This window comes from Spermophilus citellus, assembly GCF_964194105.1.
Source record: "Spermophilus citellus genome assembly, chromosome: 2".
Classification (NCBI taxonomy): Eukaryota; Metazoa; Chordata; class Mammalia; order Rodentia; family Sciuridae; genus Spermophilus; species Spermophilus citellus.
Genome location: NC_138183.1, coordinates 144,855,962 through 144,928,050, shown reverse-complemented (window position 1 = coordinate 144,928,050; position 72,089 = coordinate 144,855,962). Strand labels below are relative to the sequence as shown.

General features: G+C 35.6%; 5 protein-coding genes across 5 annotated transcripts; 4 read left to right on the top strand and 1 right to left on the bottom strand.

Annotated features, from left to right (window-relative positions):
- Positions 1–2,467: 2,467 nt before the first annotated feature.
- LOC308642738 (olfactory receptor 10G9) lies at positions 2,468–3,400 on the top strand (the record flags this gene model as incomplete). Its single annotated transcript, XM_081281977.1, has 1 exon — positions 2,468–3,400. One exon carries the CDS (start codon positions 2,468–2,470, stop codon positions 3,398–3,400), a length of 933 nt encoding a protein of 310 aa, XP_081138103.1.
- Positions 3,401–11,299: 7,899 nt separating this feature from the next.
- Positions 11,300–12,235, bottom strand: LOC308641645 (olfactory receptor 10G7-like; the record flags this gene model as incomplete). Its single annotated transcript, XM_081280288.1, has 1 exon — positions 11,300–12,235. One exon carries the CDS (start codon positions 12,233–12,235, stop codon positions 11,300–11,302), a length of 936 nt encoding a protein of 311 aa, XP_081136414.1.
- Positions 12,236–24,028: 11,793 nt separating this feature from the next.
- On the top strand, positions 24,029–24,961 carry LOC308641644 (olfactory receptor 10D3-like; the record flags this gene model as incomplete). The annotated part of the gene is made up of 1 exon (XM_081280287.1): positions 24,029–24,961. The coding sequence occupies one exon, from the start codon at positions 24,029–24,031 to the stop codon at positions 24,959–24,961; it is 933 nt and encodes a 310-aa protein (XP_081136413.1).
- A 7,741-nt stretch (positions 24,962–32,702) lies between these two features.
- LOC308641643 (putative olfactory receptor 10D4) lies at positions 32,703–33,635 on the top strand (the record flags this gene model as incomplete). Its single annotated transcript, XM_081280286.1, has 1 exon — positions 32,703–33,635. The coding sequence occupies one exon, from the start codon at positions 32,703–32,705 to the stop codon at positions 33,633–33,635; it is 933 nt and encodes a 310-aa protein (XP_081136412.1).
- Positions 33,636–55,438: 21,803 nt separating this feature from the next.
- Positions 55,439–56,353, top strand: LOC308641642 (olfactory receptor 10D3-like; the record flags this gene model as incomplete). Its single annotated transcript, XM_081280285.1, has 1 exon — positions 55,439–56,353. The coding sequence occupies one exon, from the start codon at positions 55,439–55,441 to the stop codon at positions 56,351–56,353; it is 915 nt and encodes a 304-aa protein (XP_081136411.1).
- Positions 56,354–72,089: the final 15,736 nt, after the last annotated feature.

Sequence of the window (72,089 nt, the reverse complement as noted above, 5' to 3'; positions counted from 1 at the left end):
AGAAGACAAGAAAGTCAAACTTTGGTCCCTCCTCCCCCATAGCCCAGGCTGAGATTGCTTCCTTGTGTCTTGGCCCTCAGCCTACCTTGGATTTCATCTGATGAACACTTTCATGTTTCATCAAATCTGAAAATGAAGTTATCCTGGTGATTAAGTCATGTTGGTTCAGTAGAAATTTCCTCATCGTTGAGTTTGGTTTTGGTGATTACAATAATTCTGTCTCTGCTACTTATTTTTATATTTGGAAAAAAAAACCAGTTTGCACATTGTTTAAGCTATGTTTCCTGCTGAGTGAAAACATTTTTGCTAAGAGCACATTATATATTCTCTGCAATGGTGAACTGTTTTTATGGTTCTCTACTACAGAATAATTAGTAACTATCTTTATTTTAATGATATTAGTATTATACTATTATAAATACAATTTGTTATGAATTAGTAATAAGAAATAATATTTTAATAATTGATAGGAGGCCATAATTTGTATTAAGTGTAAACCACCTCTGCCTAAATTTCAGTTGTACAGAATCCCAACTTTTCTTGACATCAAACTGATGTGTTAGGTGTCCTCTGCTTGTATTGATTCTTTTTTTCCTGTCTCACATGGTAAATGTTGAAGAGGAAATAGACTGGGTAGAATTGTCTTCTCCTATGACAGCCTTGCCTGTTTCTGTAAATGGATATGGAGCAAAATTTTTTCTCTAACAAAATTGATATAAGAAAATATTTAGATATTGAGGATAAAAGGTTACATGACAGAAATTTCTTCTACACTCATTTATTGTGGCTGGGAGGGCACATATGAGGTTTATGTTATTAGATCCTCATAAGGGATGCTTAAGTGGAGGAGAGGCAAGGGGTCAGTCAACTACAGGGCTTTGTATTTTCTGAATCTTATGGAACATTGTGGCAGATCCCACTACAGTGGTTGACTGACTTTTTTGTTTCCTCTGAGAGACAAAAGAGAATCCCTGGTATAAGCAGGTAGTATTAAGGCTCCAGTAACAGTACCAAGTATAAAAACTTCCTCAAGAGCTATCTTTAAAACTGAGAAGACTCTGGAAACACACAGATAATTAACTTATTCTAAGCTCAGAAACAATTCTGCAATATTTTCAGAGGGCCCACGCTCTATGACACATATTCACTTATTAAGCAATTATGACATGCCAAGCACTATACTGAGTACTTTTTAATGTATCATATTATTTAATAACTTCTTAGTAAGTAATGTCAGATAACATGTGAAGATACTTGTTTTGAATTTATTGTAGACATATGAAACATTCAATGTTACCCATAATTAAATTCTTGGTTCTCCAATTTTACTCATGAATTCTGGATAAAAAAAATAGAATGTAGTAGGTAGAATTCCAAATATTCTCCAAGATATATGCCAGTTAGTACATATTGTTTTTTTTATAGTAGCCTTTCTTTGAGTGTGTGTGACACTTATGAATGTGATTATATTCTATCACATAACACTTTGTCATATTAAAGCAGAGATAGGGTCTCCTGCTGGCTTTAAAGAAGTCCCTGCCATGCCGTGAGTAGGGCAAATGGCTGGGCCATCCTAGAACAAAGTGGCCTCTGAATGTCTAACATGATATACTCTGTCAACAACCATCAAGGGAAGTGTGACATTATTCATAAAGTGTAAGGAAGTAAATTCTGCCAACAACCTCAATAAGCTTGTAATAGAATCCCATGCCTCATATAAGATTACATCTCCAGTTCAAACTTTGATTCAAGCTTGTTGAGAACTTGAGCCCTAGTTGATGTCACCCACGTAAAGAGTGGGAAATAAATTTGTATATTTCAACTCACTAAATTTGTGGTAACTTATAACATATTAATTGCTATAGTTGGGATAAGTATCCCACAAAGGAGACTGTATTAAAGGCTTGATCCCATCCTGGGGCACTATTGGGAAGTGGTGGGAGCTTAAAGGGGTAGGGCCTAATAGGAGGCCACTGTCCTTTCTATTTTGTGTCCTGGCCATGAGGTGAATGATCTTGCCAAAGGCTGGTTCTATGATGGGCTGTCTTGCCACAGGGTCAAAAACAATTGGACCAATGAATCATACACTGAAACCTCCAAATGTGAGAAAAATAACCCTTTTCTCTTTTTAAGATTTAGAGTAATAGAAATTTACAGTAATAGAGCTCAGACTAGCATACCAATACAAAGGCAATATAATGACTTTCTCTTTCTTTTTTATGCATATGTGTGCGCGCGCACACACACACACACACACACACACACACACTTCTGTGTGACAGAGAGATGGTAGACCATCCCAACACATTACCAAAGATTTACAACAAGCAAAATTGAGTACAACTCTGGAATTTCTCATAATGGATGATGCAAGTGCCACATGGAGAATGGATTCTCAGTTCTCAGTGAAATGCTAAAGGCTGGATTCTCTTCATACGTCCACAGGGAGAGTGACTATGAGTAAGAAATGTCAAACGGGAGCCTTGTGACAACGTTCTTCCTCACAGGCCTTCCCCATGCTCCAGCGCTGGACACCATGCTCTTTGGCATCTTCCTGGTCATTTACATTCTCACTGTGCTGGGGAATCTCCTCATCCTGCTGGTGATCAGGGTGGATTCCCACCTCCACACCCCCATGTACTACTTCCTCACCAACCTGTCCTTCATTGACATGTGGTTCTCCACTGTCACAGTGCCCAAAATGCTGATGACCCTGGCCACCCCAGGCGGTGGGGCCATCTCCTTCCATAGCTGTGTGGCCCAGCTCTATTCCTTCCACTTCCTGGGGAGCACCGAGTGTTTCCTCTACACTGTCATGTCCTATGATCGCTACCTGGCCATCAGTTACCCTCTCAGGTACTCCAGCATGATGAGTGGGAGAGTGTGTGCCCTCCTGGCCGCGGGCACCTGGCTCAGTGGCTCCTTGCACTCTGCAGTCCAGACCACCCTGACATTCCGCCTGCCCTACTGTGGGCCCAACCAGGTCCAGCATTACTTCTGTGATGCTCCACCCATCCTCAAGCTGGCCTGTGCAGACACCTCGGCCAATGAGATGGTCATCTTTGTGAACATTGGGGTGGTGGCCTTGGGCTGCTTTCTGCTGATAGTGCTGTCCTATGTGTCCATTGTCTGCTCCATCCTGAGGATCCGCACCTCAGAGGGCAGACACAGAGCCTTTCAGACCTGCGCCTCCCACTGCATCGTGGTCCTTTGTTTCTTTGTGCCCTGTGTTTTCATCTACCTGAGACCTGGCTCCAGGGACGTCATGGATGGGGTTGTGGCTGTTTTCTACACAGTGCTGACACCTCTTCTTAACCCTGTTGTTTATACCCTGAGGAACAAGGAGGTAAAGAAAGCTCTGTTGAAGCTGAAGGACAAATTGGCCTATTCTCAGAGCTAATAAATGCTATGAAGTAGACATTTCATATTTTCAAAATTAGCAATATATAATTTATTTTTCCACATGTGTAGGTCTCAGTTTTAAACAATGTTGACAACCAGCTACTCAGGAATATTTTTTTTCATAGATTTTTAGAGGAATTCTAAACATCAGAATTAGATTTTTTAAAAATTATTAATACTGGATATTCTGAAGTCTAGATTCATTTGTTTGCTATTACTCTTTCAAAAGTAAATTTTCTAATTGCATCTCAGATCCTAACCAGTGAATTATTCATGTATCTTAATTGATAGTATGCACTTTTTGTGGGGTTATTTTTTTGCATACAAACTTTGGATTTTTACAGTTATTGGGCTAATGCTCAAGACTGAAATAAATAGCAGAGGTCATTTATTTTTGGCTGAAATTATGCAAATGTCTTCTGAACTCTTTTAGCCACTGTATGTTTGTGTAAGTGTGTAAAATATGAGGTACTAAAGTGGCTAATCTTCTTTACTAGCACTTTTTGGTCAAGTTGATTGTTTTCACATAGGAAAGTATCTATCTTCTTCTTAGCAGCCTCTATAACCAGTGCCACCTGGATGAACTGAGAATAAGTTTTCACCTTTAAAAAGAGACCTGCAGAAATTTTAGGTTGGTGATGGGATCAGGATGAATAAAACAGCAGATCTTTTAGCCTCCCTCATATAATCTGACCACTAATATCCTATTCTACCTTATAAGATGTTCACATTTTGCATAGGTAAGGATCCTTTTGCTTTAGATTGTGGTGACTGATCATGTAGTCATGTTTCCTTCTGTTGCCACTTAAGGGTCTTGGAAATTTGGTAAAGTTCTGCCTGCTCTGCAATAGGGATGACCCTCATTACACGGAGCAGTCAAGGGTGATTTTTTTATTTAAAAAATAGAAAAGAGAAAATATAATCAGATGATTGTTCTTGTATCATTTCAACATATTTCTATTATGTGAGAAACACATTCATCTGTCCAAATGCAAAGAATGGACTAAGAGACACAAGATATAGCAAGAAGCAAGGTTTTGCTTTAATGATGGTCTTGCAAGATCAGGTGTCTTGCAAGATCAGGTGTATAGGGGAAGCAGGCATACCCTGATCAGGTCCAATCAGCATTTTATGTCCTAGAGTGCAAGGTCCCTCCTCAAGTTCCTCATTGGCTGAGTACTATGGGTTCACAGTCTTTCCAAATGTCGCCTAGATTTTACTGTCTCCTATTCAGTTAGAGAAATATTCCTCTCTTTGTTCATGCTTCCCTTTGTTCTCCTATGTCTAGAAAGTCTTCTTGTGGTGAATACATTCTGGCAAGTACACAGCTCTTGCTTCTTTATCAAGTTACTATTTTTTTTAACAGAGAGATTTCTGTCCCTGTTGGTCAGGCTGACCCCTTCCTCCACTTCCTGTTTGTCAAGAAGCTGTTGGGGTGCATGGACTTTGGGCCACATTCATAGGCTATGGTGCTATTGTGTGAAGTCACTGCTTGTAACTTTCTCTTCTGTTCTATAGCCTCCTCCAGCTCTGCCTGCTTCAGTTGCCTTCTTGGTTTCACATGTAAGGCTAAATACTGTATTTCTCACATATTACAGTTAGAAAAATAAGACCTGGAACCAATACATTACCCCAAAAACATAATGCATAGTTACATAACCAGCATACACAAAGTCCATACTTGTGGACTTCTCTATGTTATGGACTAGACTTTAGACTTTTTATCATAGACACCATTATAGCTATGAGATGATATTTCAGTATAGTTTTGATTTTCACTTCCCTGATGATCAGTGGTATTGGAACAGTTTTTCATATGCCTGCTGGCAATTTTCATGTCTTCTGTGGAAAAATGTCTGTTTAAAGATATTGCCCACTTATTTTATTTTATTGCTACTGATTTATATGAGTTCCTTATATATTTTGGATCTTAACCTTTTATAGGGTATATAATTTGTAAAGATTTTTCTCCCATTTCGTAGATTGCTTTTTCATTTTTGGTGTTTCCTTTGCTCTGCAGAAATTTGTTTAACATACATAATTTATTTATTTTTACTTTTGTTGCCAGTGTTACATAGTATTTTTTTAAATTTATTTTTTAAAATAAATTACTTTAGCAATTATCACCATCGTTGACAAGGTAGTCTTTCCTCTGGCCAATAAGTTACTTTGGTAAATTTGATATTCTCATGTTTATTATTTTTTTCAAGAATTTATCTATAATAAAATACATAAAACAATAAAATCACACTAAGTTAAATTATTCAGAAACAAAACAATAAACATTACTGAGTTTGCAATTAGTCACACACTTTACAAATATCATCTTAATCTACTCTTATGAAGTAGAAATGCTATGAAACTGGTGTTGTTATATAAATTCATGTAACTCTTGAGGAATATAGTCAAGTTCTAATCCCAGACTATCTGGCAACAAAGCACATAATGTTAAACTTCAAGTTATTTTCATATAATTATGGGAACTTTCTGTGTTTGCGGGTCAGGCTTATATTAATGGATCTGAATAACCACTAAATTAACAAAGCACATATTTTTGTTCAGTTACCTGCATTTTACATATCAATGTAGGATTCTTAAAAAAACTGTTTTTTATTTTCTTGGTTTGAGCCCATAATTTTACATTTTTAGAGACTTGCCTTTGGATATAAGTCTATTCCATCAAACTCTGTCTGATCTTACAGATTAACAGTAGTTTTCCTCTTCTTCAGCTCTGCTACTTCCCATAAGCACCACGACTACATGACTAGCCTAATAAAAGTCACATGAAAGTCTAAGGCTCTGCCTGTGTTCCTTCCTCAGCCATGTCTTCTTTATGCGGTTGGCTCCCTCAAGCTGTGATTAATGAGTGGTTGAGAAGAGATAAGCAGAAAAAGATGAGGCAGGTAGGATGACACAAAACATTAACAAAAGCTCTGGAGAATAAAGAAAATAAGCTATGATTTTATTGGTTCAGCAAGGAATCCTTTCATTATCAAATAATAATTAGGACAACCTCATTGTAAATACTTCATTGTGTCATTATTATGCTCTCAGAACTACCAATACTATTTTCAAAAGGGAAAAATAAAAAAGGGATTTAAATTATAAGTAGTGAAGAATCTGGTTCAAATCCTGAAGGAACAGGGTGATGTTTATAGTGATCCCAAGGATGATACTTTGTCAGATCAGTCCTATTGTCGATAATTAATCAATGCAATAGCTCTACCATTTTAATAAATTGATTACCAAACTTTATGCATGGAAGACATAGAACTTTAAGACAATATTTATGTTTCAGAGGTGTAGAGAAATAAATAGATGGATTTTAAAGTGTTATAAAGTATATGTGAGGTACCATGCTAAACCCTACAACATCCAATACAGACTAGGTGAAGTGAATAAACAATTGAAAGTGAATAGAATTACACATAAAAAAACAAAGGCAAGCTCCAATGATAACTTACAATATTTCACATGTAGAATATGAATTCTATATAGTTCATGTGTTTTAGGATATATTGGAAGTTTATAGAGCTAGTTTCCCAGGGCAAATAGTACTATATTTTGAATTTTTTAAACTCGTATGAGAGAAATTCAGGCATAAGAAAACAAAAACCAAGCATTTTACTTTTGTTTTTATTTCTTAATAATCTCAGGGTTCATATTGGTCAGGATCTTTACCCAACCAGCTACAAAAGAAGGTGACTTTCTACTTTGTCCCTGTTGCTGGGGGAAGAGAGCATTAAGTGAACTGCTTAAAACAACATTAAAATGTTGATTCAAACATATACAGTGGGACTCAGCTTTCCTTACAATGGGAAAAATTGTTGAAACAAAGTATATCTTGTCCTTATCCTTTTTAGAATAGGACCTTTCAAAATGAGTGTTACTATTCCCCTTTTTTAAAGTTATCTTTGGAAAACATTTTTATATTATGGTACTTATTTTCTGATTTTCGATAACCATACTACCAAAAGCAACCTGGTTGCATGACTATCAGACCAAAAAGAACATCTGTGAGGCCCTAAAGGTTCACTGTCATCTTATCTGTCCAATTCATTCACAATTGTCAGAAGCAGTGGAAAGCCAAAATGAAATTTTGGAAATATGATTGAGATTTGTGCAACTACCGTCTGGTGTGGCCAGACATCCTGATGATAGCATCTAAAGAGAAGACAGAGAGTCTTCTGAAGTGAAATATTAATGAGCAAAACTTGAGGCTTTGTTATTCATCTAACATGGTCTAGAGTATTCCAAAGTATTAGTGAAGTGTGCCCAGACATTCACAGCGGGCAAAACTTCAAGAGTCAACACAGAAGAATACCACCATAACAGGAAGGCTGATGCATTGTCATCAGACTTTACTGACAGAGCCCATACAGAGTTCACTCAGCATTAAGAGTGTGATGCAGGCTTATTTAGCTTAGCATAATAGTCTCCAGATCCATCCATTTTTCTAGCAATCATTCTTTTTATGGCTGAGTAATATTCCATTGTATATATGTACCACATTTCTTTACCTGTTTATCTGTTGAAGGGTACCTAGGTTAGTTCTACAGCTTAGCTATTGTGAATTGTGGCTGAGTCACTGTATCATGCTGTTTCAAATATGCTCCACTGTCATAGAGCATAAAGAATAAAAAATAAATAAAAACTTCTAAAGAACATATTTTTTTTTCAAGGAAGATAATAAATTTCTGAATATTTGTTCATTTGTTGGCCATGAAGTGTGTTATGAATTATTTGGTTTTCATTCTGCATTTGTATATATTTGTTTAAGAAATATAGGGCTGGGGATGTGGCTCAGGCGGTAGCGTGCTCGCCTGGCATGCGTGCGGCCCAGGTTTGATCCTCAGCACCACATACAAACAAAGATGTTGTGTCCGCCAAAAGCGGAAAAATAAATATTAAAATTCTCTCTCTCTTTTTAAAAAAAAATAAAAAAATTGTTATGGGTAAATGTTCAAATGTTTTGGTAATTTTGTGTTCTTATACATTTTATGAAGCTAAAATTCCATTTATGTTTTAAGAACAAAGGAGTTCTATTTGTGTTGAAAAAATAAAGTTTGCGATGCTGGGATGGCTGGTGTGCTTTCTCTTGTGTTCAAAAATGTTCCTGGTAGACTGCAAGGATTCTGTACTATTATAGGTCTACTCCTACCCAGCTACCATGACTTTAAACTTATCTAAGAATTAGTTGTTGAGGAATCGGACAGATTTCAAGTCTGTGAGGCCACTCTTCTTTTTCATTATAGTGAGTTGTTTGTTTTGCTTTGTTTTCAGTACTAGGGACTGAAAACAGGTGTACTCTATGACTAAGCCACATCCCCAGCATTTTTTTTATTTTTGAATAAAAATATATAACTTGCTAAGTTACCAAGGTTCATCTTGAACTTGTGATCCTCCTGCTCTGTCTCCTGAGAAGCTGGAATTACAGGTGTATGACACTACACTTGGTTTTGTATGTTTTTTTTTTATTGTACCATCTCCTTTTGATTATAATATCAAGTTTCCATCTATGTTAATACTCATCTATTCTTTCATGTTGCCTTATTTTTTTCTATTAGAGTTCTTAACATTAATCATAGTTATTTTAAATTCCCTCTCTGAATAAGATCTGTGGATTATGTTAATATCAATAAATAAATAAAGTTGTGATTTTACAATTTTTTACCATTGGAGGAAACTGGGTAAAATAGGCAAGAACTCTATAGTAATTTTTATAAACTTATGTATTCCTACCATTGTCTTCGTAAGCTTTTCAATGAAAAAAACATGGATATTTATATTAGATATTATCATTAAAAATTTAAATTAACTTCAACATGGCATTGTGCAATACATGTTATTATAATATGTGAAACTGCCAGCATAATTTCAATGTAAAAACTATCATGATTCTCTTTGGGCACTTATTACAATGTACCCTGCACTGGCCTTGGTGAATACAGACTTTGCTGCTCTTTTGTGTATCTAATGCTTATCACGTGCCTTACTACTCAATAAATGTCCCAGAATACTTTGTTAATTATAATTACATAAAACAGTGTGTTGTTTCCAGGGATTAGAAGAAAAACAAGGTGAATCCAATGCCTAAGTGATTTTGACTTAGCTGCATATCAGTTTTCTCCTTTGCAAAACGAATTGGATTATATACTAGGTCCTTGCCAATCTGTTTTACTGGAATAAAAACCACTTATTAGCCTTGTACATATATAAATGTTTCATAGTATGTAAGTCAAGCTACTACAGTCAGTATTATTTTTTTCATCACAACTTCACAGCTTATGTAGATGCAGTTATGGAAAGCTGGCACAGTGGGTGTGTTCTTGCTCAAGCATCTCTGAGATGCACCTGGTATAAATCCAAGGAATGTGAGAGATGCTCTTCAGTACTAGCTTACCAAGTTTCTCTTCTTGGTCTGCTAGGGAAAGTTGGAGTGTATTGCATTAATAGGGTACGTGTGACATTTAAATAAAGCATTTATTTGTAGACAAATTGATTTACATTTTCAATATATGCATATGTTTGAAGAACTGTGAGGTTCATTACACAAATGTTATCTCCCCAAATAGTATCTAAAGTCCATTTTATACTTAAAGTCAAGCAAACATGATTTATAAACATAGTATAATTACACGGGGAGTATTGCCTTGTAATTTCATATAAATTGAGGTATGCTCTCAATATTTTTGACTGTATAGTTTTTAGTATTTATTTACTCACTTTTAGTATATTTGATATTTGTTCCTTATTTTTTTCAAAAATAATTTTAAGATTATTGAAATAGACACATTTCATTTAAGATAAAAGATCAGGAGTTATATAAATATTAAAGAAAAATCTCAATAGTTGTCGTCTATGACTAGTACAATATATGCAATGCAAATGGTGCATAAATGGATGAATGTTCACTCTCAAAAATCTTGGAAGCCAAAGTAAAACATTAAACAGTTTTCATTAGCTCAAAAAAGTGAATAAAGACATTCTTTGTGGGAATCAAACATTATTTGTCCAGTATATTTTTTTCTTTTAGTACCAGGAATTGAACCCAGGGACAATCAACCACTGACCTACATCCTCAGCTTTTTTTTTTAATGTATATTTTATTTAGAGACAGGGTCTTGCTGAGTTGCTTAGTGTCTCACTAAGTTGCTAAGGCTGGCTTTGAACTTGCAATTCTCCTGCCCCAACCTCCTGAGCTGCAAGGATTACACATATGTGCCTCTAGGCTCCACTTGTCTGGTATTTTCTTTTTTGGGAAGTACCAGGGATTGAAGTCAGGGGCACTCAACTACTGAGCAAAATTCCCAGTCCTATTTTGTATTTTATTTAGACACAGGGTCTTACTGAGTTGCTTAGTGCCTTGCTGTTGCTGGGTCTGGCTTTGAACTCCTGATCCTCCAGACTCAGCCTCCTGAGAGCTGCTGGGATTACAGACGTGTGACACTGCACCTCTTGTCTAGTATTTTCTAAAGCAAAAATTACATTATATGTACACTATTGTATATGGTGAATTATAGATATTAAGAATGATTTTTTTCAATATAGGAAGTTTAAAATATGAATAGAAAGACTTTAAAGCATTTGCTTAAATGAGATAAAATGAACTATAAGAATATTATACTACATAGCAATTCTACAAAATAATTACATGGTAAAAATAAACTCCATTTCTGATGATTTACTTTATGGAAAATTAAGTAATGATTTAATGATTTACTTCATGGTAAATTTATCCTTCTTAGATTATCATCATTTGCTGGGTGTTTTAACTGGGACTCAAATACATCACACAAGAAAAAATAGAAAATTTATTAGCATTCCTAAAAATTAAGATTAGATATCAGAAATTCTTCTTCCAAGTGTTATGTTCATGCATTTGGGCCTTACTTGATTATTGATTATGAATAAACACTGATCCATTTTTCAGCTTTGACAGAGCTTTCTTTACCTCCTTGTTCCTCAAGGTGTACACAACAGGGTTGAGAAGAGGTGTCAACACGGTGTAGAAAATAGCCACAATTCTGTCCAAAGCATCTTTGGAGCCAGGTCTCAGGTAGATGAAAAGACCAGGGCCGAAAAAACAAAGGACCACGATGCAGTGGGAGGCGCAGGTCTGAAAGGCTCTGTGTCTGCCCTCTGAGGTGCGGATCCTCAGGATGGAGCAGACAATGGACACATAGGACAGCACTATCAGCAGAAAGCAGCCCAAGGCCACCACCCCAATGTTCACAAAGATGACCATCTCATTGGCCGAGGTGTCTGCACAGGCCAGCTTGAGGATGGGTGGAGCATCACAGAAGTAATGCTGGACCTGGTTGGGCCCACAGTAGGGCAGGCGGAATGTCAGGGTGGTCTGGACCGCAGAGTGCAAGGAGCCACTGAGCCAGGTGCCCGCGGCCAGGAGGGCACACACTCTCCCACTCATCATGCTGGAGTACCTGAGAGGGTAACTGATGGCCAGGTAGCGATCATAGGACATGACAGTGTAGAGGAAACACTCGGTGCTCCCCAGGAAGTGGAAGGAATAGAGCTGGGCCACACAGCTATGGAAGGAGATGGCCCCACCGCCTGGGGTGGCCAGGGTCATCAGCATTTTGGGCACTGTGACAGTGGAGAACCACATGTCAATGAAGGACAGGTTGGTGAGGAAGTAGTACATGGGGGTGTGGAGGTGGGAATCCACCCTGATCACCAGCAGGATGAGGAGATTCCCCAGCACAGTGAGAATGTAAATGGCCAGGAAGATGCCAAAGAGCATGGTGTCCAGCGCTGGAGCATGGGGAAGGCCTGTGAGGAAGAACGTTGTCACAAGGCTCGCGTTTGACATTTCTTCTCATATGTAGGACTGTGACCTTGTACATAGGAAGGCAAACCTAGTATTCATGGAGAACATATTTTGTGTGAAATATGGGAGCTCCTTTCTCTGTGGTTCAATTGTCATATATATTTTATGCAGCCCCTTCACTTTGAAGGCAGCTTCTCAGGAGAAATGGATTCAACCTTATTTCAATACCAAACTCAGCCATATATGGGAAAAAAAAGTGTGAATTCATAAGAAATCAATTAAATTTCAAAAAGTTGAGCAAATATTTTTATTCTCTGTAGAATTTGAAAAGATATATTCAGGGTAATTTCTATCTGATGTATTCAAATATTTCTGTCTATCTTTTTCTAACACATAGGCAGACACACAATTGCATATGCATATACACACACTCATATGCACATATACACCTTCAAACATTCAGTTCTCTGATCATCAGGGAATTTCTATTTTAGTACAATCTATAAAGTAATGAACATCCTGGATAGCGAGGGAAAACCATCTTTCTACATCTGCTCAGCAGCAGTTGGAATGAGGAGGCAGGGTAACAGCAGTGGCCCAGCATTTCTGGTAACCTCCTTCCATTCCTTTGTCCCATCTAGACCATGTCACCCTGGTCATATGAAAAATGTGAAACTAAACTAATGCAATGATAGACAGAGTATCATTTCTTTTCTCAACTCTTCTTACCTTTTAGCCATTCCTATTTTTATTTTTTTTCCATTTGTATTTTTTATTACTTCTCCCTTTAGGATATCAAATAATTGCCCACACTTCTGCTAATGCATGATCAAATCATCATATAAGTTATTTTGACATATGCAAGAAAAATTAGATCTAATTAAGTAGTAAAGTGATACTAAACTGTGTCTCTGGTGTTGGAGTTTTCAGGACTGAATTAAATATAATAATATACTTTTTATGAAACAAAAATTGTGCCTCTAAAGTAGTGATTAAGTATACAGTCTGAAATTACTCACTGTTTCTAAAATTTCTATTACTCCAGATCTCAGACTCCCTTAAGTGAGAAGACTAGAAGTCCTTGGAATTATTTTTTAAGGAGAAAAGTAAGAAAAAACTGTGAAGAAATATAAGAAAATCTGGTTGAAGGAACACTGCTTCACTAAATTCCAAGATGCTTCTGTCATATAGATTCATATCTGTAACAATTTTCATTTTGGGGTCTCTGAAAGAAACTCACCTTTCTATTGCAAAACTCTCTGGAATTGAGTTGGATGCTTCGTCATAATATCAAGGTTTATGGAGAAAGCATTTCATTCATTTATGGTTTTAAAGCATTTTGAGTCCTTTATAAGACCATGCAATGTTAACTAACTCATGACTAAGGCAATCTAACCCAAAGCTACAGAAGAATGAAGCAAATAAAAACTGTGAGCACAAATACAATGCAATCACCCCTAAAATGCTCAGCAATGAAAAATACTGAGATTTTGCATTTTTTGCTACTTACCAATTTTATGACTAAGCTTTGTATCAAAAGGCAGAATCCAAAGCTTAAAGAATTCTTAGTCTTTGATGAGCAGTATTATTTTTTTCCTTGCATAGTTGAAAACAGAAGAAAACATTACAGAAACAAACTCTTTTTTAGAGTTAATAGAGCTTAAAATATGTTTGATATCTCAGGAGGTACTGCCTTGGCCCTAGATTCCTCATTGATGGAGATAGTGTTTCTACATTATGATAAATACTCAGAATTTTATCCAAGTGTGCCTTTTAAAGTTGGTTTCGCTTTGATGGGGCATTGTTACTTAAGTCATTCTATTTAGCCAAAAATTAATTTCCAAAGCATGACACTCTAGGTTGAAGACTTCTTCTGTAGGGAATGATTAACTTTTTTTCCTGATGTCTCCATTGATTTCAAGAGTAGAAAATACCCCTGTGTTTCCCAAAGGGACAATTCTCTGGTGAGGTTCATAGGCTCTTTGATGCATCTTTATCTTTCTGGGGATTATAGGCCATCACAAAAAGACGCTGTGGATCTGCTGTGCTCCAGGGATAATCAGAGCACTATTCCTTCTTAGATAAACATCTTACTAATTAAACTTTCTCCCTGTGGAGCTTGGCAGGCTTGCACTCTGCAAGTTCCAGGCTAAGAAGGGATGTTGTCATCTTGTCTGGTCAGAGCTTTCCTTTTCTCTATGACTCCAGTCTTAATACCTTCAATCCACTCACCTTAGAGCATGCTTACATTTTCTTTGTAAGTTTTTTTTTTAAATCTTGCTTTATACTGACTAATTATTCTGACTAAAAAGAGAGAAGGTATATATCTCTTCATATCTTCTTCTGAAGTAATGTGTGTTTTTGCTATTGTAAAAGGGTTTGTGAAAACAAGAAAAACTGATCTGATGTGTCAGAAGCACAAAGAACTGTCAGTTTTAGAAAAGGAAAATTGCAGTTTTGTGTGCCTTTCATACTAACATATATGCTTTCACATGTATATGGAGAATAAAGCTCATTATAGAACAGATTTTGAAGAAATGAGTTCCTCTTAATTAATATTTCTGCCAGTTTCAAATTAACATATCACAACATCCCATTTTCTAACATTGAGTGTCCATTTAAATTAAAACATTTGATCCATGTAATATCAACATATTTCCTTTAAATGCTATTTTAATAATTATTTGAAATTTAGCTCTGGTTGATGTTTTAAAATCTCTTTATGAATACATGCTATTAATTTTGGTTAATTTAAATTAATTTTGGTTAATCTATCTTCTATTAAATACATTTGTGAATGCTATTAACTTCCATTTTACTGTCTTGGATTATAAGGTATGAAATTATGTGTTACCTTTATGGAATGTTAATTTTGTATTTTTCAAATTAAATACCCATTAATTTTTTCTCTTATTGCTGTGGAAGAAAATACTATTGCTGCCCAAATATTGTTGTTCAAAGATTAACTGGATCTCTTATGAATGTTGAATAACTTGTGGCTTTTTCTAGCAAAAAGTCAGTAGTGACTATTAAGTTTTACCTTCTTCAAGAGTAAGAAAGAAATGATTTTCATTCCCACACAAATGGAAGGGAGAATAATAGAATATAGGAAGGGAATTAGGAGGGAGGGAGGAGGAGAGGGCTTGGGAAAGTACTGAAGAATAAAATCTACCAAACTATGTTGTGTCCATGTATGAATACACCACAATGAATCCCTCTTGTATATAATTATAATGCACTAATAAAATAATAATAATGATAAAATCATAATCATAATAATAGAAAGGATATTAATAGAGTAGAGTAAGCAGGTTAGGAGAATGAGGAGAGGAGGAAAAAGTGCTGGGGAATGAGATTTATCATATTATGTGTGTGTACAAATATGACAATAATGAATCCCACTATTATGTATAATTATACTATACCAATAAATATATATGTAAGAAATGAATCACTTTTGGCTCTGCATTGCTAAAACCCAGTGAGATTCTATGTGATGGACAAACCAAAACTTTCTCTTTTTTTTCTAGATTTATTGAGTTTTAGCTGACAAAGTCACACACAGTTGAAGTGTACAACATGATAATTTTGATACATGTACACATTGTGAAATGATTGATACAATCAAGTTAATTAATACAGCCATCAACTCACATTGTTACCATTAATCTGTGATGAGAATACTAACGAGCTTCTCTCAGCAAATTTCAAGCATATGACACAAGATTTTTATTTATTTTTTCAAAGAATCAATGTTTTGTTCTGTCAATTTTTTGAATTGTTTCTTTTGTTTTAATTTCATTGATTTCAATTATTTCCCATATTCTACTGCTTTTGGTATTGATTTGTTATTTTTCTAGAGCTTTGAGATGTAATGTTAGGTCATTTAATTTGTTGACTTTTTATTCTTGCGATAAATGAGCTCAGTGCAATGAACTTTCCTCTTAGTACTGCCTGCATAGTGTCCCAGAGATTTTGATATGTTTTCTAGGTATTCTCATTTGTCTCTAAGTATAATTTTTTATTTCGTCCTTGATTTCTTCTGCTATCCATTTGTCATTCAATAGTATATTTCTTGGTCTCCAGGTGTTAGAGTAGCTTCTATTTCTTATTTTATCATTGATTTCTAATTTCATTCCATTATGATCTGATAGAATGCAGGATATTATCTCCATTTTTTTTTTGTATTTACTAAGAGTTGGTTTGTGGTCTATTTCAGAGAAGAATCTGTGTGCCACCAAGAAGAATGTGTATTTATTTGTTGATGGATGAAATATTCTATATATGTCTGTTATGTCTAAATTATTGATTGTATTATTTAGTTCTATAATTTCTTTGGAAGATCTGTTCAGTAGTGAGAGCACTATGTTAAAGTCACCAGCAGCTGACTAAAAAGTTCCCAGAAGGTTGCCCAGCATGGTGGACAGTATGAAAACAAGTCTAACAGGAAAATTTATAGCACTGGGTGCTTACATTAAAAAAAGAACAGAGAAATCCCAAATAAATAACCTTATGCTCCACCTCCTTAGAAAAAGAAGAGAAAAAAAATTCCAACATCAGTGGAAGATAGAAAATAATCAAGATTAGAGTTGAAAGCAGTGAAATTGAGAATTCAGAAACAATATTCAAGTGAAGATGTGGTTCTTTGAAGAGATAAATAAGATTGAAAAACCTTTTGCAAATTAACCAATAAATAGAGAGAAAAGACCAAATAAATAAAATTAGAGATAAAAAAGGAGATATCATCACAAACCCTCTGAAATCCAGAGGATCATCAGAAAGTATTTTGAAAGTTTATACTCTGATGAGCTGAAAAATCTAGAAGACACTGAAAAAATTTCTCGATTTTGTGATAGTGGGAGCAAATGTGACTCCATTTTGTTTTATGACTTCATCCTGTAAAACAACCATGCCAAGTAGAAGAGTCATGACTGGGGCAAGATGTTCTTTTCCTTTTGCTATAGAAACCTTTAAGAACACAGAACTACCTAATGGGGCATTGTTTCTGTAAGTAGGGTAATGGGGCTCTGTTTCTGTAACTGGGATGACTGGGCTAACTGTGATTGGTTAGGCTTCCCTCCGCTTGACTGCACTGTCCCGCTTCTGTAACCTGGCTTGCTTGCATTGGCTAGACCCCCGAACATCCCTTTTGAGGTTTTCAGGCTTATAAGGAGTGCCCTTGCAATTGTTCGGGGCTGATCAGGGGAACAGCTTTATGTTCTGGTCAGCCTGCCACTGGTGTGCTTCAATAAAAGCTTGATTTGATTATACATGAGTGGTCTGGAAGTCAGTTTATGAAACCCTGGGACGCAGCTTTAACTATAACAATTTGAACCAGGAAGAAATAGAAAATCTAAACAAACCAATATCATGTAATAAAATTAAAAGAGTAATTAAAATCCTTCCAAAAAAAGAAAAGCCCATAACCAGATGTATTCTCAACAGAGTTCTACTGGATCTTTACCGAAGAACTAACAGCAGTCTTTCTCAAATAATTCCATGAAATTGGAAGGAACACTTTCAAATGCATTCTATGAAGTCAATGTAACCCAGAAACCAAAACTAGACAGAGATCCATATAAGAAGGAAAACTATAGACTAATATCCCTGATGAACATAGGGGCAAAAATTCTTAATAAAATATTGTCAGACCACATTCAAAAGCACATCAAGAAGATAATACACAATGATTCATTGGGTTTCATTCAAGGGAAGCAAGGTTGATTCAACATATGCAAATCAATAAATATAATTCAACATTTAAATGGAATTAAGGGCAAGAATCACATGATTATCTCAACAGATACAGAAAAAGCCTTTGATGAAATCCAACACATATTCATGTTAAAAATACTGGAGAAGCTAGGGATGGAAGACATTTACCTCAACATCATAAATGTTATTTATGACAAAGCAAAAGCCAAAATCATACTGAGAAGAGAAAAAGCATTTCCTTTGCAGTCAGGAATAAGATAGGCAGTTCATTGTACCATATTACATATAGTCCTGAAAACATTAACCAGAATGATTAGGTGGGAGAAAAGAATCAAGGGAATACAAATAGGAAAAGAAGTCATCAAACGATCTCTGTTTGCAGATGACATGAACCTATATGTAGAAGACCCCCAAAACTCCAAGAACACCATCAAAAGACTTCTAGAGCTTAAAATAAGTTCAGCAAAGTAGCATTAACAAGATCAACATCCATAAATTAATGGCTTTCCTATATTCCCACAATGGTTCAGTTGAGGAAGAAATCAGGAAAACTATATCTCATTCAAAATAACCGAAACAAACAAACAAACAAACAAAAAAGAAAAACCACCACTACTACCATCACCAAAAATACCATTTAGGAGTTAATATGACCAAGGATGTAAAAAGAGCTCCATAATGAAAATAATATAATACTGAAGAAAGAAATTGAAGAAGACCTTAGAAGATGGAAAGACCTCCCATGTTCTTTGATAGGTAGAATTAATATTCTCAAAATGACTATACTACCAAAAATTATATACAGATTCAATGCATTTCCCATCAAAAATATCAATTGTCAGTACCATTCTTTTTTTCTTTTCTTTTTTTAAAATTTTTTTTGGTACTGGGGATTGAACCCAGGGGTGTTTAACCACTGGACCACATCACCGGCCCTATTTATTTATTTATTTGTTTATTTAGAGACAGGGTCTTGCTAAGTTGATTACAGCCTCACTAATTTGCTGAAAGTGGCTTGAACTTGTGATCTTTCTCCCTCAGTCTCCTTGCTGGAATTATAGTAGTATGTCATCATGCCCAGCTCCAATATTATTCTTTACAGAGTTAGAAAAAGCAATCCTTCAATTCATTTGGAAGCATAAGAGACCCAGAATAGCCAAAACAATACTGAACATGAAAAGTGATGCAGGGGGCAAAACAGTACCTGATCTGAAATCATACTAGGGCTGTAGTATCAAAAACAGCATAGTATTGACATCAAAATAGACCTGAAGACCAGGGTAACTGAATAGAAGACAGGCACACACCCACATACCAAAAACCATCTGATACTTGACAAAAGGGCCAAAAATATTTTTTTGGAGAAAAGACAGTCTTTAGTGAATGGTACTGGGGAAACTGCACAACTATATGTAGAAGAATGAAACTAGATTCTTGTTTTTCATCCTGCACAAAAATCAAATCAGAATGGATCAAACACTTAGGAATTAGACCAGAAACATTGCAACTGCTCTAAGAAAACAGGGTCAGCATTCCATCATCTTGGTGTGACCACCAATATCCTTAAAAGTCCCTCAAATTATAATAAAGAAAACCAACAATCAATAAGTGGGTGCCATCAAATTTAAAAGCTTCTGTACAGCAAAGGAAACAACTAAGGGCACAGCTAAAGAGACTCTAGAATGGGTGAAAATCTTTGCCAGCTACTCTGCTGACAAGGGATTAATAGTCAAAGTGCTTTAAAAAAATTGAAAAACTTAACACCAAAATAACAACTAATCCAATAAATAAATGGATAAAAGAACTAAACAGAAACTTCCCCAAAGAAAAAACACAAATGGCCAATGACTATATAAAAATGTTTAACATTTATTGAGATCAGGGAAATGCAAATCAAAGCTGCTTTAAAATTTCATCTTACTTTAGTCAGAATGATAATGTTCAAGAATACAAATCTTAATAAATGCAGGCAAGGATATAGGGAAAATGGTACACTTGTATATTGTTGTGGGACTGCAGACTAGTATAACTACTCTGAAAAAAGTATGGAGATTCCTCATAAGACTAGATATGGAGCCATCATATGACACAGCTATCCTGCTCCTTGATATTTTCCTAAATGAATGAAAATCAACCTATTATAGCAATACAGCTACCACAATGTTTATAGCAGCATAATTCAAATAGCTAATTCATAGGGTCAACCCAAATGCCCATCAAGAAATGGATCAAGAAAATCTGGTATATACATACCTGGCGTACTACTCAGTCATAAAGAAGAATGAAATTATGGCATTTAATTGTAAATGAACAGGAATGGAGAACATTGATTGCGCTAAGTGAAATAAGCCAGACTCAGAAACTCAAAAGTTGATTTTTTTTCTTTCATGTGGAAACTAGAGTAAAATAAAGGAAAGGAGGAGGGAAGGACAGGATATCATCAAGATATAGGGAAGATCAGTAGAAGAAGGAGATCAAGAGGCAGAGTAGAGAGATGGGAAAAGTTAGGTAGGCAATGAATTCTAAAAAAAATGTTATGTGCATATATAGATATACCACAGGGAATTTCACCTTTATGTATAAGTAAAATGAACCAATCAAGTATAAATAAATAGATGAGTGAAAGTAAGTCAAGCAAAGTAGAGGAAGGAGAACGGGAAAGGAGAGGGATGAAGAAGAGAAAAAGGGGAGATCATGAACTGAAATTGAATGTTTGTATGATTTTGTCAAGAGGAACCCAGCTATCATCTTTAATTATAAAACTCTAATAAAAATGCTAAATTGTTTTTCTTACAGATTCAAATTTATAATACCCTTCAAATTGATTTTAAACCTATGTATGATATTTGGTAAGATATTAGTTTTATTTTTTTCCTTGTTGATACAGCTGTCCAGTGAAATTTATTGAAAAAAAAATTTCTATGGCTGTTCATTCCAACTTTGACTTAATCAGTTTTTCATATATCCAACAGCTGTGTTTTAGTGCTGTCTATTCTCTTCCATTTGTCTATTTGTCTTACCTTACAATCAGTACCAGTGGTTTTAGTTGTTATAAGGAAAAATAATAAATAGAAATTTGTAATTATATTTAACCTGAGGAGTAACCAAAAATGCATATTAAAAATGATTGGTTGTCAATTTTTTGGGGGAAAAAAACCTGTGTTATTTCAAAATATGGTAATAAATACTACCAGTAAAATCTATCCTTATAAGTATTGCTGATAGCAAAGTTATTATTCAAAAATCTTCAAAACTATAGTAATCATAAATGTTATGGTATTTCTAGAGGTAGAAGAAATATGGTATTTCTGTTCCTTTTTTTTGACTGTTAATCAAAGATGTTATACATTTTCAAGCTACTTCCTTAATTAATACATCAAATTATAAAATAATGAGGTAGAGTGAACCAGAGATAAGGAAATAAGTGAAACCAGAGATGAAAGTCTCTAATTACTCCCTTTGCTCCTTCGTGTTTCCTGCTTTGGAAGACTGAGCCATTGGGGATATTGTTTCAGAAGAGTCTAGGTCCATTATTATTCAAATCATTATAAATTCAGAATTTAAGAACCAAATTAATACTAGGGCTGAGCGCAGAATGTACGTCTTGGATTCAAGAGGATAAAGCACAAAATCTTGGCTCTACACCATGGCATTTTAAGCAAAATGGAGTTCAGCCTTTAGGAACACATTTTTCTGGCCTATAAACTTTAGGAAAAATCCTTTCTACCCACATCACACTGTTTTCCATCAGCTGGTAGGTGTCTGAAGCTCCACCTGCTTCTATTCGTTTTTTTCTGTTTACACTGCTCTTGTTGTTCTCCTCCATCCTCCTGAGGTTCTGTGAGTCCTGGTCATTTCACCTGCTCAACCCAGGCAAAGAGGAGACTCGAGGGCCTCAGGAGACTCTTACCTGTTGTGGAGTTCAGTGAACCAGTAGTGAGCCAGCACAGAGGAAGCCATGGAGCGGGAAGTGTGTGTGTGTGTGTGTGTGTGTGTGTGTGTGTGTGTGAAGAATGGTTGGTAGGGGAAGGTGGGTGACATGGAAGGACGTAGGTTCTCTGTTCAGGAATCCTATTTTGCAGTTAAGATAAACATTAATAATCATTCTCACTCGACATCTATTCATTTTATAATTATGACAACTTTCTTTAACAGACAGTATATATTTTCATTTCATAATGACAAAAGGATAATGCAAAAATCAATGAGTGTAGTGATGGTAAAGAATTCAAAATTTTTTTCAAAATATAAAATATTAGAGACAAAATCTAGTTCGCCCTCTCTGCAGAAGGATGACTCCATCAGTTTCCCTGAGAGGTGATCCTGTACATTTTACTTAAAATCTTTTGTGGCAGAAATTGAGTGTTTTCAAATTATTCTTCATGATGAGGTGAAGACTGTGCTTAGATATTTTTCTCTTGGCTAATGTGAGATTCTTTCTTGAGGACAGGTATGTACGGAGGTGTGGTATGAAATACTCCCTATAGAGGACATGTAAGGAGAATTTTGAGTGTATCAAGGCAATTTGGGATATTTGCAGTTTCCCTGGTGCAGGTTTGAACCAGACACCTGTGCCATTTATCAGAGCAAATCTGGTAGCTGAACTTGGAAATAGAGAGGATCTGATTAAAGGGAGAGTACACACATGTCTAAACTACAATATCTTCATTTAATTCTGTCAATTTATTTATAAAACACATTTTTAGATTCTGAAGAACAACATTTTCTTCTTTTTAAAATCCTATAAATCCTTCAGAGTCCATTTCTAATTATATACAACTGTAATGATTTTGTTATTACTACATTATCACACTTTTCTCAGTCTTATGCACAAGGATTACTTGGTTGCAGTTTTATTAAGTGTTTGCAACTAAGTGCCAAATTCTATGCAAAGTATTCATTGTTTTATTGATGTCTCACAAAGACACTATGAGACAGAAAATATTGTATTTTTCTTTTGAGTGGATAAGGGTCAGAGAGGTTGTTATTTGCTCAAGGCATAGAAGTAAAGTAGTAAATGGTAAAATCAGGTTAGGTTAGAAATCATTTTATATAACTCCAGAGTGAGATTTTCATTATTTTATTCATCTATATACTTCTGCTAGGCAAATAGAAAATGAATGTGTGTGAGATTATATTGAGATATTATTCACAGTGTAAGCCTTTATCCTTGCCAAAATTAAAGTAATGCAGGACAGGGTAACAGAGAAGCAATATGAATAGATTTATAAGATTATTTTGTGTTCACAAACCTTGCTCAGAGTAAAGGAAAATTAAGCATATCTTGTAGTTATACATGGGAGTTAAGATGCAAATGAGATGTAAAAAAGAGAATGAGTAATTTGGGTTTCAGAAAAGGTAATTAAGATTGTATCTTAGGTTTATTTAGTTCTGATATTAGTTAATGAAGTTAAATATTATTAATACTATTGAAATTTGCATTCCTAAGTTCTGTAGTGCAGAAATAAAAGTGAGCTGAGAACAGAATTTCCGGTGGGATGCTGTAGTTATTTATATCACCTATGCAGCACCTTCTAGGATCTACCTAGTTTTGTATGTGTGAGTAGGTTTTGGATATGCATCATATTCTTATCAGTTGAGTATAAATGAAAGAGAAAGTAGAGTATTATTGAAGTAAAAATAAGTAAATCATTATATGCAATTTCTACTCATTTTTTTTCTGTGTATATATTTAGGTAGTTGGTCTATTTACAAACAAGCTATGACTTGGCTGATACTAAAATGATATTGTACCTGTAATAAACTTTTCTTGAAGATGGTAGAGGATAAGGATCCTCTTTAAAATATGCAAGTGTGTTTGATGATGAACCAGACAATTTAAATTCAATTGGCAATAAGTCTTTATTAGATTACTATAAGTCATTTGCCAAGTATAAATCATTTTCTTATCTCACTTAACTTGGAAAAAAAATCACTCCAAGACCAATTTAACATATTACTTAATTTAAGTCCAGATTAATTACTGATCTCTTTCCCTCCTCAGCCCTGCTGGCAGCCAACGCCTGGGGGAGAAATCGCTCTCTGGGAAGGTGTTCTCAGATCCTCCAGGTCTTAGGTAATGATTATTGCTTTGCTTCCAGGCCTGCCTGGTGCCCAAGCATGAACAACTACACCTCTGTGAAGGAGTTCATCCTGTTGGGACTTCCTCACACTGAAGGGCTGGAGAACATGATCTTTGTCCTGTTTCTGGCCTTCTATCTGTTCGCCTTGCTGGGGAACCTGCTCATCTTTGTCACCATTCTGGCTTCATCCAGCCTGCACACCCCCATGTACTTCTTCCTGGGAAACCTGTCAGTGTTTGACATCTTCTTCCCTTCTGTGAACTCCCCCAAGATGATGGTCTCCCTGGCGGGGCAAAGCCGCACCATCTCTTACCAGGGCTGTGCCTCCCAGGTCTTCTTCTACCACACCCTGGGTGGCATTGAGTGTTTCCTGTACACAGTGATGGCCTATGACCGCTTTGTGGCCATTTGTCACCCCATGCGCTACACTGTCATCATGAACCAGAGGGTGTGCACCAGCCTGACAGTGTGCACATGGCTGGGGGGCTGTGTGCATGGGAGCATCCTCACGTTTCTCATCTTTAAGTTGCCCTACTGTGGGCCCAATGAGGTGGACAGCTTTTTCTGTGATATTCCAGTGGTGCTGTCCCTGGCCTGTGCAGACACTTCTCTAGCACAGATGGTGAGTTTCACCAACATAGGTGTGGTTGCCCTGGTGTGTTTTCTTCTTATCCTCCTTTCCTACACCCGCATTGTTCTCTCTATATTGAAAATCCGTTCCTTTGAAGGCAGGCGCAGAGCCTTCTCCACCTGCAGTGCCCACCTGACGTCCATCCTCTTGTTCTATGGACCTGTGTTTCTTGTCTATCTCAGACCTGCTTCCAGCCTCTGGCTGGATTCTGCTGTTCAGGTGTTAAACAGTATTGTCACCCCTTCCCTCAATCCTTTGATTTATTCTTTGAGAAACAAGGATGTGAAAATGGCCCTGAGGAAAGTGTTATTTCATGTGATCCACCCTTCTGTGTTATAAGGTAACAGAATAGTTCTCTGAAACTCTTTGGGGATTTTCTTCTGGTTCACTTCCCTTATATCAGAATCATTGCCAAAAATAGTGAGCTGAGAAAAGGTATTCCTCATTTATTAGGAATCAAAAATACCATGCAGTAGAGAATTGGTGGCAGAGATATAGATTTCCCCTTTCAAAGAAAATTTTCTGATTAACTCAGGATTTTCTCATTTTTTAATTTGCCAAAACAACATATATTTTCTGTTCCACCAGGTCTGTGCTCATTGGAACTCTTTTCAGACCATTTATCCTATGGCTATAATAATTTTATGGATCATAGACTGTCTTATTCTAGCATTGCCCTCTTCTTCCTTTCTTCTTTCCTTTCAAAATCTGTTCCTTATTTTCTTTTAATATAGCATCACTCTGGCCTTTCTTTTTATTTCTTAGTGATTGTTTTTATTAGAGCTTTATAATTATATATAGTCGTTGGATTCATCCCAACATCCTTATACATGCATGGAAATCATTTTCACTCTGGCTATCAATAAAGGTATATTTTAGAGTCTATAGGAATGAATTAAAAGTATGATTGCACAGTTTGGTAAATATGGTAAATATCAGTTTGTAATAAAAACCACCTAGTCAAGAAAAACAAGAGTTATATCTTTGGGGGCTCTTATGATTTAAATAGAAAGATACCAAATCAAGCATCATTGAATATGGGGCATTGGGAGTCTCAAGAAGCAAGGTGAATGATTCACACAGTGTCAGGACATGTATTTCATTTCAGGAGTTACAGTTTACCCTGCTCTCCAGGTCAGCATGAACCCAGTTGGTTCATACAGACAGCTCTGTTCAAAAGTTCAGCCATGGATACATCTGGGAGTTGATTTAACAAGTTCCCTTGACTCTATTTTACATGCTCTAAGCTGTTTAACTTTTCTCCCCTGACAACACTCAATTTGCAACCTTTTTGGCTTTAGTCATATCTTCTGGCTACAATATAATTCAATTTGGAGCATTATTATTGTTACTTTTGGCTATGAGACAAGTCTGATGTTGGATATGGTTCATCATTTCTTAGAAAAAAATCTGATCAATCAGTATGTATGTTCTTCAAAAGACTAGTCATGGAACTACCATATGACCAGATAAACCACTTCTTGGTATTTATCCCTAAGACCTGAAATCAGCATACTGTAGAGATACATGCATACCCATGTTTACAGCAGCACAATTCACAAAAGCCAAACTATGGAATCAGCCTAGGTATCCATCAACAGATGAATAAATAAAGAAAATATGTTATATATACACAATGAAGTTTTATTCAGCCATAAAGAAAAATGAAATTGTGTCATTTGTATAATAATGGATGAAACTTAAAGACTATTATGTTAAGTGAAATAAACCAAATTCAGAGAGTTAAGGATCATATGTTTTCTCTCATATGTGGAAGCTAGAGAAGAAAAAGGAAAGAAAGGATAGAGGATGATCACATTCAAAAAAAAGGGAAATCAGTAGAATAGAGGTAAGGTACCAGGGAGTGGGGAGAAGAAAGGAGGGGGAAATTGCTGGCAAGAGACATTGGCCAATTATATTGTGTGTATATACAAATATGTAACAACAAACCTCATTATTATTTGTACAACTATAATGCACCAATAAAAATGTGAAGAAAAACTAAGAAAAGCAGCTGGTCCATCATTCTATTTTATAAAATGGAAAAATGGATTTTATAAATTTGTAGAGGAAAGACTTTCACAAAGGGATCTCTATATTTGTAGGTACTCTATTTCTCAAAAAATCTTATGTGTGTGCAGTTAATTGAAATTAAACACTAAAAAACTTATTGCTTATTTTTGGATTAATTCAACAGCTATATTTCTTTTTTAATGCAAGGTATTTTTTAATATTTATTTTTTAGTTGTAGTTGTACACAACACCTTTATTTATTTATTTATTTTTATGTGGTGCTGAGGATCAAACCCAGGGCCTCACACGTGCTAGGCAAGCGCTCTACCACTGAGCCACAACCCCAGCCCAACAGCTGTATTTCTAAATTGAATCAAATTCATTTCAAGGCAGAGACCCATTGATTTAGATTTATCTAAACACTTAGAATATTCTAAGACTGAACATTGAAAACTATTAACAAGTATATGACAGTGTTCAAGTACTTTCCTTTTATTGATTAAATCACATAGTTACAAGAGGTAGATTTAAAAATATATACTTATTGCTACATATTAATTATGCAGAACAGTGGGTTTTATTGTGGCATATTTGTACATGCATATAACATAACACCTCTCTTTACCATCCACTCTTCCCTCCCCCTGCTTCTTTCACTCTAATCATTTCATTCTACTCTCTAAGAGGCAGATTCTATGAATATGGAAAGCAGTATGAAGAATCCTTGGAAAAGTAGGGATGGAAACACCATTTTACAACGTGTGATTTATACGTCAATAAAGTTGTTCAAAACCATTGTTGCTGGTCAAAAAAAAATTAAAGCTGTTCTAATAACCTATTTTTTCCTTTTTTTTTTTTTTTTTTGGTATTGGGCGTCAAACACAGGGGTGCCTAACCACTGAGCAACATCTCCAGTCTTTTTTATTTTGAGACAGAGTCTCACAAGGTTGCTTAGGGCCTCACTAAGTCTCTGAGGGTGGCCTCAAACTTGCAATCCTCCTTTTGCCTTAGCCTCTTGAATCCCTGAGACTATACGCATGTGCCATCACGCCTGGCGACTCTCTGCCTTTTGAAAACAAAGTTAAAGAACAGGAAAATGAATATAAACATATGACTCAAGATGTTTTTCTTTTTTCAAAATTGGGACTCAAAATATATATTCCATTTAGTTAGAATCAAGTACTTGTAAGTGTAGACAGACTGAAATTCAAGTCCAAGTTCTATGATTAACTATTGGAGTAAACTTTGGCAATTATTGGAGCTTTCTAAACCCTATATTTTTATTTTAAAGAAAAGTCACATCTAATGAGGATGCAGATATAAAATAAAAGAGCCTTGAACACCCTGAATAAGATTTTAGAGGAAGAAAGATTCTTGTTATGCAGCAGTTATTAATTCAAAACCATGGAGAGGGAATATGTATTCCTTCTGGCATGACAAACGGGATTCTACAACATGTACAATCAGAAAAATGAAAAAGCATAGCCCATCTATGTGTGATATACCAAGGTGCAAAAATACATTCTACTGTCATGTATAACTAACTAAAATAAATTTAAAAATTTTTAAAAATGAATCACTTGTAAGAATATCTTTAATTTTACTTAAACCTCATTAAAAGGCCACTTTTTTGCTTTTGCATTATTTTGAAAGGGGGGTTAGCCACAACATTTTTAATAGGTCTATGCTTGTTTTGGGGGCAGCCAGTAAAAATAGTTTGCTCACAGACCTCTTCATATACTCTTGTGCACTCTGACTAAATTTTATTTTTAATTTTTTTCAACTTGTTTTTAAACTTCTGCATAAAAGCATAATGAATTGTACATATTAACGGGTACCAGAAAATGTTTAGTATATTTTGTATAAAGTTTAATCAGGTTAAACATACCTATCTTCTCATTTATCATTTCTTTTTTTTATTGATTATTTAAAACATTACATAGCTCATGATATATTATCTTTCATACATTTGACTCAAATTGGGTTTTGAACTCCTATTTTCACCCCAAATACAGATTGCAGAATCACATCTGTTACATATTCACATTTTTACATAATGCCATATTAGTGACTGTTGTATTCTGCTACCTTTCCTATCCTCTACTATCCCCCCTCCCCTCCCCTCCCCTCCCATCTTCCCTCTCTACCTCCTCTGCTGTTGTTCAATTCTCTCCCTTTTTTTTTCTCATTTATCATTTCTTTATGGTGAAAACTTTTAAATTTTTTCTTCTAGTTTTAGGAAATGGACAGCATGGAATTATAATCTAAAATCAATCACCCAATAGGACAAAAGTACAACAGAACTTCTTATTCCTGTATAACTGTAACTTAATACCCACTGATTAGCATTTTACCTCCTGTCTACTCTTCCTGTCCTCTGGTAACCATCATTCTACTTTCAACTTCCATGAGATAGACTATTTTAGGTCCCAAATAGGAGTGAGATTATATGGTACTTGTCTTTCTGTGTCTGGCTTATTTCAGTAACATAGTGATCTCCTGTTCCAATCATGTTGTTGCAAATGAGAGATCTTCATTCCATTTTTGTGTGTGTGGATACATCATGTAAGACATTTTCTTTATGCTTTCATCAGTTAATGGACATTTAGATTGTTTCTGTTTCTTGTCTACCGGGAATAATGCTGCAATGGCAGATATCTCTTTGACTCACTAACTTCATTTCTTTGAATATATTCCAAGTGGCAGGATTTCTCAATCCTATGGTAATTCTATTTTCAATTATTTTGGAAAAAAATCCATGCTATTTTTTACAGTGATTGAACTAACTCACACTCCTTCCAATAGTATGAAAAGGTTCCCTTTACTCCAAATCCTTGTCAGCATTTATTACTTTTACTCTTTTTAATAACAACCATTTTTACTAGGGGAAGTTTAAAAGTCCTAAATCATAGATAGGCTCAAGAAGTTCTGATGTCCTATTGCACTATAGGGTGACAGATAACATTTCACAAAACTAGAAGGTTACAGACAGACATCTCTAATACTTCAATAATCAACATGTCAGATTATAAAATATTGAGGAAGAGAATGGGACAAGGAATAAACAAAAGCTTATGATTATTCCCTTTGCTCATTAATGATTCTTGAGTCTGGGGATTGGGCCACTGGGGATATTGTTTCAAAAGAATCCAAGTCTATTAATATTTTTGAGTTCAAAGTCATTATGAATTCAGAATTTAAGGGCCACACTAATACCAGCTGAGTATAAAATGCATGCTTTGCTTTCAAGAGGATAAAGTACAAAACCTTGGCTCTATACCATGCAATATGCAAAATAGAGTTCAGGCTTTAGGAACTCATTCTTCTTGCTTAGAAAGTTTAGGACAAACCTTCTCTACCCACATCATAAGTGCTTTCCATCAGCTGGTAGGTATGAAGCTCTGCCTGCTTCTATTCATCTTATTCTTACACTGCTCTCTTTGCTCACCCTCATCTTCCTGATGTGCTGTGTGTCCTGGTCCCTTTACCTGCTCAACCCATGCAAGGAAGAGACTCCTGGGCCTAAAGAGGGTCTTACTTGTTACAGGGTTCAGTGATCTAGTAGTGAGCCAACACTGAGGAACCCACGGAGGGGAAGGGGTATGTCTGCGTGTGTTTGTACACCTGCACGTGTGTGCATAGAATGGCTTGTAGGGGGAAGTAGGTGACATGGAAGGAAATAGTTTCTTTGCTCAGAAATCCTAACTTTCAGTAAAATTAGAAATTATTGCCACTCTACTACACATCTAATTTACATGAGAACTTCCTTTAATAGTTGGGCATATTTCCATTGTCTTATTAAGGACTAGGTGATAGAATGCAAAACTCAGTAAGTGTGGTGATGGGAAAACTTGAAAAATTGATGAAATCTAATCATATAAATTTTAATACTTAGAGTTGAAGAAGACATATAGTTAACTCTTTTTGCAGGAAAACGATTATGTCTTCTATTTCTCTGAGAAATAATCCTGTGAGTTCTACTTTAAATCTTTTGTGGTAGAAATTCAATTTCTAAATGACTCTCTGCACGATGAGGTGAAGCCTGTTCTTAGTAATTTTTTCCTTGGACCATTATGAGATCCATTCTTGAAGACAGTTGTGCATGGAGGTGTGGTGTTGAATACTGACTGCACAGGACATGTGGGGAGAATTTGAGTGTATCTAAGATAATTTGTGATACTTGCACTTTGTCTGAGTCAGGTATGGACCAGACACCTGTACCACTTAGCAGTATGAGTTATTGAGCCAGAAACATAGGGGTTTAGATTAAAGGAAATATTTACACATTTTTAGGTCACAAAATGTTCTTTTGATTCTGCCAATTTATTTACATAGCACAATGTTTTGAATCTCAAGAAAATAACATTTTCTTGTCCTGTGTGTCTTTCTCTGCTTTGGAAAACATTAGAATCTAATAAGGATATACTATTTTTAGGTGTTAGTTTTAAAAATAAATAAATGAATAAAATATTTTTAAAAACTCTAAGGACCCTTCAAAATCCATTTGTAATTATATCTTAATGGCACCAGCAATGCATTTACTATTACATTATCACTTTTACCTCAGTCCTACATGCATAAAGCTTAATTATTAAAGTACATTTATTGTACATTTACTACTTAGTGCAAATGACTAAGTGAAGCATTACATCTTCCTTATCTTAATTCTCACAAATATTCTCTGAGACAGAAAATAATCATTTTTTTTCTTTTGAACAAATGAGGCTCAGGGAGGCTAATTTGCTCAAGTCTCCTGATGCAGGGGGGTAATCAGATTAGGGTGAGGCATCAATTTTCTGTAACTCTAAAGTGGGCTTTCCAAAGAATGGCTCTTTCTTTTATTCATTCTTAATTTTTATCAGAAATATAGAAAACAAAGTGTATGAAACTGAATAGCTTGCCAAGTCCCACAGTTGAATTTTGAATAGCATTTGGGCTGGAAAAGAGTCTTTTCACATCCAGTTGTTATCTTTGATAGGATCTCAGTCTATTCCAACAGGTAGATCAGGACCAGCCTGCACAGGACCTGGCTGTTAGACTGAGCACAGCAGTGGTCTGCGGAGCTTCAGCTTCCTCCACATCTTCATCCTTGCCATTCATTGGATTTACTGAGAATTTTATTTGTGACATAAAACTTTACCCTTATCAAAATGAAATGATGCTGGAAAGGTACAGAGTTGTAGTCTGTAAAATAATATGCACATATTTATCTTTTTATTTTTATTTTTGGTGAACAAGTATTGTCACAGCAGAGAAAAATTAGTTTTATTTTGTGGCAACATATTGATGCTTTGAATAAAATGGAATCTAAAAAAATGAAGAAATTGTAACTTGAGAATAACATTCAACTTGTTTCTTAGGAGTATCTGGTACAGATATTAATTAACAAAGCTAAATAGTACTAAGAGTATTAAAATTTGCAATTGTTTGTATTACAGAGAAAAATCTCACTGAGGACCTAGAATGTCTACTGTGGTGCTGTGGTTATTTATATGACATATGCAATGCCTTCCTCCAGATTCCATCCTCTTTCAGTATATGTGTGTACAGAATATAAATGTGATCTGTATGTGCTTCTCTTGAATACAAATGATGAAGACAATCAAGAGTACTGTTGAGAGTAAACATGAGTAGCAAGGTGTATATAATTTCTGTTTAGGTTCAGATTTTTCTATTTGGGTAGTTGACCTGTTTACAACAATTTGATACTAAAAGGCTCCCTCTTTTGGGGGGGAAGGTAGGTGACTCTGAAATGTGTGTGTTTGATGACAAAGCAGATTGGAAGAACCTAAATTAAACTGGTGATAAGACTTGATTACTATAATATAATTGCTGATTATGAAGATTAATATTATTTTTTCATTTAACATGTGAAAAAGCTGTGGTCAAATTTGACACATACTTTAAATATAAGTCAAGATTTATTGCTGGTCTCTTTTCCTCCTCAGCCTTCTTGCTGGCAGCCTCTGCCTGAGGGAGAAATCGCTCTCTGGGAAGGTGTTTTCAGATCCTCCAGGTCTTAGGTCATGATTATTGCTTTGCTTCCAGGCCTGCCTGGTGCCCAAGCATGAACAACTACACCTCTGTGAAGGAGTTCATCCTGTTGGGACTTCCTCACACTGAAGGGCTGGAGAACATGACCTTTGTCCTGTTTCTGGCCTTCTATCTGTTCGCCTTGCTGGGGAACCTGCTCATCTTTGTCACCATTCTGGCTTCATCCAGCCTGCACACCCCCATGTACTTCTTCCTGGGAAACCTGTCAGTGTTTGACATCTTCTTCCCTTCTGTGAACTCCCCCAAGATGATGGTCTCCCTGGCGGGGCAAAGCCGCACCATCTCTTACCAGGGCTGTGCCTCCCAGGTCTTCTTCTACCACACCTTGGGTGGCACTGAGTGTTTCCTGTACACAGTGATGGCCTATGACCGCTTTGTGGCCATTTGTCACCCCATGCGCTACACTGTCATCATGAACCAGAGGGTGTGCACCAGCCTGACAGTGTGCACATGGCTGGGGGGCTGTGTGCATGGGAGCATCCTCACGTTTCTCATCTTTAAGTTGCCCTACTGTGGGCCCAATGAGGTGGACAGCTTTTTCTGTGATATTCCAGTGGTGCTGTCCCTGGCCTGTGCAGACACTTCTCTAGCACAGATGGTGAGTTTCACCAACATAGGTGTGGTTGCCCTGGTGTGTTTTCTTCTTATCCTCCTTTCTTACACTTGCATTGTTCTCTCTATATTGAAAATCTGTTCTTCTGAAGGCAGGCGCAGAGCCTTCTCCACCTGCAGTGCCCACCTGACCTCCATCCTCTTGTTCTACGGACCTGTGATTCTTGTCTATCTCAGACCTGCTTCCATCCTCTGGCTGGATTCTGTTGTTCAGGTGTTAAACAATGTCATCACTGCTTCCCTCAATCCTTTGATTTATTCTTTGAGAAACAAGGATGTGAAAGTGGCCCTGAGGAAGATGGTAACTCAAATGGCTCACCCTTCTCTGCTGTAAGGTCCGCGAATAGTTTTTTTTTTTGAATTTTTTTTTTTGAAAAACCTCAAAGAGCCACTGGCTTGTTACCAAACAGTGAGTTGGGCAAAGTCACGTTCTCCTTTTTCTTGGGAGTCTTAGGAGTCATTTAGGAGAAGTTGTTTATACAACTTTTACAAAATATTTTGAGATTAAGCCAGCATTTCCCCTTTTCCACTTGCCATAAAAGTATATTTTCTAGTTCATATATTTTGAATAGTAAAACTAAAAATTGGAGTTGACATTTAAGAGTGAAATTTAAGAGTAGTATTGTGCAGTTTGGTAATTATAGTTGATATTCATATTGTAACTTCTTTGGGCTTTTACTATGCCTTTCTTTTACAAAAGAATTTAATTGATAGCCTTTTATCTTCAGCACTGGAGAAATCTCAATTGAGAAGGTGATCATTGAACTGTGGTTTAGAATGGGAGAATGAATTATGAATGTGAGAATGAAGTTTGTAAAATAGAAGACTTTTTCAGCCAGTGATTTATATCCACTGAGGTACTTTTTCTTTCCTAAACATTGAATATATCTAAAATTAATTAAAATAAATAAATTAATTTAATCAATAAAATTAATTGAAATAATTTAATCAATAAAATTAATTAAAATAAATATTAATATTATTTATAATGTATTTATTTTTGGAATATTTCAACACTTATATTGTTACATTTAATCAAATTCTTTTCAAGATATAAACCCATCTATTTGGAGTCATCCACTCAAACACCTAGAAAATGTAGTAAAATTTTAGTTCTGTTTGTTATGTATGTGATAATGGTCAATACACTTTGCATGTATTGTCTATGTTAATTCACTGAATCCTAACAGGTAGCATGTTTCTTTTACGTATGAAGAATGTGAAAATAGGCTGTCTGAACCTTTATCTAACTCCTACCCTTTCCTGTAGTATACTGCTTTATAAGAAGAATTGAAAAAATCAAGAATTCTATATAATGACAGCTGCCTATATGTGACTTACAGTTCTGAATATTTTGTATATGTTAAGTAATGCAGACTGAACCACATTTGTGTTATTACCTATTATTATTGTCCTCATTTTCACATGTGAGAAAAGGAAGGCGCATGTGAAGGCACAAATTGGTTTAGCATTGCATATCAATAGTAGTAATGTTCTGGGGGAAAGTAGGGAAGCAGTCTGAGTAACATTCACAGAAATAGACAATTACTGGAAAATTATACCTCCTACTTTTTCACTCCGTGGTAATATTCATTCATTTTGTGAGTCATTGATTCATGATTTAACTTAAAACTATCCAAGTGGTATCAGATGGGATCTGGGTAGAATGTCTCTCTAATGGACCAAATAAAGACTAAAGGGGAAAGGTATGTAGGGGAGTACTGCCTATCTGTCTGTGAAATAAATCAAACTTGTATATGCAGTCACTTGATTTACTACCACAGTTGCTAATGTCACCATATTATCTTTCAAGGTCAATGCTATATACCTTATTTGAAAGTTCTTGGATCCTCTACATCATTGACATTGGGTGCTGATATTAGATATCTATTGTAATGCAATGAATTGCTCTAATATATGGTAGCTCAGAAAAAAATAATATATTTTCTTATACTGTATCTTATGGTCAATAGTACAGGAGTAGCCTAGTTGGGTGGCCTTAACAGGGGATTTCTCTTGGTTTTGCAGTCACTCTGTCATCCATGGAAGTAGTCATCTGACACAGGATCTCCTTGAAAGGCAGCTGTTTTGTACCTGGATATTAGTAAGAGGCCTCAGTTCCTCCCCACTGTGGGGACCTCTCTGTATCCTCACACAATGGGGCTGCTTCCCTCACAGTGAGTGAGCTGAGGGAGGGTCTCAGCGGGAGCCTCTAGAGACTGTTATGATCTTGTCTCCAAAGATATGTACCAGCACCCTTGCTTTTATTTTTCTTTGTTAGAAGGTATTGACTACTTATAGTCCACATTTGGTCGAGGGAGAAATTAGGCTCCAGTCTTTTAAGGGAGTGCCCCCAAATCCATAGACCCATTTTCAAGCACCACAGATGTAGTTCTGCCTTATTTAAAAGTGCTCCTTAATGGAACTGTCCTTTCTCCTTTGGAATATTTCTTATTCTAATGAATGTTCTGCATGGCTTTCTTGATTTGAAAAGTTACGCTCTAATCCACTCTTCCTTTGTGAAAATCATGTCTTTTCTGTTATATTTTTGTTCATCCTCTACCATCTCAGTAATATCTTCTCTGAACATCCCATTCCACAGTGATTTTTTTTATCAGTTAGTGATTTGTATTGCTGAAATTAATCATTTTGGCAGTAAAGAATAAAGAAATTGTGACAATTCTCACATCATCATTTTGGATTGTTACATAATTCATAAATAATTTTATTGAACCATTTAATCAATGACTAGCCTAGAACACAAGTTAAAAGGGCAGCCTTTAGAGCAACATAAAATATTCATTGTTAGTTTACTATGTATAAAGCACGACACTAGCCAAAGAGAATATAATATTGAATAAGATCCTTATGATCTCTGCATTTGTGAAGTATAAGACATAGTGGAGATGACTGACCTGGAACAAATAATTGCTATGTGATGGAGATAGAGTCTTTCAATAAAGGTAGAAGAAGGGACTGTAAAAACCTGTGTTTAAAGTGCCAAGGACAAGGAAGGAAGAATCCTAGAAAACTGATCAAAAAAGTAATCCGAAGTGTCTGCCTGGAAATGAGAAATAACACAAAGATTATTCCATTTCAGCTCTTGTAATGTCAAACTTGGCTAACTTGAGCACTGGAAATGAATGAAATGGCACCTTCAGAAATAAAGCCTGATGGAAATATTGTTAAAATACTTTGAAGAGCTTAGTCTATCACAATGACCTATTGCTGAATGTTTTTGCTTTCTAGGAAAGGAGGATTCTCTACAGACAGGGACGTCATTGTGATGAATTTATTATTTTAGCAAGTAATATGGCAGTACTTTAATGAATAACCTATCTTTTCAACTCTCCCACAATCTTTCTGACATAAACTTATGCAGAATATCTCTTCATTGCTCTAATGCACTTTATACAATGTTCTTTGCTTTGTAAGTACCTCCCCAAATCTGCTCTGAACTTCAGAAATGTTATCAGTATTTAACCCAGTGAATGAGCTAGCAGCAACTGTCTGTGGATCAAGACTAAGGAAAGGATTTCCATTATCTTTACTAAAACTTTGCTGTAATAAAGCTCTAAAGGAATGGGCTGACCTCAGCTGCCTCTGTTGAGCTGGAGACTCCCTTCAGCTCTGACCACCTCAGCTATGATCCTTAATGGTATTCCAAATGCAGTCACACATGTGGCCCATTAAGTTGACTCACTCTTACTCAAAAGTACTCACAAATTCTACTATAAACTCACTCATTTTTTCCTAAAATGTTCACAACTTGATCTTTTCCATCTGTGATTACTATTCTTGACTTCCCAATGTTTGAGAAGATCAAACATTTCCCTCCCATGTCAAACATTTCCCCCAGAAATGACTGAGATAAACCAAAAGGGGTCAGACTACATCAAAATAGCATTTTAATTACTAATAAACAAGTTACATAATTACTAAATTGAAGCTTGTGTTTTACTTTGAAGCCAAAGCTTTTTTAAATCTGTCCCTTAGTGAATGCATTTGGTTTCATTTTATTCCAGTGTCTGGAATCCTTCTCAGAGATTTCAGTTTAGATTTCCCTTTTCCTTGTATCACAATGTGGGTGTGTAGCTCAATGGTGGCTGTAACAGACAGATCAGTTACAACCCAGTAACATGATAGTCCTACTGTTAGTTAGCAAGGTGGGCATCAGGGATCCATCTATATCTATGGATATTACATATCAAAACACCAAAGATATGGAGGACCCCAAATTTCAACTCAGTGATCGTTAAAATGAAGTACTTCTTTCTATTCCCATTGAAACAACTAATGTCTGGAATAAAACTAGACATGGCTGTCTATGTGCACTGATATATGAAGGTCTACATTAATCTGACAAAATGGACCAGGGGGAAACAACACCCTTTAGGACAGTGAGTAGTGAGAATAGATAGGTGGTGAGATTACACGTCTAAAGAAGTCATTCTACAACATAGTTTGGTCTTATGAGGCTTATCATTGATGCCAGAAACAAGATATAATCACTTAATCTGAGTCATAAGAAATAACTTACAATCTTTGGCCATAGACAAAAAAAACGTAGATATAAATAAAGATTCATATGTGAATATTCACAGGAACATTATTGGTAATATCAAAAAACAGGAAACATCCCAAATGTCTGTCATCTGACGAAGAAATAAACAAGATGCAGTATTGTCATACATTGGCATATTATTTACAATAAAAGGACAAATTATTTTTACATATCATGGTATGGAAGAATCTCAGAAAAATTGTGGTAATTGTAAAATTCAGATTTAACTGGCTATATATTATACAATTCCATTTAAGTAAAATGCATAGAAAAGACAAGTGTATACTGATCAAAAGTCAATCAATGCTCTGTTGGGGAGTTGGAGTGAGAACTGATCACAAGTGGGCTACAGGAAATTTGGAGGACGATGGAAATGGTTTGGATTTGGGGAATGTTTCATAATTCTAAATATGTACTAAATGATTAAGTTTATATTTAGAGCAAGGGAATTTTATGGTCTATGAATTTTATCTTGATAAAACTCTTGAAACGTAAAAATGAATTTTATCTTGTGTGTGCAGGGGAGAGAAAATACCGATTTTCAAGGATATTTCAAGCTATCGGCAGGTAAACTAGCATGGCAAAGAAAGTCTAAATTATTGCAGAAGGAGAGTTCTTGATTACAATTATCCAGCTCACTCTGCATTAGCTGTACATTCACTAAGCAGCCTCCCAAGAAAGTATGTTGCTTTGAAGGCAAAATTTTTCTATTTATGAAAGTATATGCTGGTCCACTAATGCATGCATTCTAGTTGTTATGATTTATATGAAGTGTCTTCCAAAAAGTCAGGCATAAGACAAAACAATAATGTCCAGGGTGAAATGATTAAAGTATGAGAGATATAACCTAACCAGTGGGTTAATGCACTGGTATGGACTACCTGGGTGGTAACTGAAAGCAGGTAGGTGTGAGTGGAGGACCTAGGTCACTGGGGGCAAGCCTTTGGAGTTTATATTTTGCCCTTGTGAGTGGAGGAGTTCTTTTTCTGCTTTCTTGTTGCCACATCTTGAGTGGATTTCCTCTGCCATGTCCTTCTGCTCTAATGTTCTGTCTCATCACTGATATGCATGCAGCAAAGGAGTTGGCTGAACATGGACTGAACCTCTGAATCCTTGAATCAAAATGAACCTTTCCTCCTTTTTTAAGTTGTTCTTGTCAGATCTATGGCCATAGTGATGAAAAAGCTGACTAAAATAGTAGTGACTATGGTATTCCAAGTCCTCTTGTGAATTTATGTATTAGTTTCAATATTTGTGTTACACAAATGACATATACATCAATTCTTTTTTTGGGGGGGGGGACTGGGGATTGAACCCAGGGCCTTGTGCATGCAAGGCAAGCCCTCTACCAACTGAGCTATATCATCAGCCCCCTCATTGATTCTTGTATAAAAGCTATATATGTCTGTCTTGAGAGTGAGTGCCTTGGGAAAATGATTGATTTTTTCTGTCTGACCAATATGATATTTCTGTCATGGATATTTGTACAATTAATGATGGTACAATTTGGGACAGTTATACTACTTTTTACTTTAGTGTGTCTTGGGATTGTGCTAAGAACAGCAATTCGGGGAAGTTGAAATAAGATGGCACATGCAGACTTACTTTTGCTTGTATTATTTCCTAACAGTGTGTGTGTGTGTGTGTGTGTGTGTGTGTGTGTGTGTGTGTGTGATTTATAAGGATAGTAATTATGAGTAACCCTTTACAGAATTAATTTCCAAAATTACATACGTACAAAGTAAAACACTCAATTTATAACAAGGGCAACTGAAAAGAGATGATTGAAGAACATCACTAATTATACATAAATTTAGGGTTGGCCTGATTTTCCCTAACTCTGAAATGCTTTTCATATTGACTCAAAAAAGAAAATGAGAAATTGAAATGAAATAGATAATTAAAATCATATTAATATGTTATTTTCCACAACTTACACATGGAGCCATTTAATAGGTGTCACCAACCACACTTATTTACTTTTGATTAGTTGATAATGGTGATGATTTTGAAATCTTTAAAACATTTCTAAATTTGTACAAAATTTTTTAGAGGACTATAAGCACTAGAAACGAAACTATAGCCTTAGCTCATGGTACAGGAAATATAAATATCCATACACTGAAAAACTATTCAACAGCAATTAAGGAAAATTCTAGTGCTATATATGCAACAAATCATTTTGCTCAGTGAAAAAAGCCAGATAAAAAGAAAACATATTTTACAAACCACTTAAAATAAATGCCAAGCAAAGGTAAATATATAGGGATGGGAAATAGACTAGCAATTACCTAGATATGGTGTGAGAATTAAGCAGGATTATAAATTAACTTGAAGTAATTCTTAGTGGAAGGAAATGTTTTAAAATTGTATTTGGTGATATCTGTACCTCTGTGAATATATACTCTGCCTTGAGTTGTATACTTAAAATGCATGGGTTTATGGCATGTAAGTTATATATATTTCCTCCATTTAGTTAGAACTCAGCATATTTTTTTAAGTACAGAGAGACTGAAATTCAAATCCAATTTCTATGACTGGTTTTTGGAGTAAGTTTGGCAATTATTTGAACTTTCTAAGCTCCATTTTTTTCCACTTAAAATAAAAGTAACATCTAACAAGGAAAAAGGGGCCTTCAATAGTTTGGTTTGAGAAGAGATCTATAGTATGCAGTAATTATTAATTTAAAGCCATAGAGAAGAAGGTCTCTCTTGTATTCCTAATGGCCTTATGAAAGACAATGGCTATAAGAACATTTTTAGGACTTCTAGATCTTGCTATAGTTGTCATTTTATGCCTTTTGTATTATTTCTAAGGGAGTTTCTACAAAACATTTTCATTAGGTCTATGTATTTACATGGTGGTTGTAAGCTCACAGACCTGCTAATCCACCTTTATGTGCAGTGTTTTATTCTCTATGCAGAGGGCCCCTTGAAGTGTACATTGAACCCATCAGAATAATGAAAATGTACTGAAATAAACATCCATCACAGTCTTAAGGGAATATAAAAAGAAGAGTTTTCAGACAATGGAAAGATTTGAATACAACCAGTTGTACAAGTCCTAATGGAGAGTCATAGAGGTAACTGTGGAAGACAGTGGCAAGGGTATGCTTTGTGTGTTTCTTTCCTAATCCCCAGCTCTTTATTTAAATTCAGATCCTCCCAGCACAGGATCACAGGAAAATCTCAGGTATCTGAAGCAAGGGATAGCTCCACGAGTGGAAAATCAAAAGCTTCTTCACAGCAAAGAAAACAATCAAGAAGGTAAAGAGTGAGCTGACAGAATGGAAGAAAAATCTTTGCCACATGCTCCTCAGAGGGAGTGTTAATCTCCAGAATATATAAGGAATTACAAAAATTTAACACCAAAAGCAAAAATTAATTGGATTATTTGTGGTTTGTCAAAACAAAACCAAACCACAAATAACCCAATTAATAAATGGACAAAGGGACTGAACAGGCACTTCACAGAAGAAGAAATATGATTGGTCAACAAATATATGAAAAAATGTTCAACATCTCTAGCAGTTAGAGAAATGCAAATTAAAATTACACTGAGATTTTATCTCACCACAGGACACCTATGTTGCCTCCATAGCTTAGTTATTGTGAATTGTTCTGCTATAAACAATGTGGCTGTATCACTGTAGTATGCTGACTTTAAATTCTTTGGATTTGTACTGAAGTGTGGAATAGCTGGGTCAAATTGTGGTTCCATTTCTAGTTGTCTTATGAGTCTCCATACTGCCCTCAAGAGTGGTTGCTCCACTTTGCAGTCCCACCAACAATGTATGAATGTACTTTCCCCCCCATATCCTTGCCAACAATTATTGTTGCTTGTATTCTTGATAATTGACTTATTGACTAGAGCGAGATGGAATATCAGTGTAGTTTTAGTTTGCATTTCTCTAATTGCTAGAGCTGTTGAACTTTTTTTTCTGCATTTGTTGACCATTTGTATTCTTTCTTTTGAGAAGTGTCTGTTCAGTTGCTTTTCCCATTTATTGATTTTTTTTTGTATTAAGTTTTTTAATTACTTTATATATCCTGGAAATGAATGTCCTATCTGAAGATCAGGTGGCAAAGATTTTTGCCCATTCTGTAGGCTCTTTTTTATACTCTTGATTTGTTTCCCTTACATTGGAGAAAAAAATGGTCTTTTCAACAAATGGTGCTGAGAAACTTGGAAATTCATATGTAGTAGAATTAAAATTTAACCCCTGTCTCTCACCAAGCACAAAACTCAACTCAAAGTTGATCAAAGACCTAGGAATTAGCCCAGAAACCCTGTACCTGCTGGAAGAAAATGTAGGCCCAACATTCCAATATATCAGCCAGGAACTTACTTTCTTAACAAGGTTCCTAAAGAAAGAAATAGAACAAAAAAAATCAATAAATGGAATAGCATCAAATTACAAAAGCTTCTTCACAGCTATGTAGCTCTTTTTCACCATTTTAACCTTTTGAAATGTTTTTGTTTTACCTTTTACATATATGTGCCTGTCACAAATCAACAAAAAATTGCTATAATAATTAATTTATACAATATTATGTCTTTTAAAATAATATACTTTTTTATAATACTTCTTATCATTTCTGTTTCTCTTTATCTCTCTGTGTATTTGAATTATCATTCAATACAGTTCTGTTTTTACAGGCCTCCTTTTAGTTTTTATTGTTAAACATATTATATTTCTTTAAGTTTCATGTTCCCTAGTACTCGATAGAGGCAATTGCTTTTAAATTGGCTAAGAAAAGTGAGAAAATATGCATTTAAGTGGTCTTTTACAATTACATAATTTGTTATCTGTGCTTCTTTTTAATGTGAATTCAGATTATTGTATATAGTCACTTTTTTCAGCTTAAACAACTTCATTTATTTTTTCTTGTAAAGTGGGTCGGCTAGAAGCAATTTTACCTGTTTGTTTGTTTGTTTTGTTGACCTGAGAATATCTTTTACCTTTATGTTTTAAAAATAATTTTGTTACATTTAAGGTCTTGGTTGATTATTTATTCATTTACATTTATTGTTTATTATTTTATTTATTATATTATAATTATTATTAATAATAATAAATTATCATATTAAAATTAAAATATTGATATTAATATTATCTTCACATTTATCTTACTTGGATAGTTATTCCACTTCTTGCTGTCTCTGTTGTTTCTCATGAGAAGTTAATTTTAAGGTTGTTTCCTTGTAAGTGAAAAATGACCAAAAATTAGTTATTTTTTCCTTGTTGGAAAATGGGATGATGTATTGTACAGTTTGCAATTGATTTAGGAGTCTTGTGTCTTAATATATGGTCAACTTGTGTCATTGTCCACATATTTCCAGTACCTAAACCAGACTTATAATATACCAACATTTTAAAACCAGTTTAAACTGCACAATTAAATTGTTTTAATTACTTATCAACTTGTTTCTGGTCCATTACTTTATCACCTAGTGTTACTGCAATATTTAACAGCTTAGATGAGGGCTGATCTGGGTCCGGTGATCCCAAGAGACCCCAGAGACAATGCTGAGAAACTTTTGAACACTAACAGAAGCTGTTTGACTTTCCAGCGAGATTTACTTTATTTTTGATTCACTAACATCTGCACCATATTTGGAACAGGATGTTTTTTATGCATCAGTGTATGGAGGACAATGATATACGAACGGTGTTTTAAATATTTGTTGTATTAAATGTCTTTAGGTTTTTTCTTTGTTCATATTATTCTTCTCTTTTGTCTGGTTTCATAGATTTTCTTTCCAACTTTTCTCCAACCAACAGCCAATCTCTGTTGTCTCCTCTTCCATTCTTCCTGTGAATTATTGCTTCTAACTTCTCTCTTCCTCCCTGGTGAACATTTCGTGCTATGCTACCTCTGTTCTCTTGTCTGCCATTTGAAATTGTAAACTGGTTTAACAAATTCTCTGTTTATACTATATATAGTTATTGAACTCATCATTTTGGTTTAATGTAAGAAAGTAATAGATACTTTAGTGGGAGCTATTAGGTTTGAGGTTATATATTGTTTACACTAGGTGCTGTTGATATTGGTTTCACCATTAAAGGTGAAGCAATGAAAACCTTCAGGGACACTATAGGCCTACAGGGTAGAATTTGTGCTGCCTTAGATCCATACTTCTAGATGGTAAAACACATGAACAACATGAAAAGACAAGGGAATAAAGCACCTCAAACAAACCAAGATGCTTCAGCAACAGAAGCTACTAGTAACACAATAGAAGAAATGTCCAAGAAAGAATTCAGAATGTACATAATTCAATGGATTTTTGAAGCAAAGGATAGGGAGTATAATCAAAGAAAAATACAGTAAGTGAAAGATCACATCAATAAAGAGTTAGAGATTGTGAAAAGAAAAACAAGCGGAAATCCTTGAAATAAAGAAATCATTAAGCCATTTTATAAATTAAATAGAAAGCATCATCAACAGACTAGACCACTTCGAAGACAGAACCTCAGACAATGAAGATAAAATATATAATTTTGAATGTAGAGTTGATCATGTGGAGAAGATGATAAGAAACCATAAACAGAACATCCAAGAATTATGGGATAACATAATCAGGCCAAATTTAAGAGTTTTTGGAATAGATGAAGAAGCAGAGATACAAACAAAAGGAATGCACAATCTTTTCAATGATATAATAGCAGAAAATTTCCCAAAACTAAAGAATGGAATGGAAAATCAAATATAAGAGGCTTATAGGACCCCAAATACACAAAATTATAGCAGACCCACATCAAAACACATTGTAATGAGAATGACTAACACACAGAATAAAGTTAAAATCTTAAAGGCTGTGAGAGAAAAAAAATCAAACTATGTATAGGGGGAAACCAATTCGAATTTCAACTGATTTCTCAATCCAGACCCTCAAAACTAGAAGTTTCTGGAATAATATATTTCAAGCTCTGAAAGAAAATGAATGCCAACCAAGAATTTTATATCCAGCAAAATTAAGTTCCAGATTTGAAGATGAAATTAAAACCTTCCATGATAAACAAAAATTAAAAGAATTCACAACTAGAAAGCCTACAATACAGAGCATTCTCAACAAAATATTCCATGAGGATGAAGTTAAAAAAAAGTGGAAACAAGCAAAGGGAGGATCTACACTAAATGAATATTCAATCAAAGAGAAACTAAGACAAATCAAAACCCAGAAATAAATCACAATGACAGGAAATATAAATCATATCTCAATAATAACATTGAAAGTTAATGCCATAAAATTATCAATCAAAAGATCTAGATTAGCAGATTGGATTAAAAAGCAAGACCCAACAATATGCTGTCTTCAAGAGACTCATCTCATGGGCAAAGGCATCCACAGGCTGAAGGTGAAAGGATGGGAAAAAACTTATTACTCATATGGATTGCGTAAACAAGCAGGGGTTTCCATTCTTATCTCAGATAAAGTATACTTTAAACCAAAATTAATCAGAAAAGACAAATAATGGCATTTCATACTTCTTAAGGGAAATATATATAGGCAGGACATAACAGTTATAAATATTTATGCCCCAAACAATGGAACATCTATGTACATCAAACAAACCCTTCTCAATTTCAAGAGTCAAATAGATCATAATACAATAATACTGGGTGAATTTAACATACTTTAATACACCTCTCTCACTACTGGACAAATCTTCCAAATACAAACTAAATAAGAAAACTATAGAACCAAATAATATAGTCAACAATTTAGACTTATCAGACATATATAGAATATTTCATTCATCAACAAGTAAATATACTTTCTTCTCAGCAGGACATGGCTCCTTCTTTTAGACCATATTTATGCCACAAAGCAACTCTTAGTAAATACAAAAACAAACAAACAAACAGAGATAATACCCCACATACTATTTTATCAGACCACAATGGAATGAAATTAGAAATAAAGGATAAAATAAAAAATACAAGCTATTGTAACAAATGGAGACTAAATAATACACTATTGAATGATGACTGGATAGTAGAAGGAATCAAGGATGAAATAAGAAAATTCTTAGAGATAAATAAGAACACTGATACAATATGTCAAAATCTCTGTGATTCTATGAAGGCAGCACTAAGAGGAAAGTTTCTTGTACTGAGCACATTCATTAAAAGATTAAAAGTCAACAAATAAATGACCTAACAATACATTGCAAAGCCCTATCAAAACAAGAACAAATTTACACCAAGAGCAGTAGAAGACAGGAAATAATTAAAATCAGAGCTGAAGTCAATGAAATCAAAACAAAAGAAACAATTGAAAAAATTGACAAAACAAAAATTTGGTTCTTTGAAAGAATAAATAAAATAGATAACACCCTGGCCATGTTAACAAAGAGAAAAAGAGAGAAAACTCAAATTACTAAAATTCAAAATGAAGAAGAAAATATCACAATGGACATGTGTGAAATACAGAAGGTAATTAGAAAATATTTTGAAAATTTATATTCCAATAAAATAGAAAATATTGAAGGCATTGACAGATTTCTAGAGATATTTTACCTACCTGAATTGAGTGAAGATGTCATTCATGATTTAAATAGATCAATTTCAAGTAATGAAATAGAAAATGCCATCAAAACCTACCAATCAAGAAAAGCCCAGAACCAGATGGATTCTCAGCTGAGTTCTACAAGACTTCCAAAGAGGAATTAATTAATACTTTTAAAGTATTTCATGAAATAGAAAAATAGGGAACCCTTCCAAACTCATTCTATGAGACAAATATCACCCTGATACCAAAACCAGACAAAGACAAGGAAATCAAGGAAAGAAAACACCAGATATTGATCCCTGATAAACATAGATAAAAAAATTCTCAATAAAATTTGGTAAGTTGCATACAAAAACATATTAAAAAGATTGTGCAACATGATCAAGTGGAGTTAATCCCAGGGATGCAGGGTTGGTTCAACATATGGAAATCAATAAATGTGATTCATCATATTAATAGACTTAAAAAATCATATGATCATCTCAATAGATGCAGAAAAAGCATTTGACAAAATAATCACACCTTCATGTTCAAAACACTAGAAAAACTAGAGATAGTAGGAACATACCTCAACATGGTAAAAGCCATATATTCTAAACCCAAGGCTGGCATCATTCTAAATGAAGAAAAATTGAAAACATTCCTTCTAAAAACTGGAACAAGACAAGGATATCTTCTTTCACCACTTCTATTCAACATAATCCTTGAAACTGTATCCAGAGCAATTAGACAAAAGAAAAAATTAAAGGTAAAATAGGTAAATGAGAACTCAAACTATCACTATTTGCTGATGATATAATTCTATATCCAGAAGATCCAAAAAGTTCTACCAGAAAACTTCTAGAATAAGTGAATTCAGGAAAGTAGCAGGATATAAAATCAACACTCAGAAATCAAATGCATTCCTATACATCAGTGATGAATCCACTGAAAGAGAAATTAGGAAAACTACCCTATACACAATAGTCTCTAAACAAACAAACAAACGAACAAACAAACAAACAAACAAATAAAATAGTTGGGAACCAATCTAACAAAAGAGGTGAAAGACTTCTACTATTAAAACTAGAGAACACTAAAGAAAGACATTGAAAACCTCAGAAGATGCTAAGTTCTCCCATTTTCCTGGATAGGCAGAATTAATATTGTCAAAATAGCTATACTACCAAAACCATTATACAGATTTAATGCAATTTCTATGAATATCCCAATGACATTCATCATAGAAATAGAAAAAGCAATCATAAAATTTATTTGGAAAAAAAAGAGACCCAGAATACCTAAAGCAATCCTTGGCAAGAAAACTGAAGCAGGAGGCCTCACAATACCAGAACATCAACTACACTATAGAGGTATAGTAACAAAATCAGCATGGTATTGGCACCAAAATAGACTTGTGCAGACCAATGGTACAGAATAGAGGACACAGAGACAAACCCACATAAATACGGTTATCTCATTCTAGACAAAGGTGTCAAAAACATTCACTGGAGAAAAGATAGCCTATTCAACAAATGGTGCTGGCAAAACTGCAAATAGATATATAGCAAAATTAAATTAAACATCTCTCACCCTGCACAAAAAAATGAACTCAAAGTGGATCAAAAACTTAGGCACTAGAACAGAGATCCTGCACTTAATAGAGAGAAAAGTAGGCCCAAATCTTTACCATATCAGCCTAGGATCTGGCTTCCTTAACAAGACTCCTAAAGTTCTAGAAGTACAATCAAGAATCAGTAAATGGATTAGACTCAAATTAAAAATCTTCTTCTCAGCAAAGGAAACAAACAATAATGTGAGAAGAGAACCTATAGACTAGGAGAAAATCTTTACCACATGCAACTTCAATAAAACATTAATCTCTAGGATATATAAAGAACTAAAAAAACTTACTGCCAAATAAACAAATAACCCAATCAATAAATGGACTAAGGAACTGAACAGACACTTCACAGAGGAAGAAATACAACTGATCAACAAATATATGAAAAAGTGTTCAACATGTCTACCAATTAGAGAAATACAAATCAAAACTACACTAAGATTTCATCTCATTACTGTCAGAATGGCAATCATCAAGAATATAGGCAACAATAAATGTTGGTAAGGATGTGGGGAAAAAGTTACATTCATACTTTGCTGGAGGGAATGCAAATTGGTACAACCACTATGGAAAACAGCATGGAGATTCCTCAGAAAACTGGGAATGGAACCACCATTTGACCCAGCTCTCCCACTCCTCAGTTTATATTCAAAGGACTTAAAATCAGTATACTACAGAAAGGTAGCCATCGCGAATGTTTATAGCAGCTCAATTCACAATAGTTAAACTATGGAACCAACCAAGGTGTCCTTTAATAATTGAAGGGATAAAGAAAATGTGGTAGATATATTAAATGTAATATTACTCAGCTTTAAAGAAGAGTGAAATTATGGCATTTGCCAGTAAATGGATGGAGTTGGAGAATATCATACTAAGCAAAATAAGCCAATCCCCCAAAATCAAAGTCCAAACTTTTCTCTAATATATAGATGTTAATTCACAATAAGGTGGGGAGCACTAGAGAAGAACAGCATTACTTTAGATTAGGTAGAGGAAAATGAAGGGAGGGATAGGGAGGGGATGTGGGGATGGAAAAGTTAGTAGAATGAAACAGACATTATTACTTTATGTATATATGTGACTGTATGACCAATGTGATTCTACAACATGTACATTCAGAAAAATAAGAAATTATATCCATCTATGTATGATATATCAAAGTGCATAAATGCATTCTAATGTCATGTATAAGTAATTAAAACAAATAGAAAAAAATGAAAAACTGTTATTTAATAATTTCTCAACATACCCATTCACACCCTACTTTCAGTGAATAGACTAGTGTCTTAAATCTTACATGCAATGGTGAGAGTAACCAAAACCCTGTCTGATGACATTCTCCCATCAGGGTGGCATTTCTAGTGCTAGAACTAAAAATATGTGCTTCTCACTTCCACATTTAGCTTTGTGTCGTAGATACCACCTGAAGTTTTGTGGAGTGCCTTTTTTCTCCTGTTCCTTAATGCTGGTTCCATCGTCCAGAGTGGTGATGGGGCTACAGGATAAAGGTCAGGTTGTCCACCTTGCTTTGAGAGTAGAAAGGAGTCATCCAATGTTCTGTAGGAAGAGAAGGGAAATGAGGTTCAAGGATGATGACAGGGGGAAATGAGGTATGCATCCCTAGTATGGAGGACACAGAGCAGTTAGCATGAAATGAGAGAGAGAATATCAGAGATTGAAAGGGAGGAGGTATGAAAAACCACATGTATGGGTCTAACTTTTTGACTTATTCTTTCCCAGATGAAAAAAATCAAAATTTGGAGAGTCATTAGTTTGTGAAGAAAACATATCTAAAGATGAGGAAATTATGTAATGAAGGATTAGTAGAAATAATGGAAAACTGAGAAATAGATCAATTTCATTAGGCCATAGAAAGCATTATGCTTTGGGACAGGATTATATACCTACCTTTGAATAACAGAAAAAGACAATTGTGCTGATGAAAACCTTGCAGAAATGACATCAACTATGTCAGGGAATAAAAAATGTTCTGGAATTATTTCATTCTACCTGTTGTATCTTCCCCTATGCACCCTTTTCTTTCCACTTAATCCTGCTCCCTCACTTAATAAATTTAAGATACATCCCAAGTGGATTATGTGCTATGCTCAAAGATTGAAGGAAGAGACTTCCAGGTAACAGATTATCAAAAGTTATCCACTCTTTGTTTCCCCCAGTGATAGAAGCCACTGTACTTTATCTTTATTTGTATTTCTCTTCAATCTAGGAAACAGATAAATGGTATCTAAATATTTGGCAAAAATTCCGCCTTGACCAGAAGAAGATAGACAGTCGATAAACAAATATATGAAAAAAATATTTGACATCTCTAGTAGTTAGAGAAATGCAAATCAAAACTATTCTAAGATTTCATTTTCACGTCAACCAGAATGGCAGTTATCAAGAATAAAAACAACAATAAGTGTTGGTGAGGATGTGGGGGGAAAAGGCATATTCATACATTGCTGGTGGAACTAAAAATTGGTACAACCATTATGGAAAGTAGTACGGAGATTCCTTAGAAAACTTGGAATGGAACTGACTCAGCTATTTCACTCCTTGGTCTATACCCAAAGGACTTAAAAGAGTATTCTATAGTAATGCAGCCACATCAATGTATATAGCAACTCAATTCACAATAACTAAACTGTGGAAATAATCTAGATGCCCTTCAATAGATGAATGAATAAAGAAACTGTGGTATATATAAAAAATGGAATATTATTCAGTCTTAAAGAAGAATTAAATTATGGCATTTGCAGGTAAATGGACGGAGTGGGAGAATATCATGCTTAATGAAGTAAGCCAATCCCCCCAAACCAAAGGCCAAATGTTCTCTCTGATAAGTGTATGCTAATCCATAATGGTGGGGCATGGGAAAATGGAGGAACTATGATTAGGTAAAGGGGAGGGAGGTGGGCATGGGGGCAGAAAGATGGTGGAATGAGATGGACATCATTATCCTAGGTACATGCGTGACTGTACATATGGTATGACACTACAGTGTGTACAATCAGAGAATTGTGTAAAAATAAATCAAAATGCATTCTGCTGTCATATATACTTAATTAGAATAAATAAATAAATAAATTAATTAATTAATTAATTAATTAATTAAAAACATTCTGTGGGGCTAGGGTTGTGGCTTAGTGGTGAAGTGCTTGCCTTGCATGCATAGGCCCCTGGGTTTGATCCTCAGTACCACATTAAAAAATAAACAAATAAAAGATATCATGTCCACATACAACTAAAAAAAATTAAAAAAAATATTCTGCCTTAAATACTACTAAGTGTCCTGATGCACACGTGCCTGATTTCTACAGAAAAACTTCTCTATTATGAAGAAAATACCTTGTAGATTATTTGAAATTGACGTACCATTTTGTAATGTGGTTCTAGAAATTTATACTGTCTTCAGCAATTTATATAAGTTTTAGTAATTAATAATTCTGACATTTAGTTGTAAAACATTTTATTACAATTTTAATTTCTTTAATTCTGAAAATTGATGAATAGGTTTTCTGTATTTGCCATTAGTTCATTCATATTGTGAAGACTGGCTTAGACATTTGCCTTATTAGATTCCTTGGTTCTTTAGTACAAATTTTAGAAATTATTTTCTTATTTCAAATACTTGAATTAATTTCTCTTTCACTTTTTCACTTGTTTGATATCTATTCCATTTGTCTGTCTTATCCTATATTAGATCCACATTGTTTTTGTCATTTTAAAGAAAAATAATAAACAGAAGTTGCAAGTATAGTTGACCAGAGGAATAACCAAAAATGAATATTAAAAATAGTTGTTTGTTAGTTACATATGAAAAAAACTTAAGATTTAAAAAATACATTAATATATAATAATGGAAAAACTCACTCTTACAAACACTGCTACTAACAATTTGACAAAAATTTCAAAACCATAGTGTCCATCAAATTTATAGTATTTATATGTTGTTAAGTTATCTTCAGTGCAGTCTTACAAAGAGACAACTATATCATCATAGTTCATTATGCACACCTACACATCTATCAATTTATCTTTCTACCTGTACTTTTTTACTTTGATCACTTATGGAAACTACTGAAAAACTAAACATCCAGAAAAATGAAGATGGTGGAGTCAAGAAGGCATACATACAATATGTAGAACAAAGGCTACCATTAACAATGATAACTCTAACAACTGAGTGATATGGAGGATATTTTGAGAATATTTGGAATTAAAATTAGGTTGACCAAAGAGAGGTAAAACTTCATATAGAGTGTGATTGCACATAGTTAAAAATAGACCATAACCATGGGGTGGAACGATTATAAAGAAGACACTAAAATGCTAATATGGTTATTAGCAGGAAATGTGGGTTTTTTTTTGTTTTTAGAATATGTACTAAATAATTTATAAACTTTCAAACTACTTCTTTAATGATTAAGCCAGATTATAAAAGAATGGCAGAGGGAATGGAAAATTACTAAGGAAAGAGAGAAAATTCTGTAATTACTCCCTTTGCTCCTTCATGCTTCTTGAGTCTGGGAATTGGACCACTGGGGATATTGTCTCCGAAGAATCCCAGTCCATTACCGACATTAACGATTTCCAGGTTGAAGTCATTATAAATCCTGAATTTAAGGACCCGACTAATATTAGGGCTGAGTGAGGAACGAACGTCTTGGATTTGAAAGGAAAAAGTGCAAAATCTTGGTTCTACACCATGGCATGTTAAGCAAAATAGAGTTCAGGCTTTAGGAACACATTTTTTTTTTCTGGCCTAGAAACTTTAGGAAAATCACTCCTCACCCACATCACACGTGTTTTCCATCAGCTGGTAGGTGTCTGAAGCTCTGCCTGCTTCTGTCTATCTTTTTCTGCTTCCACTGCTCTCTTTACTTTCCTCCATCCTCTTGAGGTGCTGTGAGTCCTGGTCATTTCACCTGCTCAACCCAGGCAAGGAGGAGACTCATGGGCCTGAGAAGACTCTTACCTGTTGTGGAGTTCAGAGAACCAGTAGTGAGCCAGCACAGAGGAAGCCATGGAGCGGGAAGTGTGTGTGTGTGTGTGTGTGTGTGTGTGTGTGTGTGTGTGTGAAGAATGGTTGGTAGGGGAACATGGGTGACATGGAAGGACATAGGTTCTCTGTTCAGGAATCCTATTTTGCAGTTAGCATAAAAATTAGAAATCATTGCCAGTAAACATCTAGTCATTTATCAGTATAAACTTCCCTTGATCCTCATATTATTTTTTGAAAATATTAGTGAATATGGTAATAGCAAAGCTCAAAATGTTTGTCTAAAGTTAATGTTTTAAAGTTTAGAGTCTTAGAAGAAAACATCTAATTTGTCCTCTTTGAAAGAGACTGACTCTGTTTCCCTAAGAGGTGATCCTCATATCCTCTGTGGTGGAAATTCAGTGTTTCCCCCAAATTCCTCTTTATGGTGAGGTAAAACCTGCTCTTAGAGAGTTTTCCTTTGACTGGTTGCACATCCTTTCCTGAGAAAAGGTTTGGATGAAGATATGGTATTGAAAACTGCAGAGGGCAGTGAGGAGGATCTTGAAGGTTTGCCTAAAGCAATTTGTGACTTGTACACTTTGCCTGATGCAGGTTTGGACCAGGCGCCTGTGTTTATAGTACTACAAACTGGTTACTGAGCTAGAAACAGAAAAGTTCAGACTAAAGGGAGACTTTATGCACCTCTAACTTACAAAAAGTTCTTTTAATTCTGCCACGATATTTATATAACACACTGTTGAGAGTCTGAAAAAATAACATTTCTCTAAACTGCTTTCCTTCTCTGCCATTTAAATCATACAAATCCTGTAAATATGTACAGTTTTCATGTGATGATTAAAGCATAAGTAAAATCATTTAAAAATCCACAGATTCTTTAATCTGTTGTAATTGTAACTTCATCACATCTTAAGGCTTTTGCTGTTCCTACAGTATCACTCTTGCCTCAGTGTTACATGGTTGAGATTTATTTGTTTCATCTTATTACCTATTTACTACAAAAACTGAGTGAAGCATTGTATATTCATTATTTCAGTCCTCACAAAGATCCCATGAAGCAGGAAGTACCCAGCTTTCTTTTTAGCAAATGAAGCTAAGTTGCTGGAGGCCTGAGAGGAAGAAAATGGTAGTCAGTAAAAATCAGTTTCATGTACCTCCAGGGAAAGCTCTTCAAGAGATGGTACTTTATTTTGCTTTTCTATTTCTAGCAAACAAATAGATAATAAATGTGTTTGATATTAAATTTGACTGCCATGGCCCAAACTCAATGTAAATAGCATTTTGTGCTGAAATAGAGACTTCCTGTCTATATGTTTTCTGGGATTTCAATGGATTCGAACCCCTTTGATAGAACCAGCCTCACACAGGCCTGGCATCAATAGTCTGAGCAGCAATAGTCTGAGCAGACCCCACCTCCTTCACCTCTTCATTCTTTCCCCAATTACTCTTACTGAAATTTTATCCATGACATAAGACTTTATTCTTACCAAAATTTAAATAATGAAGGAAAAGCTAACAGAGCAGAAACCTAAAAAGTGGTATTAATAGATTTATTAGATTATTTCCTGAGTACAAATCCTGTACACAGCTGAGGAAACTTAGCTATATCTTGTGGAAATATAGAAACAGTAAGATAAAATGAGATGAAAATAAAATCCCAGAAATTTAGGATTCAAAAAATATAATTCAGGTTGTTTCTCAAGTTTATCTAGTGCATGTATTAACTAATACACTCAATAGTAGGCATGCTTTTGAAATTGCCATTGTTTGGCCTATACTATGTAGAGAAAAACTCACTGAGCATAGAATGTCTAGTGGTGTGCTGTGGTTATTCTGTCACCCCTGCAATGTCTTCTTCCAGACCCAGATCTCTTTTACAGGGGTATGAGTGGGTTGTAATTATGAGTTGTGTGTTCCTGTTTGAATACAAATGATGGAGAATATAGACTACTGATGAAAGTAAAATACGTAGTAGGTTGCAACATTACTGCTTGGGTTCAAATTTTAATGTGCACATATTTGGGTCATTGCCTATTTACAAACAAACTATAGCTTGACTAATTCTAAAATGACATTGTACCTGTAACAAATACCTGTAGCAAACTTTTCTTGGAGAAGGTAGATGGCTCTGAAATACACCAGTGTGTTTGATGATCAACCAGATCAGGAGAAAATAAATAAATTGCAGAGAAGTTTTGATTACTGTAAGATATTTGGTAACTATAAATTACTGTTTCCTCACTTAACAGGAAGAAACTGAGGCCAAATTTGACACATAATTTAACTACAAGTCTAGATTAATTACTGGTCTCTTTCCCTCCTCAGCCTTCTTGCTGGCACCCACTTCCCAAGGAAGAAATCACTCTATGGGGAGGGTGTTCTCAGATCCTCCAGGTCTTAGGTCATGATTATTGCTTCACTTCAAGGCCTGCCTGGTGCCTAAGCATGAACAACTACACCTCTGTGAAGGAGTTCATCCTGTTGGGACTTCCTCACACTGAAGGGCTGGAGAACATGACCTTTGTCCTGTTTCTGGCCTTCTACCTCTTCGCCCTGCTGGGGAACCTGCTCATCTTTGTCACCATTCTGGCTTCATCCAGCCTGCACACCCCCATGTACTTCTTCCTGGGAAACCTGTCAGTGTTTGACATCTTCTTCCCTTCTGTGAACTCCCCCAAGATGATGGTCTCCCTGGCGGGGCAAAGCCGCACCATCTCTTACCAGGGCTGTGCCTCCCAGGTCTTCTTCTACCACACCTTGGGTGGCACTGAGTGTTTCCTGTACACAGTGATGGCCTATGACCGCTTTGTGGCCATTTGTCATCCCATGCGCTACACTGTCATCATGAACCAGAGGGTGTGCACCAGCCTGACAGTGTGCACATGGCTGGGGGGCTGTGTGCATGGGAGCATCCTCACGTTTCTCATCTTTAAGTTGCCCTACTGTGGGCCCAATGAGGTGGACAGCTTTTTCTGTGATATTCCAGTGGTGCTGTCCCTGGCCTGTGCAGACACTTCTCTAGCACAGATGGTGAGTTTCACCAACATAGGTGTGGTTGCCCTGGTGTGTTTTCTTCTTATCCTCCTTTCTTACACCCGCATTGTTCTCTCTATATTGAAAATCCGTTCTTCTGAAGGCAGGCGCAGAGCCTTCTCCACCTGCAGTGCCCACCTGACGTCCATCCTCTTGTTCTATGGACCTGTGATTCTTGTCTATCTCAGACCTGCTTCCAGCCCCTGGCTGGATTCTGTTGTTCAGGTGTTAAACAATGTCGTCACTCCTTCCCTCAATCCTTTGATTTATTCCTTGAGAAATAAGGATGTGAAAGTGGCCCTGAGGAAGATGGTATCTTGGGTATGAGACACAAGAGCAATGCCTCTCTGATGTTCTTTGGATGAGTTTTTCAGATCTACTCCTTTTATACCAGAATTATTGCCAAATAACGAACAGGTCACAGTCACTATCTCTCATTTTTTGGGAATTGCAACACTCATGTCATCTGAATTTAGTGGACTAGAGCACACATTTATACCTTCAAAGAAGCTTCTTCCTGTTAACCTAACATTTCCTCTTTTTATAATTTCCCAAAAACAACATATCTCTTCTGCTCTGCACTCTGTATTAAATGGAATTCTGCTTTGATTGTTTATCATTAAAATTGCAAGTGTCTAGAGGCCATGGCCTGTTTATTCAACTCCATGTCTTTCTTCCTTCCTCTCCAAATTTATGGCTTTTTCTGTTCTTCAACAGTGTCCCTTTGGCCGTTCTATAAATCTAGGTTTTAGAGTTGACAAGGTTGAAATTCGTAAGAAGACTACACATAAGTTTATACTGTCTACTGAGATAAAAACAACCTCATTGAGAATAAAAAAGAATTATGTTTCTATGGAACCTTTAGGATTGCAATCCTTCCAAGAGACACCAAATTGAAGTAGCCTGGAAAACATGTTTCAAAATATTACAGAATGGTGGCTGTTTTTATAGCTTTAAGAGAAAGTCTGTTGGAAGTCACATGCATTGTTTGTCAAGATTTGTGTTGGGTGTGTCAAGTGCACACTGCCTTATAAGAAAAGCATCACGAGGTCTCAGGAAGCATGGGAGCTGTTTCACATATTGTCCTAGTGGCTGGTGAATTTCATTCCTGGAGTTGCATTTCATTCCAGTTTACCAGGTCAGCATGAACCACGGTGGCTTTGTGCAGACAGTTCTGTTCAAAGTTTCAGCTATGGTTGTGCCTGGAGCTTGGTTTAACAAGGTGTCCCAACTCCATTTTATATTCTCTAAGTCAACCTGTTTCACGTTTCTACCATGACAACACACAGTTTATAACCTCTCTGGCTTTTAAAAGGTCATCAGAGAATTATGTGCTAAATTTTATTCATTGTGTTTCAAGGGAGAAGCTGGTCACTGATCTATTTGTATAAAATGGGAAAATAGATTTTTAAAATCCATTTGAAAAGACTTTTAGAACCAAAGATTTGTATGCTGGGCAGGCACTCCTTATTTCCTGAAAATCTAACGTGTGTCTAGTTAATTGAAGTTAAGTCATGACTATAGTTTCTAATATTACCATGTTGCCTTTATGGGCAACTCTATTGACTTTGTTGAAAGTTCTTGAATCCCCTGCACCATCTATTGTATTACAGTATATTCTGTTATACTGCAACATATCAATTCAAACCTTGCCAACTTAAAACAAAATTATTCATTATCTTAGGCTTGGATGGTCAAGAACACTGAAATTTTCACTACCATTTTCATAATATCTTCTCTTAACATCCCTCTCCAAGACAGTCCCTTTCTTAGTTGATCGTTCTATTTCTTAATCATTTCATCAGCATGACATGGAAATTGTGATATCTTTATTATCATTTTGAATTGTTCTATGATTCTTAACTATGTTCTAGAAAAGTCAGTGTTTTCAATGTTGAGTAATAATTTAAGTCTGACATCTATTTAGATTCATCCACTCCAATTCTTAGAACAAGAGGTAATGTTGAAAACCTGCTTATTAGGTATACAACAGTGTTGAAAGTAATTAACACATATTGATTAAATTAATCAAAGCTTTAAGAGGTATACTCTATGATATATTCATTTTATAGTTGAGGAGAATAAAAACAGAAAATATTCACATCTGAACCTATAATGAAATATTTATTCTTTCATCTAGTATCCTGCTTTGTAAAAAGAACTAAAAAATTATAAATTCTATATAATGATATCTCACATCTAATTTTATCCATATCATTCATTGTTATATTAATTTGCATATGTAAACTAATGCAGTCTGAAGCACATCTCTCTTAGTAGGTATGATTTCTCCCTATAATTATATATGGAAGAATTAAGATACATATGGAAAATTATCTGATGATACAAAATATATATAGGAAAGAAAAATAGATAACATTCACAGAAATAGGCAATGATTGAAAAATAATAGCTTCAACACTTTGTACCCTATGTGTATATATCCATTCATTCATAAGTCTTTGATTCGGCATTTAACTTAAAATTCTAGTGTCAGAAGGAATCTTGGTAGAATGTTTGCTTAATGACCCATGCAAAGACTAAACTGGCAAAAGCATTTAGAGCACCATCTATGTGTGATATAAATCAAGCTTGTATATGCAGTCACCTGATTTACTACCATAGTTGATAATATCACCACATTGTCTTTCATACACATCATCTGTTATCTTATATGAAGGTTCTTGGATCCCCTGCACCATCTATATATGACATTGTATTAGATATTTATTGTAATGCAACAAATTCCTCCAAAACTTGGCAGTGTGGAACAAAATAATTTATCATCTTAGACTGTGTCTGATGGTTAATAATACTAGTATAATTTAGTTAGTTATTCTTAGCTGGGACTCTCAGAGGGTTGCAGTCACTCTGTCAGCCAGGGCAACAGCCATCTAACATAAAGTCTACTTGCAAGATGCCTCAGTACTGGGCCATAAGCAGGAGGTTTTAGTTCCTCATTGCATAGGGACTGTGGGATCACTTGGTCCAGCTGAAGCCCACCGAATAGCTTAGGAGGGTGTGGTGACAGAGTCGAAAAGAGACCTTCGGAGATCAGTTTCAGAGAACTAGATCCACTTTATTATTGCGCAGGCAAACCTTTTATGCATAGCCTGATACTGGGCAAATTATCTGAGGGTCATAATAATCCAATGAGCTAACACCCTTAGGAGTGGCAACTAATGGGCTAATAGGTCAGCAACAAAAATCAGAAGGAAAGGAACATGCTGTGCACCTGAGGGAGGCCAGGTTATCATGATGATGGGGCTGAGTGCGGTTAGTGTTCCAAACACAATATCCAGATTCAGTGCTGAACCCTGAAGGCCCCTCACATAGTCAACACAGGCTGCTTTCCAACTCATGGGCCCAACAAAGGGCCTCTACATATAACCACTTACATCTCCTCATACCATGGCAGCTGATTACCTCACAGTAAGTGATATAAGGGTCTCAACAGAAGTCTGCAGAACCTTTTATGACCTATTCTCCATAATCACATGCAGTCATTTCAGCTTTTATTTTCTCTTCTTTAGAAGGAGTCAATAAATCCAGCCCATACTCAGTGGTAGAGAAATTAGGCTCCATCATTTGAATTGAGTGTCATTAAATTATCAAGACATTTCTAACCATACCTATTTTCACATTATTTAAACATATTTTTATTGGAATACTATATGTGTTACAAATTATTTTATTTGCTAAAGATACATCCTGCACTACTCATTACTTTACCACCTGGTTTTCCTTAGAGTGTTCACTATATTACTCTGCCTTTGTGAGAACCATGTATATTTGAGACTTTCACCTGATTGTCTACCAGATGCTATTATCACCACATTTTCTTTTATGGGGAACATTGTTTTCCTTTTTGAAAGTTCTTGGATTTTCTGTGCCATATATGTATGGTATAGTATTAGATATCTATTGTAAATCAACAAAGTCCTCCTAAACTTGGTACCTTAGAAGAAAATTATTCATTGTCTTACAAAGTCCTCTAAAACTTGGTACCTTAGAAGAAAATTATTCATTGTCTTACTCTGTCTCTGGTGGTCAACAATACTGAATTGGTCTCTACCATTTCTATTGCACCTTCTCTAAACATTCTGTTCCAGGACAATCCCTGTCTTCTCTTAGTTGATAGATTTTATGGCTTAAATTACTTCATCATCATGAAACAGAGATTGTGATGCTTCTATCATAATTTTGGATTGTTTGATGATTCATAAATCATTATTCAACATTTTAGACACTCTCCTAGAACACAGTTAAGTCAGAAAGGCTTAGCCATTAGAGTAATATCAGATATTTACTGACAGTCACTACCTACAAGGCACAGTACTATCCAAATAGGACATAGTAGTGAATAAGATAGATGTGGTCTTTATACTTAGTGGATAAAACATATTTGATGATTTAGGCAAGTAATAAATTTTCTTTTTCTTTTTTTAAGTTTTCTTTTCTTTTATTTTTTTACCATACAATTTATTTTTATTTTTTTAGTCATACATGACAGCAGAATGTATTTTGACATATAATACATACATGGAATGTACATACATCAATCATATTGTCTATTCTATTCTGCTGCCCTTCCTATCCTCCCTACTCCTCCTCTCCTCTCCCATCATTTCTCTCTATCCAATCTAATGTGACACAATTTTTTTCTTTTTCTCATTACAACATCATATGTGTATTCTGTATAATGATGAGGTTCTCCTTCCAACTTCCGTGCAACTCCCTTTCTTCCTCTTTTTCCCTCCCACCTCTCTTCCCTATTTAGTGGTAGTCTTCTTCTCATGCTCTTCCTCCCTATCCCATTTTGAGTCACCCCCCTTATATCAGAGAAGACATTCAGCATTTGTTTTTTAGGGATTGGCTAACTTCACTTAGCATAATCTGCTCTAATGCCATCCATTTGCCTGCAAATGCCATGATCTTGTTATTTTTTAGTGCTGAGTAATATTCCATTGTGTATAAATGCCACATTTTTTAAATCCATTCATCTATTGAAGGGCATCTAGGTTGGTTCCACATTCTAGCTATTGTGAATTGTGCTGCTATAAATATTGATGTGGCTATGTCCCTTTAGTATGCTCTTTTTAGGTCTTTTGTGTATAGTCCAAGAAGGGGAATAGCTGGGTCAAATGGTGGTTCAATTCCCAGCTTTCCAAGGAATCTCCATACTGCTTTCCAAATTGGCTGCACCAATACGCAGTCCCACCAGCAAAGTATGAGTGTACCTTTTTCTCCCCGCATCCTCGACAGCACTTATTGTTGTTTGACTTCATAATGGCTGCCATTCTTATTGGAGTGAGATGGTATCTTAGAGTACTTTTAATTTGCATTTCTCTGATTGCTAGAGATGGTGAGCATTTTTTCATGTATTTGTTGATTGGCTGTATATCCTCTTCTGAGAAGTTTCTGTGCAAGTCCTTGGCCCATTTGTTGATTGGGTTATTTGCTTTTTTTGTTGTTTAACTTTTTGAGTTCTTTGTATACTCTAGAGATTAGAGTTCTTCTATCTGATGTTTGAGGGGTAAAAATTTGTTCCCAGGATGTAGGCTCCCTATTCACATCACATATTATTTCTCTTGCTGAGAAAAAACTTTTTAGTTTGAATTCGTCCCATTTGTTGATTTTTGGTTTTAACTCTTGTGCTATAGGTGTCTTACTAAGAAATTTGGGGCCTGCCCCCACGTGATGAAGATTAGGGCCAACTTTATCTTCTATTAGATGCAGAGTCTCTGGTCTGATTCCTAGCTCCTTGATCCATTTTGAGTTGACTTTTGTGCATGGTGAGAGAAAGGGATTCAATTTTATTTTGTTGCATATGGATTTCCAGTTCTCCCAGCACCTTTCTCCATTGCATGGTTTTAGCACCTTTGTCTAATATAAGGTAGTTGTAATTTTGTCGATTGGTCTCTGTGTCCTCTATTTTGTACCATTTGTCTACCAGCCTGTTTTGGTGCCAGTACCATGCTGTTTGTTACTATTGCTCTATAGTATAGTTTAAAATCTGGAATCGCGATACCACCAATTTCACTCTTCCTGCTTAGAATTACTTTAGCTATTCTGGGTCTCTTGTTTTTCCAGATGAATTTCATGATTGCTTTTTCTATTTCTGCAAGGAATGTCATTGGGATTTTGATGGGAATTGCGTTGAATCTGTAAAGTGCTTTTGGTAATATGGCCATTTTAATAATATTAATTCTACCAATCCATGAGAAAGGTAAATCCTTCCATCTTCTAAGGTCTTCTTCTATTTCTTTCTTCAGGGTTCTGTACTTTTGATTGTATAGCTCTTTCACCTCTTTTGTTAAGTTGATTCCCAGGTATTTTTTTTTTTTTGAGGATATTGTGAATGGAGTAGTTGTCCTCATTTCCATTTCAGAGAATTTGTCACTGAAATACAGGAATGCCTTTGATTTATTGGTATTGATTTTATATCCTGCCACTTTGCTGAATCCATTTACTAATTCTAGAAGTTTCTTGGTTGAATTTTTTGGGTCTGCTAGGTATAGGATTATGTCATCGGCAAATAGTGCTAATTTAAGTTCTTCTTTTCCTATATTTATGCCTTTAATTTCTTTCGTCTGTCTAATTGCTCTGGCTAGTGTTTCAAGAACTATGTTGAATAGAAGTGGTGAGAGAGGGCATCCCTGTCTTGTTCCAGATTTTAAAGGGAATGCCTTCAATTTTTCTCCATTTAGAATGATGCTGGCTTGAGGCTTAGCATATATAGCTTTTACCATGTTGAGGTAATTTCCTGTTATCCCTAATTTTTCTAGAGTTTTGAACATAAAGGGATGCTGTATTTTGTTGAATGCTTTTTCAGCATCTATCGAGATGATTATATGGTTCTTATCTTTAAGTATATTGATGTGGTGAATTACATTTATTGATTTCCGTATATTGAACCAGCCTTGCATCCCAGGGATGAATCCCACTTGGTCATGGTGCACGATCTTTTTAATATGGTTTTGTATCCGATTTGCCAGAATTTTATTGAGGATTTTTGCATCTAAATTCATTAGGGATATTGGTCTGAAGTTTTCTGTCTTTGAAGTGTCTTTATCTGGTTTTGAAATCAGGGTGATGTTGGCCTTATAGAATGAATTTGGAAGTACTCCCTCTTTTTCTATCTCCTGAAATAGATTGTAGAGTATTGGTATTAGTTCTTATTTAAAGTTTTTGTAAAACTCTGCTGTATATCTGTCTGGTCCTGGGCTTTTCTTGGTTGGTAGTCTTTTGATGGCTTCTTCTATTTTCTCACTTGATATTGGTCTGTTTAGGTTGTTTATATCATCCTGACTCAATCTGGGTAGCTCATATGCCTTAAGGAATTTATCGAAGGCAAGTAATAAAATTTCCACATGTGATGGGGATAAAGACTTGGAAGAAAAATAGAAGAGGGGGATGGGAAAATGTAGGTTGAGATAAAAGCAACAATGCCAAGCATGGAAGGGACCTACAAATCTGGTCAAAAGAGGAAACCCAAAGTGCTTCTCTGGAGACAAAATATGTTGCAAATATTATTCCATTTTTGCCTCTGTAATGTCAAAAAGGGCTAAGTTAAAACACTTTTATTCCTCCCATTGTCACTATGAAATCAATTGAAATGACAAATTTGAAATGAATTAAAATGGCACTGTAAAAAATGAATTCTGATGACTGTCTTTCTAAGTAATTTAAAATACTTCATTATAGCACAGGGACCAATTTCTTATTTCCTAGGAAAGGACAGATTTCTATTGTCATAAATTTCCCTGTAATGAATTCATTATTTTAAAAACAGTAAAATTGAACATAATTTTGATGCATGACCTACTTTTCCAACTAGTCTACAAACTTTTGATGTCAAAGGTATGAAGAAAATCTCTTCCTTGCTTTAAGAAACTTCATTCAGTATTCTTTGCATTGTTTATACTTCTGCCAATCTGCCCTGAACTTTAAAAATCTATTCCTATCAAACCAGTGAAAGAGCCAGTGGCAGTTGACTCTGGATCAGGATTGAGAAAAAAAAATTTCTCTTTATCTCAGGAAGACTTAGCTCTATTTTATGTCTCCAGGGATGGGCAGGTCATAGCTTCCTGTGTGACTGTTAGGCTAGCTCTGGCCCCTTCAACCACAGCCCTATGTCAGCCCAATTAAATCAAATATCATGAGGCCCATTAAGTCAGCTCACTATCACTTAAAATATCCACAAATTTCTATTATATGCAAATTTCTATTATATCCCCTGAAATGCTAACAATTTGATCTATTTCTTATTTCTTCAGGATTGCCAACCTTAAGTATTATCTTCAATTTACTGATGTTTGAGGGGATAACAAGTAACACTCTTGTATTTTTTCTCATGTCTGGGGACAGTAGGATAAAACCAATGGTGTCAGACTTTTTGAAAATAACAATTTAATACAGATAACTAAGTTCTATAATTACTAAATTAGAACACGTAATTTAGCAGGCACTAACTATGACATTTTCCCCAGTGAATGCATTTGCTTTCCTTTTTGTAGTTTACTGAATCCTCTTCAGAGATTTTAGTGTAGACTTTACTTTGGCTTATATCTCAAAGTGGGTGATTTAGCCCACTGTGGTTATGTCAGGCTTGTCAGTTTCTAAGCCACATGACAGCATGATAGTTTATTATAAGCAAGCAAGATGGGCATCAGGGACCCATGTGAAATGAATACACATGTAGGTTAGGAAGGATCCAAAATTCCCACACAGTGGTAGCTGCCATTTCAATAAAATATTTCTATTCTTAGTGAGTGGTAGTTAAAATAACTAACATCTGGGGAAAAAATTAGTTTTGTCCACCTAAGTGTACTGTGTATATAAATCTCTATATTGGACTGACCCAATGAACTATAGAAATGAGTCCCTTTGAAACACTAAGTAGTGAGAGTAAATAGATAAATGACAGAATTAGATGTCTGCAGGAGTCATTCAACAACATAGTTTGATTTTATGAGGCTTACCATGGATATGAGAAAGGAGATATTATGATCTTATTAACAAGTCTCAACAAATAATTTACAGCCTTTGGTAATAGAACAAATCAGGAAATACACACAAAGGTTTGTATATGAATATTCATAGGAATATTGAAAATATTTTAAAAACTGGAAACATTCCATATGTCCATTATTTGGTGAAAAGATAAACATAATGTTGTGTTGCCATAAGTGAAATATTACACAGAAATAAAAAGAATAAATTATTTTTATATTATATAGCATGGATATACCTCAACAATATCATGGTAAATGAAACAGCCATATTTGACAAGCAAAACATGTTATTTCATTCAAATGAATGACAATTGTATATACAACAAAAGAAAATTAGTGCTTTGCTGGGGAAGGAAGTAGGACTGAAAACTGGTTGCAAATGGACCCCTGGAAATTTTGGGGATGAAGGAAATGTTTGAGATTGTAGTAATGCTTGTACAATGCTATGAATGTTCTGAAACAATTGAATTTCACACTTAGAACTGGCCTGTAAATTTTACCTTCATAAAGCTGCTGAATAGTAAAAAGAAAGTAGACTTTTTACAAATAGAAAGTGTATATTTCATGTCTAGTGGAGAGGTTATAGCAAATGTCAGGCAGAGCACCCTGTTGAAAGCTATACTGACATAATGAGGAAAAGTGGGTTAAATCATCGTAAAAGGAGAGTTGTGGTTATGACCATCCAGTTCACTCTGCTTTATGTGATAATAACCAAGTATTCCCCTAAGAAAGTGTTTTGTTTAAAATGTAAAATTATCCCATTTACAAAAGACTATGCTGAATCATTAACACATGCATTCTAACAAATATGGTATTGCATTTCTTCTTGTAAATCTATACTAGTTTCAGTATATATAATATACAAATATATTCAAAGTTTTGTGTGAAACAAATCTTTTGATAGTAATGTCCCAAGAACCTGATTTGTCCATCTGACAAATACGATATATATCTCTATGGGTACTTTTAAAGGAAATGAATGATTTGTAAAATTTAGAAACATATTTACAATAATGAATGCAATTTGGGGCTGTATCTACTTATAATTTTATATTATTTCTGAGGTTGTGCTGAAATATAAGTTCTAGGAAATTGAAAGGAAATGTTTTATAAAACATGTACAGATATATGGTTGCTAATGCTGTTTTCTAGCAAATGTGTATTTAATAGAGATGATTACAAATAATTCCTGGAATTACTGAGATGGAAAATAAAGTGTCTATTTATAATAGGAAATTTAAAAAAAAAGATGATTGGGGAGCACTGCTAGTTAACATTATTTCCATGTTGGGCTGATTTTCTTAACTCTGATTTTTATAGTGACTCAGAAGAAGAAAGTGAGATGATAAATTGGAAACTAAGTAATTAATTCATTTATATTTTATTTTCCACAATTCATGCATGGAGCTGTTTAATATGAGACACAATCTAAAATAATTCACTTTGACAAAATGAAGATGATGAAATTTGAGTTCTTGAGATGCTTCTAAACTTAAGCCAATGATTTGGGGGCCAATAGGCAATAGGAGCAAAATTAAAATCTTAGCTATGGTGCATGAAATAGAAATATTCGGGGGGATCCAACATGGCCGCCGGCAAGGAAGCAGCGATTCCAATGTCTCCACATTAACGGGATCAGAAAGACCCATTGGAACAGCGGCAGTCTACCTACTGAGGAACTTCTAGCAAAATTCCGTTAAGAGGGGACCTGCCGGGAATTGGTAGGTTTATTAGAAGTGTCAGTTTGTCCCAGACAATTGGATCTTGGCTGGCCACGTGGGCGTGGAGGTCCAGTCCCGCAGCCACCAGCCGCTTCTGCAAGCGGCCAGCGGCCCAGAGCGGCGCGGCGCGGCCCGCCCGAACCCGCAGACGGCACCCGCCATCCCGCCGTCCGGGGGAGGCCCTGCTCTCGCTCTGCGAACGGCCACCACGCCTGCCAGGCTTGTAGCTATGTGGCCACAGCTGCCCGGCTCTACAGGCGGCCCCCCGGCGGGTGCAGAGGTACAATCCTGAGGCCACCAGCTGCTTCAGAAAGCGGCCAGCGGCCCCGAGCGGAGCGGCCCACCTGAACCCGCAGACGGCACCCGCCATCCAGCTGTCCCGGGAGGCCCCGCTCTCGCTCAGCAAACGGCCACCCTGCCCGCCCAGATCTTAGCCATGTGGCCGCAGCTGCCCAGCTCTACAGGCAGCCCCCGGCGGCCCGGCACAGTGAGAAGTGTCCCCGCCTGGCCCAGCAGACAGCCCGTGCCCTCCCGGCTCTACTAACAGCCCCGCCCACCCGGCGAACGGCTTCCCCCCCTGAGACAGCGTGAAGGGAATCTAACCAAATTATATGACTCTAGTAATTTATCAATGCCTTCCATATTTTTAATTTTATTGGAGTACAAGTTTTCTAATTATCTTCTGTATTTCTGTAGTGTCTGTTGTGATATTTCCTTTTTAATCATGTATATTAGTTATTTGAGTTTTCTCTCTCCTTCTCTTTGTTAGCATGGCTAAGGGCCTGTCAATTTTGTTTATTTTTTCAAAGAACCAACTTTTTGTTCTGTCAATTTTTTTCAATTGCTTCTTTTGTTTCAGTTTCATTGTTTTTAGCTCTGATTTTAATTATTTCCTGTCTTCTGCTGTTTTTGGTGTTGATTTGTTCTTATTTTTCTAGTGCTTTGAGATGTAGTATTAAGTCAGTTATTTGTTGACTTTTTCTTCTTTTAAGGAATGAACTCCATGTGATGAACTTTCCTCTTAGAACTGCTTTCATATTGTTCCAGAGATTTTGATATTTTTTATCTCTGTTCTCATTCACCTCTAAGATTTTTAATCTTCTCCTTGATGTCTTCTGTAACCCATTGTTCATTCAGTAGCATATTATTAATTTCCAGGTGTAGGAGTGGATTTTATTTATTATTTTATCATTGGTTTCTAGTTTCATTCCATTATGATCTGATAGAATGCAGGGTAGTATGTCCACTTTTTTATATTTGCTATGAGTTGCTTTGTGGCATAGTATATGGTCTATTTTAGAGAAGGTATTTGGCATATATATGGTCTATTTAGATCCATGTGCTGCTGAGAAGAAAGTATATTCTCTTGTTGAAGGATGAAATATTCTATATATGTCAGTTAAGTCCAAGTTATTGATTGTATTATTGAGTTCTATAGTTTCTTTGTTCAGCTTTTGTTTGGAAGATCTATCTAATGATGAAAAAGGTGTGTTAAAGTCACCCAAAATTATTGAATTGTGGTCTATTTGACTCTTGAAATTAAGAAGAGTTTGATGAATGTAGATACTCCATTGTTTGTCTTGTTGGTGTATGGTTCCTTTGAGCAGTATGTAGTGTCCTTCTTTATCCTTTTTGATTGACTTTAGATTGAAGTCTACTTTATTTGATGTGAGGATGGAAACCCCTGCTTGCTTTCACAGTCCATGTGAGTGGTATAATTTTTCCCAACCCTTCACCTTCAGTCTGCAAATGTCTGTTCTTATGAGATGAGTCTCTTGGAGGCAGCATATTGTTGAGTCTTTTTTTTTGTCTGATTCAGTCTGCTAGTCTATATCTTTTGATTGGTGAGTTTAGGCCATTAACATTCAGGGTTATTATTGAGACATGATTTGAATTCCCAAACATTTTTTTTTTTTTTGGTATTTAATGTGACTTGGTTTCTCCTCTGATTAGATTTTACTTTAGTGTAATCCCTCCCTCTGTTGATTTTCATCATTGTTTTTTATTTCATCTTTGTGGAATATCTTGCTGAGGATATTCTGTAGTGCAGGCTTTCTAGTTGCAAATTCTTTTGACTTTTGTTTATCGTGGAAAGTTTTTATTTTATCATCAAATCTAAAGCTTAGTTTTGCTGGGTATACAATTCTTGGTTGGCATCCATTTTCTTTCAGAGCTTGGTATATGTTGTTCCATGATCTCTTGTTTCTGAGTGTCTGAGTTGAAAAATCTGATGAGATACAAATTGGTCTCCCCCTGTATGTGATCTGATTCCTCTCTTTTGCAGCTTTTAAGATTCTATTCTTATTCTGTATGCTAGGAATCTTCATTATAATGTGACTTGGTGTAAATCTGTTGTAGTTTTGTACATTTGGTGTCCTGTAAGCCTCTTATATATGGTTTTCCAATTCATTCTTCATGTTTGGGACATTTTCTGCTATTATTTCATTGAAGAGAGTGTGCATTCATTTGGTTTGAAACTCTGTGCTTTCCTCTATTCCAATAACTTTTAGATTTGGTCTTTTGATGCTATCCCATAATTCTTGGATATTCTGTTCACGATTTCTTACTGTCTTCACTGTGTTATCAACATAATTTTCCAGACTGTATACTTTATCTTAATTATCTGATGTTCTTTCTTCCATGTGATCTAGTCTGTTGGTTATGCTTTGTATTGAGATTTTTATTTGGTTTATTGTATCCTTCATTTCAAAGATTTCTGACTTTTTTTTTTTTTTTTTTTTTTTTTGCAGAATCTCTCTCTCTTTCATGAAGTAATCTTTTGCTGCCTGTATTTGCTCCATCATCTCCTTCTTGGAGTGAACAATTTTGCCTGTGTTTGCTCACTCAGGTTATTCTTTAATTCACAGATCAGTTTAGTTATGAATCTTCTGAACTCTTTCTCTGACATTTCATCAACTTCACTGTCCATGGGTTTTTAAATTTAGTATCCTGGTTTGTTTGGGGCACTTTCCTTTCTTTTTTTTTTTTTTTTCATGTTGTGTATATGTCTTTCTTTCTTGCAGTGTGGATCCTGGACCTGGTCCAGTGGAAGCCGGTGAGAGCAGGTCTGGTCTGGGCCTGATCCCCTGTGGTAGTCTGCTAGTCAAAAGGAGCAGTCCCCTGATGGAGGCTGTGCTCTGACAGGTGTCTGTCTGTGGCAGAATGGACCAGGGCCTATGATGAGCCTGGATCCCATGCATGCAGGTGTGGGCAGATCTGGGCTGGGCCTGCCCTCCTGCTGTAGTCTGCTGGTTGGAAGGGGCAGTCCAGTGCTAGAGGCTGGGCTTTGGTGGGGGTGTCTACTGGTGGTGGGAAAGACTTGGGCCTAATGTGAGCTTGTGTCCCACGCAGGCTGGTGTGGGCAAATCTGGGCCGCTGAGCCTGCCCTCCCTTGGTAGTCTGATGGTTGGAAGGGCGGTCCCGTGCTGGAGGCTGTGATCTGGCAGGTGTCTGCAGGTGGTGGAATGGAAGGAGCCTAGTGTGAGGTATGATATTCTTTCAATGCCCAACTGTAGGCTAATGTAAGTATTCTGAGCACATTAGGCAGGTGTTAGGCCAAACTATAATGTTTGGCAGGTTATGTGTACTAGCCAGTATTTTGACTTAGGATATTTTAAATTTATGAGAAATTAATCTAGATGTAGCCCTTTAATTATTCCAGGAGCATCTGTATCCACAGCTTCTATTTGACTACTTTTAGATGCATCATTTTATTTTACCCATTTTTTTAACCTAATTATCATAATAATCTAAACAAAGAGATTCTGTTTTTACCATCCTAAACAAAAATGAAACTGTGGCACAAATAAGTTAAGTAACTTTTCCAAAGTATGACATTTAGGAAGTACAGGGGTAGGATTCAAACAAAGACACTCTAATTGTTTAGCATGGGACTTTTCATGAGCAATTTGAATTGCTGGCCTCATTTCTGAAGTGTCACATTTAAGAACTCAGCAGAATACTCTGGTAGTAATTCCCAGTAAGTGGGCTGGGGGTGTAGTTCAGTGGTACAGTGCTGGAGAAGCATGTGTGAGGCCCTGGGTTCAATCCCTGGTAAACCTGCACCCATACACCCACAAAGAAGACAAAAAGAAAATAAAGAAATTTTCATTAGGCATTTAAAGCTTAAAATTTTAGTAGCAATGTAACACAATAAAATTTATTTTGCAGCTATTTCTGGAGAGATAACCCTGAAGTAAACTCCTACAATCCTTGAAAACTTTCTGAAACTTCTTAAAAAATAAATAAGGTAGCCTGGGGGTAGATTACTCAGAACATTTACATTGAAGATGTGGGAACAAACAGAGCAAGAACCAAAACAATAGATTTCTCTTGAGAGATCAAGGTGCTAGGGAGATGGAAATTTTAATTTGGCTCTACCATGGGATATGTTCAGTACCTAAGGGCAAGGAAAAACCCAAGTAAAACATTGAGTCCCTAAGGAACCAAAGGAGTATCATTATTTAATTCCCTCACTTCCTATATATACCTAAAATTTGTTCCCTAGGAAGAAAGTAAGCTTCTATCCTGCTTATAGTCAGGGCACAGTCTCATTGAGTGCCAGATATAATAATAAGGAGGGTGTTTACTTTTCTCTGATGCTTCACAGGATCTAGAATTATTATTATAAATTATGACTAGCAGTTCAGAATGATTTCCAGGGAATATGAGAAATTCAGTCTAATACCACTCTTCCAAGAGCAGAGGGATAAATAACAATGATGAGGAAGCACCAAGGTTTTCTCTCCTGTGGAAAATGAGTGTTTTTTTTTTTTTTTTTTTTTGTGTGTGTGTGTGTGTGTGTGTGTGTGTGTGTTGGGGTCATCACACTGGGGATTGAGCTCAGGGGCACTCAATCACTGAGCCATATGTCCATCCCTATTTTATATTTTATTTAGAGACAGGTCTCTCTGAGTTGTTTAGTGCCTCTCTTTTTGCTGAGGCTGGCTTTGAACTTGTGATCCTCCTACCTCAGCCTCCAGAGCTGCTGGGATTGCAGGAGTGCACCACCACTCCTGGCCTGGAAGGTAGTTTTTTAAGTATATGTATATTAATGTTTTTACTTTATTTAACCCTTTGAGATATCACTAACACATAAAATTGCATCTCCATGGTATACAACTTGATATTTTGACATACATACACATTATGAAATAACTCCAACATCGATCATCTCTACCCTTTGTGTGTGTTTTGTGCATGTGTATCCATATAGTGAGAACATAATTTTAAGTGCCATTCTGTTAGTAAATATCACATATACAGTGCATTATTATTAACTGTTGTTAACATGTTGTGCATTAGATCTCCAGATTTTAAGCATTT